This window comes from Macrotis lagotis, chromosome 3 (assembly GCF_037893015.1).
Source record: "Macrotis lagotis isolate mMagLag1 chromosome 3, bilby.v1.9.chrom.fasta, whole genome shotgun sequence".
In the NCBI taxonomy this organism is placed as follows: domain Eukaryota; kingdom Metazoa; phylum Chordata; class Mammalia; order Peramelemorphia; family Peramelidae; genus Macrotis; species Macrotis lagotis.
Window position 1 is genome coordinate 32023868 of NC_133660.1, and position 60948 is coordinate 32084815.

Genomic DNA, 60948 nt, shown 5'->3' on the forward strand with positions numbered 1-60948 from the left:
CTCAGTGACTCCAGAGCCAGTGCTCTATTCACTGTGCCACCTAGCCACCCCTGTCCTTCATTCTTTTTTTTTTTTTTTTTTTTTTTTAGGTTTTTGCAAGGCAATGGGGTTAAGTGGCTTGCCTGAGGTCACACAGCTAGGTAATTATTAAGTGTCTGAGACTGGATTTGAACCCAGGTACTCCTGACACCAGGGCTGGTGCTCTATCCACTGTGCCACCTAGCCGCACCCTTGTCCTTCATTCTTGAAGAAGACCATGACATGACCAGTGGGTGATAATTGACTGGCACTTGCATGGGTAGCTGGTTTCCCCTTGTCTGCAATAATGGACTGTGTCACCATATTTAAGTCATTTAATTTCTTATTGACTTATAGTGTTACCTTTGGTTTCTACACCTGTGGTCCTTCCCTCCCTCTCCCTCCTCCCCCACTTCCTAATCCTTCCTTAATTAAAAAAAAATAAAACAGATATAGTTAGCAGCCAATCACATTCCACATTTATAATCTCTACTTTTACCAAGAGAAATGTTTCCTTTTCATTTCTCTAAGTTGGGATTATTCATTGCAATTCCCATGAGTTTATCAGCCAATTAATTTCTCTGGGTTTGAGTAACCTACTCTATAATAATATAGCACAGTGGCTCCTTTCCAGAGCTGTTGGGAGATTTGATTTTCCACTCCAGATAGGTGATATGGTCATTGAGTTTAATCAAATGATGTAGTGTTTAAAGGATTCACCATGTCTTAGCAGCATTATCATTTTACAAATATAGACACCTTTTCCCTGTTGGAATGAAAAGAAGTCACGGCTTGGATGAGAAATAAAATGGCTACACCTAGGGCAATAGTAGTGGTAGTGGTTAATTCTCTTGGAGCAGAGAAGTCTATGAGACAGTTAAGACTTCATTTCTTGGGGTAAGAAGAGGGGATTTTAACTCCACCTCTCCTTCCTATATAGTCCAAGATAACTAGCTGGGGAGCTAAATTCTTGGTTGGAGAGATGGTTTGGAGAATCGAGGCAGGAGACGACAGTCAAGAGAGAGGCTTGGCTAGGGCCAGTCGCTTGAGTTTGGAAGCAGTTTTAAGAATCGTTTTCTCTTAAAAAATATATAAAACTGGGGTGGCTAGGTGGCACAGTGGATAGAGCACCAGCCCTGGAGTCAGGAGGATCTGAGTTCAAATTTGACCTCAGACACTTAATTACCTAGCTGTGTGGCCTTGGTCAAGCCACCTTAACCCCATTCAAAAACAAAAAGAAAAAAAATACAAAACAATGATCATATTTTGTGTAGTCATAATGACCAAGCTTAGCCCTGAAGGGGAGACCAGAAAATGTACCTCCCATGTTGCAGAGTTGGGGAACCTATGGTTGTGAAACATTTCATCCACTATTAGATGCATTGGTTAGTTTTGCTGCAATCATTTCCCTCTCCCCTGTTTTTATTCTGTTTCAGAGGTGGATCTTGGGGGTAAAGGAGAGAAATGTATTTGGAAATGAATGTGCTGCAAAACTAATATTAATAAATTATATTTTAGGGGTGGCTAGGTGGCATAATGGATAGAGCACCATGGAGTCAGGAGTACCTGAGTTCAAATCCGGCCTCAGACACTTAATAATTACCTAGCCGTGTGGCCTTGGGCAAGCCACTTAACCCCATTGCCTTGCAAAAAAAACTAAAAAAAAAATTATATTTTAAAGAGTTAATTGTTGAATCCTTGCTTTAGTGAAAAGTGAAGAAGACTCTAATCCCTGGGGTGGGAGCTTGACGAGTACAGAGGAGAGGGATTTCATATTCTGGACAGTTTTGAGGACTACCACAGCTTATATCCCTAGCCCTTTATTGGGAGGGGGTACAAGGAAGAAGTGAGCAGGTTAGCTTCATCACAGGCTCTTTTAAGAGCTAGGAGGAAGAGTCAGATCTTTGTGTGTCCAGAGCCCCATCTGGTGGCAAAATAACATACACTTAATTATTTTGTTTTGCAAAGCCAGGGGGGTCAGTGGGAAAGGTTCGCATAGTGTGGGCATCACCTGTTCCAAATGTCAAATCTTACTGCTTCTCCTTTCTCAATATCTGTTACATCCTCCCCTTCACTTATTCAACAACCCCCTGTAGTTCATTCAGGCCACTGGAGTGGGCCCTTAGTTGGGGTTCTTGCCCCAAGTCTCTCCTCACTTCAGCCTGTCCTTCACATCACTGCCGGACTCATGTGACTCTCCTACTCAGTAAATGTCAGTGACTACTATTGACACTAGGATAAAATATAAACTCTTCTGGTTAGGGTCTTTTGTTTTTGTTTTTTTTAGATTTTTCAAGGCAATGGGGTTAAGTGGCTTGCCCAAGGCCACACGGCTAGGTAATTATTAAGTGTCTGAGGTTGGATTTGAACCCAGGTACTCCTGACTCCAAGGCCGGTGCTTTATCCACTGCACCACCTAGCTGTCCCCTGGTTAGGTTTTAAGCCTTTTTTAAACCTGGTCTCAACTCGTCTTGGGCAGCTAAGGGATGCCATAGTGGCCAGGACTCCAGACCTGGAGTCAGGAAGAATCATCTTCCCGAGTTCAAATCCAGCCTCAGACACTTCCTAGCTGTGTGACCCTGGGCAAGTCACTTCATCCTGTTTGTCTCAGCTTCCACAGCTATAAAATGAGCTGGAGAAGAAAATGGCAAAAACCACTCCAGTGCCTTTGCCAAGAAGCACTGGAAATAGCTGAGCAATACGAACAACATTGTTCCAGTATTGTTGCAGTCTGGACTAACTTCTGTCCTGGCAACTCCAGCTCCTGTCTTTGTTCCTGGACATTCCCCATGCCTAGAATTCACTCTCTCCTTATCTTCCATCTCCCAGAGTAAAGCCTTTTTCTTTAAATGTAGCTCAGAACAAAATTCTACAGTGAGACTTTCCTGATCCTTCCAAATGCAGAAGGTATAGAGGATTTGAGTTTTGGGCCAGTCAGGAAGACACGAGTTTAAATTCAGCCTTAGATGCTTCCTACTATATTTTCCCTGAAAAAAAAAAGACCTAACCAGAAAATAAGCCCTGGCATGATTTTTTTCCAAGATACTTGTAATATAAGCCCTACCCCCAAAATAAGTCCTAGTTAGGATTGTCAGCCAGACAGATACATTTAGTACGTCTTTTGCAACATACAATAAATGTACTGAATTATAAAATAATAATATTAATTATACTATACAATTATACTATAACTATACTATAGTAATTATACTCTACAATTAAATATAAATAAATATTGACATTAATACTTAAGATAAAGGATAATATAAATTATAATTAAATACTTAAGCAGATGCCTATGTAAACAGATGAACTTGAAACTTATTGCTGGATGACCAACCAGACATAATGCCCTTGAAAACATCTGAATTTTCCAGAAAGCAAGTTCCACCTCTAATCATCTCTAAGGGAAAGAAAGATAAGATTGAACGTGTTTCAGGCATTTGTGTTCTTGAAACTGAAAAAAACCTGGTGCCCATAAGCAGGTATAAGGAAGCGGATTGGCTGAATGCCGCCACTTGTTATTCGAGGTGGCCAAAGTGGTCTGCTCAATTGGGATTCAGGCAGCACTCACCACACTAAAGATGTGAAGAATGTCCTTGCAGAGAGAATAGATCAAATAATTATTCTCATGGGAATGACTGTCTATCTCCAGACATCTTCTGAAAATAAGTCTTTTGGAGCAAAAATTAATATTAGACCTGGTCTTATTTTCAGGGAAAAATGGTAGCTGTGTATTCCTGGGCAAGTCATATAACCTCAGTCTTCCTCAACTCCCTCAACTGTAAATTTGGGATAATAATAGTAGCTATCTCACAGAGTTGTTGTAAGGATTTTATAAAGTCTTATAGTAGACCCTTTAAAAATGCTTATTCCCTTCCCTTCTCTGCTAGTCTCTTGCCTCCCCAAATACCTTATGAATAAGGAAGTATTTATGACTATTTTGCATATATATCTATATTTATAGTTACCTATTAAAAACTTTCTATTTATGCTACATACTTTTTAATGTCCTTGGGGGGACCCCCACAATAGAATGTAAACTACTTTTGAATAGGGATTATTTCATTCTTTGGTTTCCCCAGTGTCCAGTTTATAACAGTCATTATTAAATACTTGTTTCTTTGACTAACTGATCTTTATCAGCCTTTGCATAAACCAACTACCATGTTTTGCCCATATAATATCATTGTAATATTGTATTGTTGTTGCTGTTGTTCAATCACTCTTTGTGAATGTACTTGAGATTTTCTTGACAAACATATTGGCATGTTTCATCATTTCCTTCTCTGGATCATTTTATAGATGATGAAACTGAGATAAACAGAGTTGAGTAACTCGTCCAGTATCACTCAACTCAGCCTGTGTCTGAGGCCAGATTTGAACTCAGAAAGATGAGTCTTCCTGAATTTAGACCCATGTTCTACCCAGTGTAGCACCATCTACCTGCCCTCCAAAGAATTACAATTTGTTTTTGTGCAGGGTTACCAAAAAAAAAAAAAAAATGAGACTATTGGCAAGAGGAGCCCAATATGCTCACCAGGAAGCTAGACATCTAGGTAGAAATCATGTAAATAACAACATTTTTATAATTTCAAAGAGATATCTCAGAGAGAGAAGTGCCACCAATGGTACCACCAAGCTTCTATCAACCAATCTGCTTCCTTATACCTGACTGAAGCCTGTGACCTGACTCACAACTTTAGGGTCATCTTTATTTGTTGATTCTCCCTTCACAACATTTCTCTAACATATCCCTTCTTCCCACTTACCTGGCCTTTATCGCCTCTCAGATGGACTATTACAATAGCTTTCTCACTGGTTTCTGTATCTCCAGTCTCTTCTCCATCCTACATTCTATTCAACTGTCAAATGGATGACTTTAAAAGGTTGGAGCAAAGAAAATCTAGAAGTCACATAACTATATAGTTAAAAATCCAACTAGTTAGATCAAATTAGAATGGAGATGGTCTAAATGAGTTGAAGTCCCTCTAGATCTAGCTAGCTTAATATGTTCACTATGCGTTGTTGAAATCAATACAGAAAGGAAGGGAAACAAGTTTGGGAATAAAAGTTCTATTGATAGTGGCTCCAGTAGAAATGATTTCCAGAGAAAGTCTCTTGAAGTAGGGTTCCAGAGCAATAGCAGGTGATGATTACAAAGAGAAATGATTGGGTGGCTAGGTGGCACAGTGGATAGAACACTGGCCCTAGAGTCAGGAGGACCTGAGTTCAAATCCGGCCCCAGACACTTAATAATGACCTAGCTGTGTGGCCTTGGGCAAGCCACTTAACCCCATTGCCCTGCAAAAAAAAAAGAAATGATTGTCCAAAACTATTTTGGCAATCCAATGTTTCCACAATGGCATTGTCTATTTACACCAGGAGGATCTGTTAATCAGTTCATTCCCATTCCTGTTTGATGGCAGGTAGCTAGGAGCTGCTGTCAGTTCTGATATTGCCTAAAGGTTCTGTTCTGGCTGTTCCACTGGGAGGAAACCCAGAAACTGCTTGGGGATAGGGGTAGAATTATAACAGCATTCTGGTTTTGTTCAGTTGTTTTTCACCCATGCCTGACTCTTTGTTGACCCTATTTGGGATTTTCTTCGCAGAGATACTAAAGTGGTTTGTCATTTCCTTCTCCAATCCATTTTACAGATGAGAAAACTGAGGCAAGTCATGTTAAGTGACTAGTAAGGGGTTGAAGCCATATTTTAACTAAGGAAGATGGGTCTTCCTGACTCCAGGTCCTGCCTGTGTAAATTTAGTTGGCATTGTCCATTGTACTACCAATGTTAGGTGGGGGGCCATTGCCAGTCATCTTGACTTGTGTCATGCCATTGGACTCTGATGACTCTGGAGGAGAGAGGGAAGCTGATGATTTTGCACAACCCCACTCCAAACCTTCACTTGCAAGTCAAGACATCACCCTCCTGACGTCTTTGGTCTCCTTCCAGAATGAAGGCTGAACAGCAGTGATCTTCCCATGGAAGGTGTGGCATATGAGGTGACTGGTTGTTTGTGATCCCACCAAGAAAGGCTGTGTTCCATCTTTCAGATTAGCTAGACCTCATCCACCCTTCCAATACCTAACTAGGGATGGGAGGGAAGCAGGAGGGTGAGAAAGATCCTGGAAATGAATGGTGCTATGTCCATGGGTCTGTAGCACAGTATTGGGTTGGTGAATGATTATGAGATCCATGGATGACAAGTCAGGAGATTACCCCAGGGAGAAAGTGTCTCACTCTCTACAGTCAATAAACATTGATTGATTAATACGTGACAGCTACTTTGCTAAAGGCTGGAGATAAAGAAAATAAAGAAAAGAAAAGACAGACAGTCCCCACCCTCATGGTGATAGGGAGGTGGAGAAGGTACAGTGTAGGATGAGGGGAAAGAATCCAAAATGTTTGGCTACAGTAGATATCCAAAACCCTCTCACTGGTGGGAACCTTTTTAGTGCTTAAACCTCTTCCTCCTCCTCCCCTTTCTCCCCCTTTTCCCCCACCCCCTCTACACACCGTACAGCGATTAATCCTGCTTAAAATTCACTTTAGATTTTCTAATGAGTGTGCTCATAACCAGACAGAGCCACGTGATGCATTACTCAGAATTTGTGAGTCTCCTTTTCCCTAGGGAACACAGAGTGCTTTAATAAGATATATGAAAATGCTTGAGTCAACAGGAGACAAAAAGAACAGTGCATGGAAGGAATTATTTAATGTTGGCAATGTCCAAGTTCACATTAAGCAATTCTATTTTCCATTTTTAAAAACAAGAGTTTCCAGGAGATAATCTTCATTCAAACCTATCAATTAATATTAATGATCCACTTTTGTGGACTGACTAATATATTAATTAATATTGATAATTAATTTAATTATTTTTTGATCTCCAGTTAGGTGATATAAATGAAAGAATTTATTAATGAATATGCTATAGTGCTAGGGATTTGAATACTAAAAATAAATATAGTTCCTACCCTCAAGATGCTTATTTTCTAACAGGAAAGATAGCACTCATAGGGAAATGGTGGCCAGAGAATGACATTTTGGCCTGGAAATTTCTAGAGATGGTTAGGGAAGCCATACTCTATCCTGTAGCAATGACAGTATTGATTGTATTGTGTTTTCCGAAGTGGGGCAATGATTATCAGACTGGGACTATGTTTTAACACTTTGCCATGTTGTAACAAAGTGTCTGGCAAGAAGTTAGCTGAGAAGAAAAAGGGAAGAAGTTTGACTGGGGCTTCCTTAGCCTCCTGGTTGTGGTGAACCACATGAGACACTCCCAAATGAATGAAGGGGGTGCTATCCACCTAACAGGGAGAAGTCCTCCAGGTGACAATATGACTGGTCATAAAGTGAAGCATGGCGGGAACTGGTCTAGAGAATGGGTCCCCAGAGGGACCCACCAGTCAGGAGAGTGGGGCTCCAACGTGGCACATCTGGAGCTGAAAGTGTTAAGCCCTCTAGGTAAGAGGAGCCAAACACTCAGTTCTTCCAACCTTGGACAAGTCACTCTTTTAAATTTTATTTTAATTTTGTTTATTTTTAGGTGTTTTTTTGCAAGGCAAATGGGGTTAAGTGGCTTGCCAAGGCCACACTGCTAGGTAATTATTAAGTGTCTGAGGCCGGATTTGAACTCAGGTCCTCTGATTCCAGGGCCTGTGCTCTATCCACTGCCCAACCTAGCCACCTCAGGGCAAGTCACTCTTAACCCCCTTGCCTTAAATAAAAATAAACAAAAATGAACAAAAAAACATAATTGGGAATATTTAACAAAATAAATGGAAAAATAAGGGGATATAGATAATGTTAATATGCTGTTTTCTAAGTCAGTCTGCTATCTACAGAAATCCTTACTTATGATTTGGTGGTTCTCTTCGATTTTGATTGGAAAATAAAGTAAAAAATAAAGACCCACATGACTTCATCCGTGTGTTTGATGCTTAGTATTCCTTGGATGGCAGAGTCAGAATCCAAAAAAATCTCAATGGCCTAGAACATCTGACTGAATAGGAGATAAAGGTGTTAGAAATAAATGTAAAGACAAACTTTGGCTCTAAAAATCAATGTCAAAACTACAGAATGGGAGCATGATGAGAGAGCAGTCAGCCTGAAAAGGATCTTTTTAAAATTTTATTTTACCAGAAGGACAACGTGATGGTTAAGAAGACCTATCTTGGGGCGGCTAGGTGGTGTAGTGGATAAAGCACCGGCCCTGGAGTCAGGAGTACCTGGGTTCAAATCAGTTCTCAGACACTTAATAATTACCTAGCCGTGTGGCCTTGGGCAAGCCACTTAACCGCATTTGCCTTGCAAAAAAAAAAAAGACCCATCTTCCTGAATTCAAATCTGATCGAAGACACTTACTAACTGTGTGACCTGGGCAAGTCATTTAATCCCATTTGCTTCAGGTTCTTCATCTGTAAAACTGAACTGGAAAAGGAAGTGGCAAAGCACTCTAGTATCTTTTCTAAGAAAATTCCAAATGGGGGTCATGAAGAGTCACATATGACTGATCTAGTAGAAACTTTCCTAAATCCATCCTCCACCCTTTCCAATCCCCAACAGGCAGAGGGCACCAAGGAGATGTGAATTGATTTGATCTTAAAGGGAGATGAGTTTCTGGAGTTGATGATATTCAGGAGGAAAGTGAAAAGTCAGTGGGAGTGGGGAGGGATTTGGGAAAGTTGCTCCTCTGGGAGTACTCTAGAGCTATCAATAGGACCAGCAGGGCTCAACTAAATTCTCAATCCTTTGGTTGGTTGCCTCAGTCAAAGATATTGAGAAATACTATTACGTATCACTACTTTATGAACTGTCACCAATTTCCCTTGTAAGCACACACTTTGCAAAACTTGAAGATGGTATTCTGTGTTACTGGTCAAAGACAATAAAGAAAAGCCCCCACGAGAGCTCATGGGAAGCTTCAACAACCATCCACCAATAAGCAAAACCATTCCCAGCAGCCTGTGAAGCTTCCATCTTTTTTCAGTCAATCTTGGGTTGAGTTTCCACCAAGTTTTGAGTCTCACTCTGTATGTGTTCAACTCCTCCTGCAGCAATTTGCAGAGACATTAATCTTATTTATTTGTTTATTTTTATTGTTTCTCTTCTTCAGTGTATTAACCTCTGGTAGATGGTATTGATTGTCTTTTAGCTTTCCCACCATTTTTTGTGTCCCATTAATTTCTCTGGGGTTCTCTCTTGTCTCCAGCAGGTGGCATTACTAGCCCATTTTATTCCAGAGGAAACCTTCAAGGGTTTTTACCCTACAGGAAACCCAGGCTCCATTTTGCAGAAGGAAGAGTGAGTTTCACTGTCATGGTGGGATGACTTGGACTCTACCCAAAGTGGTTGAGTTCATCATCATTCACAATAGTTAATTAGAGCATCCACAAACTAAAATTTCATCCAATTAGCCTCCTATGGTGGCAGGCTTTCTCTCCTACTCTGAAGGAGTGGTAAGCATTATTTTCCCTTTAAATAAAATGAAAAGAAATTAAATTTCATTTTCTCATATCCATGAGAAGCCAAATTGAAACTAGGATAGACTTTGAAAATTTGAAAAGATATTTTTCTCTGGTTATGGCTTGTTTTCATCCCTTATAATTTTCTCTGTGTTGGGATCCCTTAGAGGATATCAATCATTGTCTGGAATAGGAACTAATCTTTTGGCAGCTTCATTTACTTTCCAAGACTTAACTTAGAAAAAGCAAAAATTTAAAGGCAGAGTGTGTAAACTTTTGCCTCAGTGGGATGACGTCCTCATTTCTTAGCAAATACCTGACTAAGGACTTAAAGTTTTGTATCCTGAGATAAAATAAGCAGAAACTCTCATCTTCTGATTAGGGTATTGGGACTTAATTAGAACTGTGTGGGGGGACTGTATGTGCTTGAATAGTATTAGAATAGAGTGAAAGAGCAAATCTAGGACCCCCACAGAGGCACCAGAAGATAATCTCTGCTTTACCCATTCATACATTTCTGAGTCCTATGAGAGATCTATGAATACCATCTGACTAACCTGAATCATAGGGCAGTTGGGTTTTTCACTGGATAGGAAGGCTTGCCCTGGAGTAAGGAGAAGTTCAGCTCTAGGACCCTGAATAAGTCACCCCAGTTTGCCTTAATTTTTTGATCTGTAAAACGATCTGGAAAAGGAAATGCCAAACCATTCTTTTTGCCAAGAAAACTCCAAATTGGGTCGTGAAGAGTCAGTTATGACTGAAAAGATTCAACAACAACCCCAAAACTGGATCAAACCTGAGTCCAAAAGATGATCTCTCATTCTGTTTTGAGGTAGTTAGTAGCTCTTGGTTTGAGGCTAGACTGAAGCTTCAGATATAGGTAGATAAAGAAGAAATGCCTGGGATTCTGTTGGTAAAAATTTATAAAAATTAAAGATGTTTAGGGAAACTGTAGGATTCTCTATTAAAGCCTTGATTTTGATTTGTATTTCCTGAGTTGAAGAGATTGTCTCTTTGTTCACTTATTTTTCCTTTGATTTCAGTGTCTTCCCTCTGTTCATTAGTTCCTCTTTACCTTGTACATAACTTTGGAGTTACCTGGCATTTTAGATTTTAAGATCCTGGAGGGCATGGACTGTCTCTTTCCTCTTTTTTTGTATTCCCAGTTCTTAGGACAGTGCTGAATATATAGTAAGCTCTTAATAAATATTTATTGCTTACTTGCTTGTTCTCAGTGGCAGAAAAGTGTCTGTTTGTATTCTGTGTTCTGGTAAATTCTCTAGACTTTGTTCTGTCATTTGACCAGCTAAAGGTGAAACATTTTCAACTGAGATATTTCAAAGCATTTTTCCCCTTTTGTTTTCTGTCTTGATTCTGTCAAAGTTTGGAGGAGAAGCTATTTTTGTAGAGGATCTCTTCATTTTTGAAGAGGACCAAATGACATTGAGGTGAGTTTTGACTGTCCAAGTGAACTGGATTTAAGTGAGGCAGTGCTGCACAAAATGGGCAGCCTCACTCTCTTCCAGACTCAGAAGTCCCATGGCAAAGGTATAAGATGACCTTGGTGCTTTAATATCTGACCAGTGCTCTCTAGGGTCTGCTTCCTGGTAGTTGGAACAAAATTTTCTCACCCCCCCCCCCCAATTCCACCAAGGAAAGTCTTCACATGCTATCACTTACCCTCAACTGGTCTGCTTAGGTAATTTTAGTGGTGTGGCTGCTGCATACATAGCGTCTTGGAGCCACAGGTGAGAGTTGGGGGACTTCTTGGGCATCACAAGTCGATGAGTAGCCCTGAAAATGGCTCAGAAAACTCTCATTCCAGAGGTCTAGGCCTCCCTAAGCAATGCCCCCCCCCCCAAAAAAAAAGTGTCTGAAGCTGAATTTGAACTCAGGGAGCTGAGTCTTCCTGAATTCTGGCCTAAAACACTAACCACTGACACATGCTAATACCTCCTGCGAAAGGGACTACCCAAGATGGGGGGGGGTCCTCACTGGGTTTTGACCTATTGGAAATAAATGTGTTGACCTTCCTAGAGTTTGTCTTAATTAAGGACAAACATTATTGGAGATTTTGACCTTAAGAAAGAGCAAAGTAGAATTAGATTAACCAGCACATTTATTGATGATTCTCAAAGTTGAAAATTTGCACAGGCCTGCAAGGGAGGTGGAGGAGGTAGGTGGCTCCCCAAGAAGGAAGATTATTATCTTTCTTAAATAACCTTGACCATCAGAAGGCATCATCTGAAATAACCAATCAAAGATCCCCAAGATAGGATGGGATGGGGCAAGGGTGGGAAGAGGCAGACAGCAGAGCTGGAGGGGCTCATGGTGGGATTAAGAAGGCAAGCCATTGTTCTGTCTTTAATTAAGAGAATTGACTTTTAGAACCTTTTTCTTTCTCTTCTTTTTCTTTTCTTTTGATTTTTGTGAGTAAGTGGGGTTAAATGATTTACCCAAAGTCACACAACTAGTAAGAATCAAAGACTAGTCCTTCTGACTCCAGGGCCAGCATTCTATCCATAGCATCACCTACTTACCTCTCCAAGCACCCCCTTTCAGTTGCTAAATTGACTTGATTAAATGTATCTAAGAGAAAGTTGGACCTAGTCCACCAAAACTCTTCTCTAATTTGATCTGATTGAAAAAGGAGGTTTTATGTGAAAGGTGAAATTTACAGGACATTCTGTTCTTTTTTCCTTTTTGAATGTGGGTAGGACAAAAATGAAGGTTTCATAGGGATTAAAGGTTGTCACCACAGTTTAGAACAGAATGTTACTAATCTCCACAAAAGAACTTCACCTCACCCCAGAAAGTGATCTGTCTTTTAACTTTTAAGGGCTTTTCCTATTCTTTATTCTGAAGGTATAAACCTTATGAGAGAACTCGCTCCCAGTCAAAGGGAAGGCACCCTTGCTTTTAATCTGAAAGGACTCCTTGAGAGGTTCTTTGAAAAGAAGGATTCAGGAAAAAAATGGAATGATGGGGACCTTGTTGTTCAATTTTTAATGTTAAACTAAATAAAATAAATAAGATAGCTTCTTTTTTATAATATAGTATACAATAAACCATTTAATAAATGATTCCTCCCTCCCTCCCTCCTTTCCTCCTTCCTTTCTTCCTTCCTTCCTTCCTTCCTTCCTTCCTTCCTTCCTTCCTTCCTTCCTTCCTTCCTTCCTTCCTCCCTTCCTCCCTCCCTTTTCCCCTTTCTTCCTCTTCATTCTTTTCTTCTTTTTTTCTTCCTTCCTGGAAGGAGATCCTTTCCCCATTTACAGAAATGTATGATATTAGAATGACCCCCAAACACCCAGAGATAAGCTATGTAATGAGGATTTCCAAATCATGATGATAATTTGATTTGAATCCACTTTCCCTTTCATATGAAATATCCAAGCCTTGAGGGTGAGGTAAACTTCCCTAGGATTGTTAAAGAGTAGCGACTCTGAACTAAAGCTCCCAGATCTCTTACTTCCCAATGACTGAAAAAAATGTGAATAATTTAGCAGAAGGATTTATGCTCTGGATACTGGTGGGTAAGTGCCTACTGTGTTCCTGGTACTTTGCAAATAATATTTCATTTGATCCTCACAGCAAGCCTGAGGAATATATGCTATCATTCTCATTTTATAGATAAGGAAACTAATTGAGACAGAGATGAAGTGACTTGTCCAAGGTCACCCACTAGTAAGTGTCTGAGGTCAGTTTTGAACTCGTCTTCCTGATTCCAGTGCTTAAATCACTATATCGCTCAGCTGTCCTCAATAATGCTCAATCCTTAATCATAACTGCAGTCAGTTTAAATGTTTTATCTCCAGTGACATCAATAATGGTGAAAAGGAAGAAAAAAATGACTTAAATTTGAAGCCTTATCTATTATTATGCTAGCAGATATTATTCTCTTAATTTATCTCTAGCTCAGAAAGAGACTGGTTTGCATTAAAAGGCAAGTAGTTTGGGAATAAAAAAAATCATTTTAAGAGTAGTTTCCCTGACCATTGTGGAGCTTCTGAATAATTTGGCAGAATTTAAATGCCAAATAAATTGGAAGCAAAGTCACCTAAAAGGAATTATACCATCCACTTGTATGCTCTTAAGAAAAAAACACAATTTGGCAATACTTTACCCAGCAAGATGAAATTTCCAGTAACTTGCCAGATTCAGCTCTGATTCCCTAAAGGCAAAGTTTTCCAATTAGTTGGGATATATATATATATATATGTATATATGAAAACAGTATTAATTTTCAAAAAGATAGATTCAATGAAGTAAAAAAGGAAATTGATCTGAAAATAATGTGCTACATGATGCATGGAAGCAAAGATAAGAAATTAGAAAGAATTAGAAAGAATTAGAAAGAATATGAAATAATGTATTCAAAGAAAATATTTTCCAAAAGGAAAAAAAAAACCTAGAAAAGATTGACATTGCTTTTTACATATCTTTGTACATTTCTTGAATGTTTGACTTAATAGAAAACAGTTGGATTATCTGTTTCTGCATTTAATCAATTTCCATATGCTATTTTAGTTGAAGAATATGAAGAAAATCTAGTCTTATATAGATAAATAATTGGAAAAGGGAGTATTTTAACAAGCAAATAGCATCTTTGTATTATTATGAAAATTTGATTTGATCTCACAAGATATCAGGAAGGGTCTGGGGTCTTCTAGGAGTATAGAACATATTCGGAGAATTAAAACTTTAGATAACTTTTGGGATTTGATTATCCAGAAGAAATGTACACAGCTATATACAAGAATGACAATACTTACTAACCACAGGAAAGTTAGACCCAAACTGCTAAAATACTATGGACAAATACCTTGGACAAATCACTTACAAATTCTGTGACTCAGTTTCCTCATCTGCAAAATAAGTATTTTTTTTAATCTTAGATGTCTTCTGAGGTCCCTTTCAGTTCTAGGTCTATGATCTTACTGAATGGTCTGCAATCTGTGAAAAGACTATGGCACATTATATATAACATGATTAGTACTGGAAAAGTGAAGGGAATCTAAATCTATAAGAGGAAATCTAATGGAAACATTTTAATTGAAAAGTTTATGACTTCTGTCAACTGGCTAGTACAAGGATGAGCAGATTCCCTCTGGGTTGCAGAATTACAATGGTTCTTGAGTCATTAGATTATAAAAAGCAGGTCTTACCTTGTCAAAAATCTATGTTTGCAGAGAGGGGATAAGAACCAAAGGAATAAAATTCTGACTAAGAACAAGGCTATGTGGGCATTGCTTTCAAGAAATCACTTGCCTACCATGATGGGGCCTTTGGAGCAGAAATTAGAGGAGGAAGACACATTCTCAGAGAAGGATAACACAAGTTAGAATATGATGCATCAGTTAGAGGAGTAGGCAGTACTTGGAGGTCATATGGAAGAGGGAGAAATCCTTTGTAGGCAAAGTGCTTAACATTCTCATGGGTGCTGGCTTTTAAACTCAAATTTGGTCAATGATGGTAAATGCCACACTTAGAATATTATGGCAGTAGACAATCCAGTTCAGGGTAGGAAAAGCAATACCCCCCCCCCCCCATCTCTTTATTCTTTCCTGTAAAAGTTTCCTGTAGCCTTTAATTACATAAAAAAGGACTCTGTACTAGATTATTTTATTAGGTGAGTCTGGAAGCAATAATACTGACCTAGACTGGAGTTTATTCTCAGTTGATGGTTGATGTGGAAACATTGATTGTGTTATGGTGGAAATGTTGAGCTCTGATGGAGGGGTGACCTTTAGCTTTTATCTCAACCACTGCCATTCTTCTCCAGATGCTACCCTAAGGAAAGGCAGGAAGGAAGGAGGAAGATGGACTTTTACCAGGTAAGTTGAGTCATCACCACCCTTTTGACATCATCCTTCAGATTTTGATGGAGAGAACCTAAGACTGTGACCCCAAGAGTAATACTTTCAGCCTAGTGCCCAGTCTAGTCCCTGCCCCTGCAGAGGTTGTAGCCCCAGCCACTGGAAGCCCAGAAAGGAATATGCAGTTAACTGAGTTTTTCAGCTGGAAAATAACATGAAAGAAAATGCATTAACATCTGCTTTTCCCCTGCACCATAAGGACCAAGGGACTTCTCCATCTACCTTATGGCTGAAACCTTCCATTTGCATCATATCCCCACATTTGAATATAAGGTCTTTAAGTACAGGGACTGTCTCCCTTTTCTATCAGACTCCCTAGCACTTAATCCAGTGTTTGAAATAAAATAAGTGTGTAATAAATATTATTCATCCATTCATTCATTTAGCAAAGAAATCCTCTTCTTTGGATAAGAAACAGACCCATAGCCATTATGAATTTTTTTGCATAGCTTTTGCAGAATCTTAAGGAAATCTAATTATTATTTCCTATACCTCAGAATGTTGGGAGAAATGTCAGCTATACCAGATGATACCTCTCTAATGGTGGAAAGTGAAGAATTAAGTTTCTTGGGGAAGCTAGATGGCTCAGTGGATAGAGCACCAGCCCTGGAGTCAGGAGGACCTGAGTTCAAATGTGACCTCAGACACTTAATAATTACCTAATTGTGTGACTTTGAGCAAGTTACTTCACCCCCATTACCTTAAAAAAAGAATGTTCTTGATGAAGGTAAAAGAAGAGAGTGTCATATCAAAAAAATCAAGATCTTGGCAACTGGTCCCATCACTTCCTGGCAAATAGAGGGAGAAGAAATGGAAGCAGTGTCAGCTTTATATTTTTGGCTCAAAGATTACTGCAGACAGCGAATGCAGCCATGAAATGAAAAAATACTTGCTTTTTGGAAGGAAAGCCTTGGCTAATCTGGACAGCAAATGAAATGCAGAGATATCACCTTGCAAAGGTATGTATAGTCAAAGCTATAGTTTTTCCAATAGTAAGAATGTCTGTGACAGTTGGGTTATAAGGAAGGCTTTCAATGCAGGTAACTTTCTTGGGGGAGAAAACATCAAAAGTCATTTGAATGGTAATGGCAAGGTATGATTAGTGATTATTTGGCCAGTTAGGTGACACATAGAGTGCCAGAACTGGAGTCGGGAAGACTCATTTTCTGAGTTCAAATCCAGTGTCAGACATTTACTGTGTGACCTTACTTGACCCTGCTTGCCTCAGTTTCTTCATCTGTAAAATGAAGGAGAAGGAAATGACAAGACCACTCTAGTATCTTTATTAAGAAAATCCCAAATGGGGTCATGAAGAGTGAGATATAACTGAAAGGACTCAGCAATCACTTCCTGACTTTAGACTCAAGATTTTCTCCACAGCCCCTACAAACTGCCTCAGGGTACCCAGGGAATCTGAAGTCCAACTGTGTTTTGATTGAAATGGATTCCTCCCCTTCATAGCAAATTAATTTATTTTCAGATGGATTGATTCTATTTTACTTTCCTAGAAATGATTTCTATGGGATTGCTTTCCTTTGTTTTCATTTATTTAAATAATATTTTATTTTTCCCCCTATTGTATGTTAAGACAATTTTTAGTATTCATTTTTTTACAAGGCAATGGGGTTAAGTGACTTGCCCAAGGTCACATGCTAGCAATTATTAAGTGTCTGAGATCAAATTTGAACTCAGGTTCTCCTGATTGCAGGCTCTATCCACTATTCTACCTAATTGCCCCTTTAGCATTTACTTTTTTTTTTACAAGATTTTAAGTTCCAAATTTGCAGCCAGTTTTCTTCCTTTATTTCCCCCAGGGCAGAATATGGTAGGAAATGTCTGTAATCCCAGCTCCTGGGGGAAGCTCAGGATTCTGAGCTATAGTGAGCTAAAGCTGACCCATTATCCACATTCTATTCAGCATTAATATGATGAGTCTCTAAGACGCAAGAAGTAGTAAATTTACTATGTAAGGAAAGATAAACTGGTTCAGACTAAAAATAGAACACATCAAACTCCTAGGCTGATCACTGTGGGATCTGGCCCTTTAGTAATCCTGGATGAGTTAGATACACCCAGTCTTTGTTGTTGCTCTTGTTATTATTATTATTATTATTTTTTACAGGAAGTGGGATTGAATTTATTTTTCAGTTCTCCAAGAAACCCTCTTGGCCATCCCCTTCATCCTAGGAAATGTTCAGAGACAAGTATATGAAGAACTGGTGTATGGGGTATGAAGGGGGACCAGATCAGAGGGGGAATCTGAGGGTTAATTGCACAGACTATTGCACAGACTCTTGAGTGGTTGAGAATCGGTTTGGGGTTTGGTATCCCTTGTAGGAAAACTCTTCCAGTCTTGTGATTTGTAAAGCCTAAGGGCTCCCCGCTCCACACCCTGTGAAGACCAACACCCTACATTTCTCACAACTCCTCCCTTTTCTTTTTAATAACTTGGTCTTCACACTTCACCAGCAGTGTCTTCTTCAAATTCCACAATCCTCATCCTCGATAGGATTTTCCCCATCAATATCTTTACCTCTTCCTTATTAGAACTGTACACCTGTACTAATTTGCTGATAGAATCATGTACTATGAGTTATACATGGGAGACGCACATAGGGCCAATAGTAACGGTTTCCAAGAGGAACTAAATAGGCTTGTCCAGGTTTGAACTGGATCATGTGCCAACTTTCTAATATCGCATTGTCATCTATCTTTAGGCAGCAGCTTGACAAGTTCAGTTTACCACCTCCTTCCTCGGGCAAAAGGTAGTCTAGTACCAAGCTATGTTGAATACTCGTCTCTAGTTTGGTCAGCCAACAAGTCCAAGGCCCTAGCTGTGTGATTGGTAATTTTTCCACTACAACTTATTATTCAGGATAAATCAAATAGCCCTAACTTCCATCCTGTGCCCAGGTAGTAGGCCCTTACGTCTCCCTGACCAACTCTTTGGACAACTGGGTCTAGGCAGTAGTCCTACAAATCCCATAATGTCCCTCTAGTGCTAGTTGGTCTTCCAGGAATAGTTTCCAACAAATGGATAATACTGTTCCTCCTCTTTATAGGCTATTAAAAATATACCAATGTCTTTAGAAAGGTCTTCCTTGGCTCCAAAATCCAAACTAAGTTCCTGATTTTTGTGCCATTGGATCAACCCTAAGAATAGCTAATATACTTAGTGATGTTCCTTATCTTTCTTGCAAATGGCCATTTCAGCACTTTTCTTGCTCATACTGACTCATAATCACTTTGCGCATCTTTACAAGGGATCCAGGTACCATCATTCATCTCGCATGAGTCTGAGGCCACCTATCTTGTTGTTGAGTCCTGAATATATGTACCCTGCTTCTGGACATGTCCAGACATTTGCTGCTCCCCAAGCAAATATCCTGGCCAGTCTGGCCAACTGACTCAGTCACATGCCACTGGTGTCTGTCTCCTCTGGATCAGAATCCTGTGCCACCCTGCACCCCTGACCAAGGACTGAGAATCTGGGCCAGACCAAGGGGTCCCCAAGTCCAATTCTCAAACTGCTGTGAACTATGGCAAGTCCAACAGCCACACCAAAAGACTAGGTATTGACTTCTGCCAGCTAGACTCTCCTTCCACCTTTACTAACACCCTGTTGTCTAAATCAGAGATAGGACTCATTCCCTATACAGACTCACATAGCTATAATACTGCCACCCAATAATCTCCCTCTTTCTTTCTCAACGGAGAACATTTTCACCCTTTCCGTAAGAAGGGCATAAGTAGGGGTGTCACACTTACAGAGTCAAGGGGAAGTTACAGATAAACTACACATAGGTGAGTGATGGTGAAGATAACTGCTCCAGTGTCTCTCCTCTTCTCCCTTGGAGGCATCCAATGTCCTTCAGCAGCTTCTGAATCTGTTCCAAAAAGTCCTCTCCAGCTCAGACTCCTCCAGACCCTGTCTTCTGTTTAACATCTTACAATAGGGCCCACAATTGCAATTTGTTCAGAGACCAGCCCATCAGCTGCCTTATACAGAGAATCCAGCACTCAACATTCCCAAAGCTCTTTCTGGGTCGTTTCCACAATTTTCCATCACTTTCCCTGTCAATGGCAGTGTTTCAGGTCCATTCAGAGATCCAGCCGAGGAGCACTCATAGCTTCTCCTGGAAGGAGCCCCCAAATTGTTATAAACAAATGAAAAGAAAAACCTGCTAGAGTGAGAGAAAATTGTACATTTTATTCATGAACCTTGCAAGATACACCTTAGAAGGTATGGACACTTCACCCAGGGGTGAAGCACCTGCTGTTGTTATTGTTGAGGGAATTGGAGCTAAGTGACTTGCCCAGGGTCACACAGCTAGTGTCTGAGATCAGATTTGAGGTGGTACTCTATCTACTGTGCCCCATGACCTAGTGTTCTTTTTAAAGCCCTTTTGATTAGATTTGTATGACTCCAGCTAAATGTCTTTTATAAAATCAAACTAGCTATTATAAATGGTACGCCTTCTATCTCCAAAGTCTTGTCTTTTAAGTCGTGTGCTGGAAATCCCAAATCCCTATTCTCAGACTCTATCTTTTTAAATAACAGTCACTTGGTCATGGAAGAAATACAATATGAAATTCTAACACCCAGTGGTTCAGAACAGTTGCCTATCTGAATTGGCAGAGTTAGTCTCCTCAACTCCAGTTCCTCATGTGAATGAAATCACAAATTCAGATTAAAAAAAAAAGAAAAAGTGATGTTAGGGAGTAATTCACAGGCCAATTTGTTGATCATCCACTTAGAGGATGACTTAGGTCTGCTCATAGTACCCACTCCTACTCTTTCATATGGATAGAGTTTTGTTAGAAACTCATTTTATTTTAGAGACATGATTTCCTCTTTCCAAGTAATTCCCTCCCTCTACCTTTATGGAACACAGTTTGGTTTTCAAAGACTAGTGTGATGACTGGCCACCTCCAGAAAAAAAGGGAAAGTGAAGAATTCCCACTTCACCTTTTCGTTGCAGTCTGGGATTCTTTACCAGCTCACAGGGGCTCTTAACCGTGTTTGTGTCCCAGACCCCTTTGGCAGTTCTGGTAAAACTATAAACCTATAAACCTTTCTCAAAAAAAAGTTTTTAAATGCATGAATAAAACACAAAGGAAACCAATAATAATGAAATACAGTTATCAAAATAATTATTTTTTTTAATTATTAAAAAGCTCATGGAGCCCAGGACAAGAACCCCCTGCCCTAGGGATTATATAAATTTACAATTCTTTAGGCTTTAGAACAGTTGAATACCAGTTTCTCATTTTGCTCAACTGTTCTAAATTAGCTCTAAGCCCCCATGTGAGTCAAACTTCATTTCTTTGTCTTTTTCTCTCTGTGTCTCTTTGTTTTTTTTTTCTCTCTCTCTGTCTCTTTGTTTCCAGGTCTCTATCTCTCACCCTCCCACTTTCCACAGTCCCACTTGCATTGCCTGCTTACAGAGGCATCCTTTTCTCTATCATCTACATCTTCCTTGCCTCTTTGTGTTTTACATGTTCACCTTTGGCATCTTGAACTCACAAACCCAACCTCAAGATTAAGATTGGCAGAATTCTGGATAGGCTGTCTGAAATTCCCTCAGGGCTTAGGTAAAAAAATACTGTCCCCAGTGACAGATATTCCCACCATCTTAGTCCCTGGTTAAGCCTTTTGGCTGTGTTCCCAAGGGTAAGTCACAAAAGTAAATGCAAAAAGAAAAAAACAAACAAAATCTTAACAAATGATGATCTGATGTTTACACAATTTGCTAATCCCCAAAGGGTTCAGGTTTCTAATTCCTAGTTGTCATTGCCATAGAAATTTCAGGACCCAATTTCTGTTGGCAGATGAATGCATACTCTCAATGTGCAGCTTTATCCAAAGATTATAAGGATCAATTTCTATTGTGTTCTCATTTAACAGGAAAAGAAATAGTGGCATGTGGTCCCATACCTTCATCTCTATTTCAGTTCTAGGATCTGAAAATTCTTCCTCTTATTTCAGTTTTATCTGAAACTAATCTTATCCCAGTGATTTCAAGTGCTGATTTTTTTCCTCCCTTCGTTCTCTTATGTGACAGACCATAAAGTTCTGATTCAGATGAACAATATCTTACATTTGCTTATTGTTGTTATTCAGCAATTTCTCAGTCTTTGTGACCTCATTTAGATTTTTCTTGGCAAAGATACTAGAATGGTTTGACATTTTCTTCTCCAACTCAAACTGCAGCAAACAGGGTTAAATGACTTTCTCAGGGTCACACAGCTAAGTGTCTAAGGCCAGATTTGAACTCAGGAAGAGGAGCCTTCCTGATTCCAAAACCTCTCTGTTCACTGCAGAGCCACCTAGCTGTCCTTATTCCTCTTGAATTTCACCTCATTTTATATAGCACAGTGCTCCAGGTCTTCAAGGTCTTTGCCAGTCTTTACTCTTATCTAGGTCATTAAGCTAACCTTCCTAGCTTTGGCTATTACCTCTTCTCCTTTTCCTTCAATGTACAAACTTTATCCTTTGTTAAATCTCTACAAAGAGCTACAAATAATGACCCAATGTTTACATAATTTAGCAATCCCCAAAGGTTTCAAATTTCTAATCTTGAATTATTAGTTACTAAGCCAACAGAAGGAAAGGGAAGGAGCAACCATTTATATTAAGTACTATGATATGCCAGACCGCTCAACTTTTTAAGAAATATTATCTCATTTGATGCTCACAAGCCTGGGAAGTAGGTGCTATCTCCATTTTATTTTAGAGTGGAGGGAATCTAAGGCAGACAGAAAAAATGACTTGTTCAGGGTCACATGGCTAGTAAGTCCCTGAGGATGGATTTGAACTCAGGTCTTCCTGATTCCCTAGATAGCTCAGTGGATAGAGTGCCAGACATGGAGTTAGGAAGACTGGACTTCTTGACTTCAAATCTGGTATCAGACACATACTATATGACCTTGGACAAGTCATTTAACTCTGCCTCAGTTTCCACGTCTGTTAAATGAGTTAGAGAAGGAAATGACAAACCACTCTAGTCTCTTCTCCAAGAAAACTCCAAATAAGATTGTGAAGAATGGGATACAACTGAAAGGACTGAACAATGACTACTTTGGCTCGGGATTCACTCACAGTCCATACTAAGAGCCTCAGGGTACCCAAGGAATTGAAGTCAACTGTATTCTGATTGAAATGAATACCCCTCTTCACAGCAAAACTTATTTTTAGGTGGATTGGTTCTATTGTTCTCTCCAGTTTCAAGTTTCACAGTTTCAAGGCAGATGTTTTCCTTTATTTTTTAATATTTTATTTTTCCCCCAATTATATATATAGCCACATGGCTAGGTAATTATTAAGTGTCTGAGGCCGGATTTGAACTCAGGTACTCCTGACTCCAAGGCCAGTGCTCTATCCACTGTACCACCTAGCCACCATCATTTTTACAAGATTTTGAGTTCTAAATTTTTCTCTCTCCCTCCACTCTTCCTAAAATGGTAGGGAATTTGATATAGGTCATATATGTACAATTATGTAACATATTTCCATATTAGTCACAGTTGTGAAAGAAGAAATAGATCAAAACAAAAAAATGAAAAAATAAAGTAAGTAAAAAAAAGTATGCTTTGATCTACATTCAGAGTCCATCAGTTCTTTTTCATCATGAATCTTTTGTACTCATTAAGGATCATTGTGTTGCTGAGAAGATCTGAGATTCATAGTTGATCAGTGTTATTGATACTGTATACAGTCTTTTTTTTTCCTGGTTCTGCTCACATAGATTTTTTCCTAGGTTTTCCTGAAATCTGCCTGCTTATCATTTCTTTTGCACAGTAGTATTCTATTACAATGATAAATCATAACTTGTTCAGCCATCCCCCATTTGATGGCTATCTCTTCAATTTCCAATATTATGCCAACCACGAAAAGGGTTTTGATACATATTTTTGTATATGTCAGTCCTTCCTCCTTTTTTATGATCTTTTTGGGATACAAATATAGTTTTGTTGGGTCCCAGGATATGCACAGTTTTCTAGTCCTTTGGGCATAATTCCAAATTGCTTTCCAAAACGGTTAGATAAGTTTGTAATTCCACCAGCAGTGAATATACTTTTCCCACATCCTCTCCAACATTTATCATTTCCCTTTTTTGTCATATTAGCCAATTTTATAGGTGTGAGGTGGTACCTCAGAGTTGCTTTAATTTATATCCATCAATCAAAAGTTTACAGCACTTCTTCATATGACCATAGATAACTTTATTTTTTTCACTTGAAAACTGCCTATTCATCTCACTGTGATCATTTATCAATTGGGGAATGACTTGTATTATAAATTTGACTCCATTTTCTACATGTTTGAGAAATGAAGCCTTGATCAGAGATACTTGCTGTAAAGATTATTTTCCAGTTTTCTGCTTTCCTTTTAATCTTATTTGCATTGGTTTTGTTTGTACAAAAGCTTTTAATTTTAAAATTTATTTTATTTTAATTAATAAAAATAATTTTATCTTAATTTAATCAAAATTTATCTATTTTACATTTCAAAATGCTCTCTCTCTCTCTTGATTCATCAAGAATTCTTTCCTTCTCCATAGATCTGACACGTAGATCCTTCCTTGCTCATCTAATTTGCTCATGGTATCACCTTTTATGTCTAAATCATGTACCCATTTCAACCTTATCTTGATATAAAGTGAGCTATAGGTCCATATCTAAGTTTGTGCCCTATTATTTTCCAGTTTTCCTAGCAGTTTTTGTCAAATAGTGAGTTCCTATCCCAAAGACCAGGGCTTTTGGGTTTATCAAATACCAGGTTACTTTGATCATTGACTACTGTATCATGTGAACCTACTCTATTCCACTGATCCATCACTCTATTTCTTAGCCAATATGAGATAGTTTTTTATTTATTTTTGTTTTTGTTTTTATTTATTTATTCATTTAATTTTTTAGTACCAGATAGTCTTTCTTTTAATATTTTATTTATTTATTTTCCCAACTGCATGCAATGGTAGTTTTTTATATGCAATGGTAGTTTTCAACAATCATTGTTTTGCTAAGTTTTGAATTTCACATTTTTCTCCCTTCCTCCCTTCCCTTCCCCCTCCCCAACAGAAAGTAATCTAAAAAAGACTATACATGTATAACCATGTTAAATCTAAATTCATATTAATCATGTTTTGAAAAGAAGAATCTTGTCAAAATGGGAGAAAAAATTAGAGAGAAAATAAAACATAATACATAAGACAACTTTTAAAAATTGAAATTAATAGGCTTTCAAGTTACAAGTCTTTTAAATAAGTTACAAGTCTTTTAAAATTATCTTTGATTATTGTAGTGCTGGATAGTTTTGAAGGTTACTGCTTTATAATATAGTTTGAGATCTGGTATTGCTAGAATACTTTCCTCTTAATTTCCTTGATATTCTTGACATTTTGTCTGGCAAATGAATTTTGTTGTTCTTTTTTTCTAGCACTGTCAAATTTTTTTTGGTATTTTGATTGACATAGCACTGGACAGGGAAATTACTTTAGTTTTTATTATCTTGGATCAGCCTATCCATGAGCAATTGATATTTTTCTAGTTGTTTAGATCTGACTTTGTGTGAAAAGTACTTTGTAATTGTGTTCATGGAGTTCCTGGGTTTGTCTTGGCAGGTAGACTCCCAAGTATTTTAAATGGTTTATAATTATTTTAAATGGGGGCAGCTAGGTGGCACAGTGAATAGAGCTCTGGCCTTGGAGTCAGGAGTACCTGGGTTCAAATCTGACTTCAGACACTTAATAATTACCTAGCCATGTGGCCTTGGGCAAGCCACTTAACCACATTGCCTTGAAAAATGTAAAAAAAAAAAATAATTATTTTAAATGGAATTTCTGTATCTTTTGCTACTGGACTTTGTAGATCATATAAAAATGCTAATGATTATATAGATTTATCTTATATCCTCAAACTTTGCTAAAGTTGTTAATGATTTCAAATAGTCTTTTACTTGATTCTCTTGAGCTCTTTAATTCGATCATCATATCATCTTCAAAGAGTGATGACTTTATTTCCTCACAGCCTATCCTAATTCCTTCAATTTCTTTTTCTTCTCTTATTGCTAATGCTAACCTAATACTCTATTGAATAACCATTCCTCCATTTTTGTTGTCACTATAAAATTTGACTTGGCATTCATATTCAATCACAGGAGCCTCCAAATCTCACACTCCTTTGGTGGGTTTTTCAAACCTTTCACCATCAGGTTCTTTTTTTTGCCTGAGGGTTTTCATGGTACCTGATACACAATAAATACTATGATTGAAGAAGAGTAAGGAAGGGGGTGTCACTGAATTGAAAAATCCATGAATATGAGCATTTTTAAGGAGACTTGGAATGATAGAAGGGGTATGAATTATTTAATGCTCAACAGAAGAATTAATATTTTATCCTCTAGGCAATAGAAAACCTTGGGATTTATTGAATTGGGGTATGTGTGTTAATATACACAGAGCTATGCTATCACTTTGGCAGCTGAGTGGAGAATGGATTGGATTAGGTACAGACTCAAGAAGAGAGAAACTATTGTGATCATTCAGGCAAGTGACTGATGAAGAACTAGAATGGGCTCTGTGGGGGCCATATAGGAGGTAAGTTGTCAAGATAGAATGTCTTCAACTAACAACACAGGAATGCAGGTTTGAGAGACAGGCCACCTTAGACCTCTGTACAGAACTTTAGGGTGGTTCCAGCCATTTCCTTCTCATATATTGCATCAAATGTTTCATTCTGGGCCACAGTGAAGTGATTCTTCCAGTCACCAACAATCCCTGAAAAATAGAAAAGAAAACTGTTACAGTCTTGACTGTTGTTTTTGAGGTCTTAAAAAAGGAATTGATTAGGAACTAATATTGGGTTTAAATAGTGCTTTGATATGTCATTTCATTTGATTTTTACAACAACCCTGTGAGGTCGGTGCTATTGTTATCTTCATTTTATAAATGGGGAAACTGAGGCAGACAACATGCCTTGCCCTGAGATACACATGAAGATATTTTTGAATCTAGATTTGAACACAGATTTTCCTGACACCAAGTCCTTTGCTTTCCCCACTGGACCATCTAGCTGTCTCTTTGAGGGTTCTTGAGTTTTTATCTCAAAACATTGGTTGGAGCTCTGATTTAAGTCATTAGCTTGTTAAGAAACATGAGAAAATGCTTTGAGAACAAGGGGTAGTTTAGCCCAGTCCAGGAGAGGCATAAGAAGCTGGGGTTAGAAGACCCACAAGGCTTCCCATTGAAATAGTCACTGATCAAATTTCTTTGCTGGGAATTTTCATGAAATTCATGATTGATTGGAGAAGGGTGGCTATTGGAAGCTCACTGGAAGAGAATTAAATACTGTCGCTAAGAGGAGAGCTATCAATAGTCTTCTAGTGACATCTACAGAATGTCTGTGTCCTTGTGGACCAGATAGAGATGTATGGTCTAATTACATGGGTTCAGATTGTGTGAATGCCTCAATTCAAAGAGGGGTGATAATCAAACTGGTGAAGGTGTTTAGTTGAGTCTTTTCTATACAGTACACTCTTCTGTTTGAAATCATAATTCCTCAGATGAAGGCTTATATGACTTGCAAGACATTTGCAAGACACATAGCTGAGGAGGGTTAATCCATGAGATAGAAGAATTTGAATCCATGATGATCTGGAGCCCAAATGCTGAATTAAGAGTTAAGATATGGACTGCTATCGCCCTTCCCACAACATGTATCACCTCTTGAATAGGGCTAAAGGTGTTCACACAAATATTTAAGGAATGATTTGTCCATGGATCTGATCATGAAAGAAATTCATGGAAGCAACATCCCCCAAACTGGAAGATCTTTATGACCTGTAAGTTCATTACAAGTTAACATTGTGAGGTGGCAGGACTTTCCCCCCTTATCACCCCCTCCACACTCACCCCCCAAATAACAATTAGGTTGAATCAATAGAAAGTTGATTCCTATCAGACCACTTCTGGAGATTCATAAGAAAGGAGATTCATAAATTAGAGGGTTATGTTTAGGGAGAGTGACCAGAATGGGGACAGTATTTGAAACCTATGATATATGAAAGACTGGCTGAAGAAAATGAGAATGGTTAACCTGGAGAAGAGAAGACTTGACTGTCATGGGGTTAGGGGATACACTCGCAAACTTCAAATATTTAAAGGGTTGTCTGCTTAGTTCCTGATTCAACATTACAGACAACGGATAGAAATTACACAGGAGGGGTGTTCAGGAACAGCATGAACTGACTTTTGAGATCCCATTGTTAAAATTTCAATATGAGTAATTTTTGTTGCTCAGTCCTGTCTGATTTTCTATGATCCCATTTAGGATTTTCTTGGTAGGGATACTGGAGGGGTTTACCATTTCCTTCTCCATCTCATTTTGCAGATAAGGAAACTGAAGCAAATAGAATTAAGTGACTTGCCCAAGATCATACAGGTAGTAAGTGTCAGATGCCAGATTTGAACTTAGGTCTTCCTGTCTCTTGGCAGGCACTCTTGTGTTATTCATTGAGCTACCTAGCTACCCATATGAACATTTACATCTCAGGAAGAACAATCACTACACAAATCAGTTTGATTTATTGTTTTGTTGATTGCCTAGACTTAATAAGTTATTAATGATGTAGATTAAAGGTAAATGTTTGCCCACCTCCATTTCTTTATACTCTCTTTCCTACTTCAGTTTGCTTCTTAAACATTTACTGCACAACTGTGATATTACAGGGTGTTTTTAGTGAAGATTTTAGTTAAATAAAAAAAAAATTAGTTAAATAAAAGGGTAAAAAAACCATAGAACTTCCCCAAGGTGGAATCAGGCCAGAGGTCTTTGAGTGGAGATTGAATGACTATTTGATGATGAAATACTAAGTGGGATTTATGTTCTGGGAAGGGATTTTGCTATGTCAGCATCTCTGAGATTCCCTCCAAGTCTCTATTTCTATGATTCCATGATTTCCCTATAATATCAGGAAAACTACCAACCTTGAAAAGTTTAATGAAAATAAAATTTTTGTGAATAAAAATGCATTGGAAATGAACTAGAGGAGTTGTTATTTTTAAAAATTCTGGGTTAAAGGAAGTAATCTTTTAATAGATTTATCTTATATAGACACCTATGTAATGTGACTTAAACCAAGGAGTTTTAGTGAAGGGGAAATCTAGGTTGGAATGTATGAAACACCCCAATTTGCTATCTTAAAAAAAAAACCTCCAAAAACTCAACCCACCAAACATTAATCTTTCCATCACTGAATGGATCAGGGTTCCCTGAACTAGAACATATGTGCCCCAGGGATATGAAAAGCTTAGTTTCTTTCTTACAACATAAGCTCAATAAACACTAGAATAGATTTCCTTTCATGTTAAATTGAAGATATAGTGAAGTTTACTGAAAGTCAAAATGGAATAGGGACTGAAAAAAGTATGGGAACCTTGACTTAGGAAAAAGCATAATTCTACCTGGAGCCAGTTGGGAGGGGAGAGGATAGAATGTTGCATCTGGAGTCAGGAAGAGAGGGTCAAATCTTCTCTCAAATACTTAATTAGTTGCGTGAACCCGGGCTTCTATCTGCCTCTGTTTTCTCAGCTATAAAATGGAGATAATAATACCTACTTCCCAAGGCTGTGGTCCCAAACAAATGAGATAATATATATATTTTTGATCACCTATATTTGTTTTCTGCCAATCAATCTCAGTGGATTTACATTTCCCATAGGAATGATGGCACTCAATGTTACAAAGTTCTAAAAAGTTAAAAATATCATTATATAACTAAAGAAAGATTATAGAAACAATAAGCCAGTCACTGTGAATTGAATCAGTGAGATATTTGTAAAGGTAACCTTTATCTACCTCAGTTTCCTTATCTATAAAATGGGATGATAGCACTTACCTTCCAAGGTTTCAGTGAGCACATTTCTGTAAAAATGGGATCATATTTATAAAGCACTAACTATATAAATGCTAGCCTTTATGATGATGACAATGATGACAATGATTATTAATTTCTTTCTAGCACACCAAACAATGAAAGCACAGAAATGGTGACTGAAATCTCAGGAAAATAATTACCTTTCCGCATCTGAGAGGAGGCATCATGATCCATCATTTTACTTGGTACATTTGTGAAGTTCAACAAGGGATTATTTTTCATCATTTCAAATGATGTATGATGGATGATCTTCTTCACAACCTTCTCATCTGGGTTCTTCCCCAGGAACTGCATCACCTTCTCGATTTCCTTCTTCGGGTTCTGCCAGAGAGATTTCAAAAAAAGCTAGTATGTTAAATAGTTCAGTGAATTTGTTTTTTTTCTGGAATATATTAGGGAGAGATGATGGGAGAGAGGGTTTGGGTCAAGGAATAGATTGATTTCTAGGTGTACTTCCCCTTCCTCATTCCCTCAAAAACTTTTGTGGAAGTGCCTTTGCCAGGTGGTGGTAATTAGAGCTGTTTTCTGGTCCTTTCTTACCTCTTACCAGCTATCCAGAATAGACCCAAATCTGTTTCTTGGCTGGTTTACAAAATGATTGCTGTTTGTTTATGCAGTTTACCTTTAATTGGATTCGCCTTCTCCCTCCCTTTCACTATAATTAGAATAATAATAGCTAGCTTTTCTTCCACACCACAAGGTTTACAAAGAACTTTACAGATATTATCTCTTTTGATCTTCAACCCTGAGAAAGAAGTTGCTGTTATTGTCCCCATTTTACAGATGGGGAAACCAAGGCAGAAAGCAGCTAAATGACTTGTCCAAAGGTAGTTAAGTGTAGTGGTCCAAGATTGGATTTGAATCAAGTCTTCTTAACTTCAGTTTCGGTACCCTATCTACTGTTCGGCCTTAACTCCTTGAGAGTAGGTATTGCTTCATCTTTTTTATCTGCACCCCCAACCCTTCCCATATTTGCTCATAGTTGAAGCATTAAAAGCTAGTATGCTCTATGTCTAATTATTTTTAAAAAGGTAAATGCTAGCTAAATACTCATGTGGTATGATGAATGTTGACCAAAGGTAGAGATTTGGGAAGAAGCTTCAATTCTTCAGAAGCAAAAGGCCTAAGAATGGGGTTGGATTTGGAAGAGGAGAATAGTGGACGTGGAACTCACTGGATCTCCCACAATCAAGAAAGGGTACTGAAATCAACCCCCTAGGCAAATGTAAGTTTCCAATAAATTTAGGCCAAACCTGTCTCCATGTTGGGTTTTGGGGAATCAGGAAGTGGCCTTACCTGGGAACCTCTCCTTGTCCTTGACTCCTGCTGTCTTATTCCTATTAGAGTCTCAAGTTCCTTACAATTAAAAGGAAGGGGTGCTCCCCTACAAATTGTTGAGGGGTCTTATTACTCCCCAATACATGTCTCCTACAATAAAATATTTAATATTTTCAAATTGTGTCCTTCAAGACAATCTTCCTTTTTTCCATTCTTTCTATTCTTTAGTTAGATCTTTAAATCATAGACAGAAACACACTAGTGAGGAGGAACCAAGACAAAGGAAAAAATAGGTCACAAACTTCAGAGCTCTATTATTTTATTATTTTACTCATATTTGTTTCCCTATTAATGTTTACTTTTTTATTATTATGAACTTGAGAAACATCAAACACAAACATTTCCCTATAAAAAAGAATGGAAAATAGATGAAATCATGAAGTCTCTATGAAAACTCATGGCAACTAATAACTGAGCAGCTTGGACTTTTTAGCTTATTTCAAATTTAATACTGTCCTACTTGTTTATGTTTCCTTCTGAACTTTTTCCTATTCTGCTCTGAATGTTTGAAAGACTCACTTTTTTCCTTTTCTTTCTTTATATTAGGAATAAATAATCACCACACATTGGATCGTGTCATAGGTATAACTGTAGGTATTTTTTTTTAAGGACAAGAAGCTAGTCTGATAAGATTTGCTTTTAATTCTTCCATTAGTTCCATATTTTATTATAAAATTTTCTTTTTATTATGAACTTCATCATCAAAACCATATTTCAATATAGAAAAAGATATTGCTATTACTATCAATACTTTCCTTCTCTTCCCCCTTTCCCTTGTCCACATTTTTGGAACAAATTTTTGTTGAATCATTTCAGTTGTGTCTGACTCTTTGTATCGCCATTGTGGGGTTTTCTTGGCAAAGATACAGGAATAACTTGCTATTTCCTTCTCCAGTTTATTTTACACATGAGGAAACTGAGGCAAACAGGGTTAAGGGACTTGCTCAGCATCACACAGCTAGCAAGCTGAATATGAACTCAGGAAAATGAGTCTTTCTAGTTCTATATCTACTGTCAAACCGACACATTGACTCTGAAAATATGTCTATATTGTCCCACTAATACGGTTCTTCTCTGCCAAGATATGTTTATTAATTATTTATTTTCTGCTTAGTAACTGATTCTTTTTCTCCTTTTTCTGTACAAAGAAGAAGGAAGTGAACAAAAAGAAAGAATATGATCAGCCTTAGCTATTTATAATTGAAATAGTCTGTTCTTAGTCCTCTGCCCCTCCTCTCCTCTCCTCACCAAAACCCAAATCTAAGTAAATAATCAACTCTATTGTTAGGGCAAGGACTTTGAATTTATTTCTTTTCAAGGATGGAGACTGGGTAGAGATTCTGGGAAGCAGAGGGGTGCTTGATTGTCTGGGAACTTGAACATGCTACATTTCTTTAAGACCAAGGGAAAGGACTACAGAAAATAGGATCTTATGCTAATGTATTGTTGGTGGAGTTGTGAACTGACACAACCATTCTAGAGAGCAGTTTGGACTTATGCCCCCAAGGATTATAAAACTGGGCATACTCTTGGATCCAGCAATACAACTTCTGGGTCTGTATCTCAAAAGAGATCATTAAAAAGGAGAAAAGACCCACATGTACAAAAATATTCATAGCGGTTCTTTTTTGTGGTGGCAAAGAATTGGAATTTGAGGGAATGCCCATGAATTGGGAAAAGACTGGATAAGTTGTGGTATATGAATGTAATGAAATGTTATTGTTCTATAAGAAATGATGAACAGACTGATTTCAGAAAAGCCTGGAAAGACTTAATATGAACTGATGCTGAGTGATGTGAGCAGAACCAGGGGAAAATTGAACATAGCAACTGCGACTCTGTGTAATGATCAACTACGATAGACTTAGCTCTTCTCAGCTTTATGGTGATCAAATTCAATTCTAAAAGACTTGTGATTGAAAATGGCATCCATATCCAGAGAAAGAACTGTGGAGTCTGAATGTAGCTCAAAGCATATTTTCACTTAAAAAACCTTTTTTTTGTTTGTTCTTTCTTGTGGTTTTCCCCTTTTGTTCTGATTCTTCTTTCACAGTGTGACTATTATGGAAATATGTTTGACAGATTATACATGTATAACCTATATTGGATCATTTGCTATCCTAGAATGGGGGGGAAGGGTGGGAGGGAGAAAAATGTACAAAAACAAATGTTGAAAACTATGTATAATTGGAATAATAAATCAATAAAAAGAAAAAAGAAAATATGATCTTGGTCAGAATGGGAAGAAGAAAATGAATATGTTTATTTTTTCTCTACTTGAGTCCTGAATTTTCCCTTTGCCATTCTGCCCTTCAGGCATGTAAAAAAAGAAAATGTATTGTTCATCAGGTACACAGGTTAACAGGTACAGAAGCTACTCACTGGCTAGAGATGGGGAATGACTCAGACTTGTTTATACTTCACTGGCAATCATAACTACCCCACCCTCTGAGATCAACAGGTACAAAGGACTCTCTATTGAGAGTCTGCTATGTTCTGAATCTGAGAGAGTAAAAGTAAGAGCCACAACCATCATAATATAGGTGCCTATGTTCACTTGTATTAATCATGTTGGGAACAAGGGGAATAAGAATTTATATAACAGCTAATATATTCTAATAAAGGCACTGTGTTAAATACAAATGTTACCCCACTTGATCCTCACAACAATGTTGGGAGGTAAGTGTAATGATTATCTCCATTTTATAGTTGAGGAAACTGAAGCATACAGGGTAAGTGACTTCCCCGGGACCATATATTTAGTAAATATCTGAGGGTGGATTTGAACTCAGAGCTTCCTAACTTTAGACTTTATCCTGCAAGCTATTAGCTCCTTTTTTCTCTTTTTTTTTGCAAGACAATGGAGTTGAATGACTTGTTCAAGTGACGTCTTATAGCTGGGAAGTATGGGGATTTGACTCCAGGGTCAGTGCTCTATCCTTTGTACTACCTAGCTGCTCCCCCCCCCCCCCACCCCAGTTCCTTCTTTTAAAAAAAATATTTTATTTATTTGTTTTTCCAACTTCATGCAACAATAGTTTTAACCAATCATTTTTATGGCAAGGTTTTGAGCTTTACATTTTTCTCTCTCCCTCCCTTCATTCCCCCCCACCCCGACAGAAAGCAATCTGATATATGCTCTATCTACATTGATAACCAGGCTAGATATCACCCCATGTTGTTATTCCACTAGCTACTTTTTTTTTTTTTGCTAGGCAATGGGGTTAAGTGGCTTGCCCAAGGCCACACAGCCAGGTAATTATTAAGTGCTTGAGGCTGGATTTGAACTCAGGTCCTACTGACTCCAGGGCTGGTGCTCTATCCACTGCACCACCCAGCTGCCCCTCCACTAGCTACTTCATAGAGGGAAAAAAAAGATCCATAATAATGTCCTGGAATGAGGCTTTTCACTATTTGATTGGTTCTTGGTGGTTGTTGTTGTTTCAGTCCTGTCTGATTCTCCCAGATCTACTTGGGATTTTCTTGGCAGAGTTACTGGAGTAGTTTGCCACTTCCTTCTCCTGCTCACTTTACAGATGAGGAAGCTGAATAGCTGGAAAGTATATGAAGAGGGATTTGAACTCAGGAAGGTGAAGTTTTACTGATTCCAGGCCCCATGCTTTACCCACAGTGCCACCTACTGCCCTCCTGGGTGCCTATCTAAAAGGAATAGTTGAATTTGAAAAGCTTATCAAAGTTAGGTTGAAGGATTTCTCTCAGATTCCATTGTTTTCTTTCAAGAAGAAGTTTATCTACCTCACTGACTTCAGGTCTGGCTTAATCATAATTCTATAAGAATTAAAAAAATGTTTTTTTAAATTAAAACATTTTTTATTTAAGGCAATGGAGTTAAGTGACTTGCCCAAGGTCACACAGCTAGACACTTATTAAGTGTCTGAGGCTAGATTTGAACTCAGGTCCTCCTAACTCCAGGGCCAGTGCTCTTTATCCACTGAACCACCTAGCTGAATTGATGGACAATACCTTAATGACAAATTCTAAGATAAGCTAAGACCAGTAAAAGATAAAAGAAGACTATATAGGCTTAACAGGCTAATCTGTCATTGTACAAACTCTTCAGTCTCTCTTTTTTTTAAGGTTTTCGCAAGGCAAATGGGGTTAAGTGGCTTGCCCAAGGCCACACAGCTAGGTAATTATTAAGTGTCTGAGACCAGATTTGAACCCAGGTACTCCTGACTCCAGGGCCGGTGCTTTATTCACTATGCCACCCAGCCGTCCCCTCACTCTTTTCTAAATGTTCTTTGAATGTAACCATTTTTTTCAAAAGATTTTTTAAAAATGTGCAGTAAATTAACTTGTTTTTGCATAAAAGAAAATGCTTTCAAGGCTAGGAAAAGGAAGAATGAGAAACAGCACACCAAATATAATTTCTTTCATATTCTCACTATGGGAAATTAGAGGTGCAAAAGGTACCACTCAGCCTTGGCTTAGTCTTTTCTGCTGCTTTGCCCTTGGTTTGATGTCTTTGCTGATAGTATCTGGTAAGAGCCAATACTATAAGATGAGAAGTCTTGGACCCTTCCCATTGAAACTGCCATGTGGTTGATGGAGTACAGACCTGGCTTCTTTACCTCTCTTTCTTTGCAGGTAAAGGGAGAATGGTCTCCTGATGCCCTAGCACCTGGACTTTGCAGCTAGGTTCGATATTGATGCCTGAGGGAGCAAGGGGTGACCTCTAGAATCTAATCTAGCAGTAGTTGAGATGAAGTGGCGGTCATGCCACATAGAGATATGAACTTGGTGAGAATGAGTCTATGAGCTCCGTTTGAGTCCATTCTCCTCAAATATTGAATTGTGATAGCAGAGAGGGTGCCTCTGAGATGTTGGGGGCAAATGCTGTTCTTTTATTCTTGCTACATTTTGAGGCAAATATTTCTTTGAAAAAGCTAATAGAGAAATAGAACTTGGGTATAAGTTACCGACATTTAATAGTGAGGCAAATGCGCCTAGTTGGGAGTGTGATCCCAGAAGAAATTAGAGAAGAGATATCCACTAAATCCTTCAGAATTTCCCTCAAACTCTGGGAGTTCCTAGAACCCGAGCCTAGACTAGACTTTATGCCATACTCATAGTTTACTTGAACCCAGGCTGTGAATGTGAGTTATTTCTTATGATCAGTTAAGATTTCTAACTGCCCAAGTCAATAATTCATTAGATAATTGGAATGTTTATAAGTGAATATATGTCTGCAAAAGGAAGCCAGTAAACAAAGGATAGGTAGACCAGTACCCCAATCAATGAACAAAAGATGAGCTTATCTATTGATATTTACCCCAGAATATAGAGGGGGAATCAAACATAGTGCAGAGCATCATCTATTTTACCTTTTTCATATCTTCATAGAACACATAGAGCATAGGGTAATCTTCCTTCTTATCCCACCAGCTCTTCACATGGGCAAACCAGGAACCATAGGACACTAAATTCAGAAAAAGGAAAGAGGTAAGAATACAACCGACCAATCCTATTTCTGTCTGATTAGGCTTTTGATGTCATTATAACTATTCAAGGACTTGATCTAATTTGGTCACCAGGGTAACGGAAAACATTGGATTGGATACTTTTTGGCTTAGTATGTTTGTTGGGTATGCATGGGAGGGGGTGTTCTAATGATTAAGAGGAATAGGACCTCTTGGGAGACCTGATGACTGATGACTGTGGGTCAAAGATAAGGCACCAAAGTGAAATCAAAGGCATCTATTAGCACCCTAAGGAAAATTGCTCTTATTGATAACTTTTAACTTCTTTTCAGGCCCTATTAGAGTTCATGGCCTATCAGAAACATCCTGCAGCCCTTAAGATAGATACATAAAACATTTCACAGGAGAATGAGGGTTAGAAAAAGGGGGAAATCATTCAAGAAGGGGAATATTTGGAATGCAACAGGTAAGATTTATGAGAATAAAAAGCATTCTCTGTTCAAGGGTATGGGGCAAAGGGAAATGACAGAGTAATTTCATAATTGTTAAATGAAACAAAACTTCACGGTTGAAATAACCATTTTGAGAAGATTACAGGTATCTCTTATCTAAGGACCACAAATATTTATTCCTGCAGTGAATGAGACTATATGCTTTGCCATTTCTTTACATGTTAGATCTTATTTCTTCAATAAAGGATGGAAACTTTCTACTCCTAGATCCTCAGGTGGTTGGGGGATTAGTCCATCAAAATGTCATGAAATAATTTAGGTTCCTATTTCACCCTCCTGGAATTATTAATAGCAAGAAAAAAATAGGATATTAGAAAAATTTGAGAATCAAAGGATTTATACATTATTTTAGGATTTCTTAACACCATTCTGAGAATGATAATTATTTGTTTTAAGACTGACCTTGCAGGAATTATTTCTCAACACAGGGATGAGAAGAAATGTACTAAAACCACTTTTGACTTTTCTAACACGATACCTACCAAGTAAAGTAAATCTGTGATTTTCCTACATTTCTATTCTTTTTAGTGAACTCAGCAATATCAGAGGCAGTTAATCAGTTTCTGGGAGGTCAGAGTATTTTTTGGTTCTGGTTTAGTAGACTGAGTTGTATTATCTCACATGCTGTGGACAGAACCACAATTGGGATTTGTCACCAAATAATGTTTTAAAAAAAGTTTAGATGATTAAAAATGAATAAATAAAAGCATTAGTAGTAGAAATATGATCAATGAGCAGAATATACAATATGAAACTAGAAAAAACAAACTTCAAATCAATACACACAAAAAAACTTTCAATTAATAGAAGCAAATTGGAAAACAGAAAGACCATAACAGTGATAAACAAAAGTAAGAACTGATTCCTTGGAAAGAAAATTGGATTAAATTGTTAAATTGAATTGAAATATGATAAACTTCTAGATAACTTGATTAAAAGAAAGGAAAAAATCAAACTGATGAAATATAAAGCAAAAAGATAAAATCACAACAGAGGAGAAATAAAAAAGGATAACAGTACCTACTTTACATAATTATATACTAAAAATTGAGAATTTCAGAAGTGGAGAATTAGGTCTAAAGATATATTAATAGAATGTCAGAGATCTTGATCTAATTTTAGAAGAGAAAATTAAATTACAAAAAGGGTGAAAAAATCACAACACAATTATTACCTATATTACCCAAATTATTCTCAGAAATTGAACAGAATTCTTTTTCAGCATCAATTTCTTTTAAGAGACAAAAAATACTAAAAATGAGATCCTCTTACACAGATATGACTAGAGAGCCCATTTTTGCCAAACAAAATATAGTTAGATTTACTAACTCAAGCAAGGGATAAATGTAACCACAAAAGGTAAAATAGATGATTTTAATTATATAAAAGTAAAAAGCTTTTACATGAACAAACTTAATACACATAAGAAAAGAAGGGATGCAGTTGATTGGGAAAAGTTTCTTTTCATCAGATTTTTCTATTAAGGGTCTAAGATATCTAAGATACATAGAGAATTGATATAAATAAGCAAGAACAAAAATGAATACCCTGTGAATAAATGGTCAAAAGATGTAAGCAACAATACTTAAATGAAGAAATGCAAATTATTAACAATTCTAGGAAGAAAATTTCCAAATCACTAATAAAAAGAGAAACAATTTTAAGGCTTTGCCTCATATCCAGCAAATTTATAGAGGTTATGAAAAGTTAGATACAGTAATATGCTATTGGAGGAGCTATTAATTGGTCTAATTAATCAGGAAAATAATTTAGAATTATGCTAAGGAAGTGACTCCTATGTCTATGCATTGACCTGAATATTCTACCTCTAGGCAGATATTCCCAGGAGGTCAATTTTAAAAAGGCTCCTTGTACTCCAAAACAGTTATAGCATAACTTTTTTTGTGGCTACAAATACTTAAAAACAAAGTGGATTGGGGAATGATTAGATGAATTATGGCATGTGAGTGGTACATTACTGTAGTATAAAAAGTGATTGATGTGAAAGATATAAAGAAGCATAGGAAGACATATGGAATGATGCAGAGTGAAATAACTTCAATGTATTAGTTATACATAATGACTACAATAGAAGTAAATGAAAAGGGCAGTAGTAAAATAATCAAAACCAAATGCCATGAAATGATCATGTTTATATTTGACCCTAAAGATGTCCTTCCTCTCCTATGCAGAGCTGTGGGACTATGGGTATAGAATGTTAATATAGTATTTTTGGCTAATTCATATTAGCCTTCTGCTCTCTAGACTAGTGATGGAAATATTGGGAAATGTAAGTGAAATTAAAAATGAAAGATATGAGAAATATTAAAAAAACTGAGACATTCAAGAATGAAAATAATTTAAAGGATGATTCCAACTCACCTTTCCCAGCCATGTACTTCTCCAGGTACTCTGCCCAGGAATTTGGGTAAGGCTGTAATTTATTCATCAAATCAAAATAATAATATGAAACTGCAACATCTTTGGCATTTCTTGCCATGTAAATTATCTGCAAGAGGATGGAGAGGAGATTTAGTGGGAATACCAGGAAGAGAATTAATTTTTTTTAATTGGTAGCTCAAAACTAGAGGCTGACTTTGGAATTGCCTTAAAGGGGGGAGTTATAATGTCAATATCCTGAGTCCTCTTATTCTCTGTATCCTACTTTGATATAATTTCCCTTCTGCCTCCTTACCATGCTGCTGTTTCCTCCCCTCCTACCTTATCCTTTAACAATTTTTTTTTTCGCAAGGCAATGGGGTTAAGTGACTTGCCCAAGGTCACACAACTAGGCAATTATTAATTGTCTGAGGCTGGATATGAACTCAGGTCCTCCTTACTCTAGGGCCAGTGCTCTAACCACTGTGACACCTAGCCGCTCCATCCTTTAACAATTTTTGACTATTTTTATTTTATTGATGTTTTCTGTTTCTTACACCATAATGTCCCATGTATCCTTCTTCTTCTTCCTTCAGAGTCATCCCATTGAACAAATAGCATGTTTTTTAAAGAGAGGTAAAAAAAATCAACATAATTGATGGTTACATTGGAAAAGTCCAAGAATATGTGCTTATATATTATCTTCTCCTATTAGAATATAAACTCCTTGAGGCAGGAGTTGCTTTCTTTGCTTATAATTGTATATCCTTTAGCTTAAAGGTCTAACAGCAAGTGCTAAATAAATGAGCTTCCCATCAATCTATTAGAAGTCAATGGAGTGGAGTGTTCCTGGGCAAGTTATTTAGCTTCTCTTTGCCTCAGTTTTCTCAACTATAAAATTAGGATAAAAATAATTACTTAACTTTCTGAGTGATTATGAGAAGTCAGATAATGGTAAAGACTTAGTATAATATTTGATACATAGTTGTCTCTCAATAAATGTTTATCCCTCTCTCCCACCTTTTTCTCCTTTCTCCCCATCTTCCCCCGATATACTGGAGATATGAGCCAGGGAAAGTCACAGTTAACCTAAGAGGTCTAAGCCTATTTCAATATCAGATATCCAGAGAGTCAGTTGCCTAGGTTGCTCTAGGTCAAAAGGGTGCTAGTTCCCGCCCCCCCCCCCCCCCCCGCCCCGAGTTCTGAACCATATCTTATGGCCAAGACCATGCATTTCCTTATGATACTAACATTTTATTTTTTGCACACTCTAGAATCCCAATAACCAAAGTGGTAAAGTCTCCTTGTTTGAATGGTATTTCATCCACTCATATTATTTAAATCTGCCTCTAGCTGACCCCCTAAAATGTCTACTCTTTCCCACTTTTCTTCTTCTCGGTCAATCTCCATCAATCCAAACAAGCTAAGTGGAAGACAATTATTGAAGCATCACATCTAAAAGACAATTTCTTCTCCTTAGGGAGATTACATTTTATTAAATCATCCTGTATATTCCAGGCCTTCTCAAATTAACCTTACATTGATTTATGCCTATTTTGATTCCCATCTGTTTTCCAGGAGAATGTAAGCTTTTTGAGGGCAGGAATTGGTTTGGTTGTGTCTTACATATAATTGGCATTTAGTGAATATTTATTGAATTGAATTGAATTGAACGCCAATTTTATAGTTTAAGCCTCTCATTCAATTTCCAGAGTAGGATAAAATACATTGAAAATATATGGGGTCTGGGGGGCTAGGTGGCTCAATGGAAAAGAGCACTGGCCCTGGAGTCAGGTGTACCTGAGTTCAAATAAGGACTTAGACCCTTAATAATTACCTAGCTGTGTAGCCTTGGGCAAGCTACTTAACCCCATTTGCCTTGCAAAAAAAACCCCCTAAAATAAAAAAAAAAGAAAATATATGGGGCCCATGAAGTGATGCTTTATTGTGAAAAGAATGTATGCATACTTAAAATGTTTAGATTAAATCTTTGCTCTGTGGAGTTGAGACAGTAACTTCTTGTCGAGATCAGTCATGTAGATGATAACTTTAGCCTGACAAACAAAATTAATTATTTGTACCTTTAAATTTAGCTCTATCATCATAATGAGCAAGCACTTAATGAACACTAAGTTTCAGGGCAGCTAGGGTGCCCAACCTGAAGTCAAGGAGATTCAACTTTCTGAGTTCAAATCTGACATGAGAGTTTACTAGCTGTATGACCCTTACAAATTACTTAATCCTCTGCCTCAGTTAAATCATCTGTAAAATAAACTGGAAAAGGAAATGTGTCTTTTCCCAAGAGAACTCCAAAGGAGGTCACAAAGAGTCTGACATGATTGAAAAACAAACAATAACATTGTCTCTGACTGAATGGGTTAAACGGCTACAGCAAATATATTACCTTGCATTTGTTTTTCCAGAAATTCTTGGGAAGGAGATCAACCGGCAGATGAGTCTTGATAAGGCGGGGTGATGGCATCTTTTCTAATGCATCTGTGCCTAGGAAAAGTCCATTTGGTACATGGAGACATTTGATTTTGCCAAAAAATATTTCCATAGCAATTGTCTTCACACTTTTCTGAAAAGCTGTTGTGGAAGTCTAAAATGGTGCAAATTTCTTATTTGGGCTTTTCAGTTAAAACCTTTGACAAACAAGGTAGCAGTTGAGGAGAAGTTTGAGTAAATTAGAAGTCAATTTACTCTTTAGCATACAAAATTTTCTCCTATGCAGAATTTTTTTTTGTTTGATATTTTTTTGCAAGGCAATGGGGTTAAGTGACTTGCCCAAGGTCACACAAGCTAAGGCTGGATTTGAACTCAGGTCCTCCTGACTTCAGGGCTGGTGCTGTCCATTGCTCCACTTAGCTGCCCCTAAGTAGTATTTTTCAACTGCTAAGTGGTGTAGTGGGTAGAGGGCAAGGCCTGGAGTCAGAAAGACTCCTTTTCTTCAGTTCAAGTCTGGTCTTGTATACTTACTAGCTGAGTGATCCTGGCAAGATACTTAATCATATTTGCCTTCATTTCCTCATCTAAATGAGAAAAAATGAACTAGGGAAGAAAATGCCAAACCACTTCATCATCTTTACCAAGAAAATCCCAAATGGAGTCATGAAGAGTTGGCCATGACTCAAGTATTTTCATCAGATGAACTCTGGACCAATTTTATTCATCTAGGACTTCAAGGTAAAGGACACCTTAGCAATCATCTTTTACAGAGAGAGATATCAAAGTTCAGGAAGGTTTTAACCAGTTTGAATTTTCCATTAATTCTAGAAGCTTCTTGGCTTGTCCTTTGTAATCCATCTTGACTACAGTCACATCCATTCATATAAGTGAACCACTAAATAGCACAACCAAGACAGAGAATCAAGTCCTCTAACTCAAAGACTCAGTGTGGGGCTTGCTGAGGCAAAATAATGGAATTACATTCAAACTTTGGCTCTACTGGAATTCTCATTTTGGAGTCTGTGTGGGAGATGGTACAGGAAAACTTGAAGAAATTGCGAAGTGACTTAGAGGGTTTTGTGATTGGGAAGAAGACTAAAGTTGGGGAGGGACATTTTAAGAAGCTGAACTGAAATAAAGGAGAATGGAGACTCCAAGGAGGAAGACTTGGGCTTAAGGTGAAGGAGAAGGAAGTTGGTAGAGCAAAGTCAATAAGATAAGGTAGGAGGAGTGAAGTTGGTGGGCCTGGGTAAGAGGTTAGCCAAACAAGGGAAAGGCTTTTGAGTGCGGTTCAAAGTAAGAGGGCGAAAAGGAAAGTATTAGCCAACAGCTACAGAACTTTGCCTCCATTGTATGTCTTGAACCCTGGAGAGATATCTTGGGGTTTACAGGTCCCAAATCACTCTGGCTCTCATAAATTGACCAGCAGTAGATCCCAGCCAAGCACCTGGGATCTGTTAAAGATCTTAGCTTAAAAAGACCAAGATCTTCCTCTGCATCCAGAGCCATCTCCAGTCATCCTGATCTCCAACTGGCTACTGGACCCAGATGACCATGGTGACTTTGTACAGCATCCCTACACTCAAAGCCAATTCAAGAATGAATGACAGGGCGGCTAGGTGGTGTAGTGGGGGGCGGCTAGGTGGCATAGTGGATAAAGCACTGGCCTTGGAGTCAGGAGTACCTGGGTTCAAATCCGGCCTCAGACACTTAATAATTACCTAGCTGTGTGGCCTTGGGCAAGCCACTTAACCCTGTTTGCCTTGCAAAAACCTAAAAAAAAAAAAAAAAGAATGAATGACAAATATTCCATTGAGGTTAAATCTGCCTCTGTCTTTGAAATGATTGCTTCTGGTTCTATCCCTTTTGGCCAAACAGAACATGTCTAATCCTTTTCCCATATGAAAAGCCTCCAGATGCTTGAAGATAGTTTCCTAAGAATGTTAGAGTACACAATAATCTGCATTGGTGAGAAGAGTTAGGTCACTTGGGATTCCCATGGACAAAGAAAAAGAAAGAAAACAAAAAAAAATTTAAATTAGTAGCAAGCAAACCAGGCTTTGAAATGAGACTGAGGGGCATATGTTTCTGGGTTATTTAATGTCCAAAATAAGGGGTTATATAGACAAATTTAGAGCTGTGTTCCCTCTATATCTTACCACATATGTCCACATATGTGAACGTCAAATCAACTCACATAAAAGAAATCCACTTGAAAAATACTGTAATATAAATTTAGATCTCTTCTATTTGCCTTTTCTATTTTTTTGTGATGGATAGATTTCTGGCAGAAAGCTAGTTGTATGTACATTGCATAAATAATGCAACACAAAATTTCCTTTTAGATTTATAGATCTTTCAGAATAAGATTTCCCCTTTTGTGGGCTGTGACTTTGTAAGCATCTGGAGATGAAATATTGTTTGCCATAACTATGGGGATGGTTTTCTTTTATTACCCTTGAAAATGTACATAGTGCTCTAAAAATGACAGTCATGAGCAATAAACATGAGTCAAGTCTGTTAAATAATAATTTCTATGTTATAACAAAAAAACATAACTGTTTAGAAGCAAGCTCTCCCTCTTTGCTTAAAGGAAATCTGGAATCTGTTTCAGTTTAGCAGCCCAGTTTCCACATCCAAACTTCTGTCAAGCCATTTGACAAAAAAAAAGAAACAAAAGAATGCCATAATGGATTGAGGCTTAGTTATTTCAGTGTAATAACTTGATTGCAATTTTCTGGGTGGCACAATGGATAGGGTATTGGACCTGGAGTGAGGGAGCCCCTAGTTCAAATTCTTCCTTAGACACTAACTGGCTATATGACTCTGGGTAATTCACATAGCTTGTTGGCCCAGTTTCCTCATCTGAATCCATTTAGAGCGGGTTAATGTGAAGTAAAGCTTTGTCACAGATACCTCTTACACATATGCCTCATTACTATTGTGGTTCAAGTTTAAGCATATTCTCTCTCATGAATGCTGTGTATATTTGTGGGAAGGAATAAACTAGGTTTTTGGGAGAACATTTTATATTGTCACTACTATTTCATTTTCTTTCTTTTTCTTCTATTTTCTTCATCTTTTGTCTTCCTCTTCTTCATAGTCTTCATAATCTTTTTTTCTTCATCATCTTCTATTTTTCATTTTCTTTGTCTTTATCATTTTCATCTCCTTCATAGTATTCATCTTTTTTTGTCCTTATCTTTTTCTCCTCTTTTTTTCTTTTACATCTCTTCCTTTTCTTCTTCCTTGTCCTTCTCCTGCCTCATTACATGTATTCCCCTCTTTCCACTTGGTTCCCCTCTCCCCTTGGGCCACCATATGTGGTGTTCTCTTCATAAGAATATAATTTTTCATTGCTTATATTTTGGGATTTGGGGGTCTAACTTTTTTTTTATTTTTTGCAAGGCAATGGGGTTAAATGACTTGCCCAAGGCCACACAACTAGGTAATTATTAAGTGTCTAAGGTAGGATTTGGACTCAGGTACTCCTGATTCCAGGGCCGGTGCTCTATCCACTGTGCCACCTAGCTGTCCCAGCATCTAGCTTCTTAAAAAATATTTTTCTATTCACCATTCAACCAATCAGTTAATTATTGTTATTGTTATTTTTTTATTTTTATTTTTTTCAAGGCAAACAAGGTTAAGTGGCTTGCCCAAGGCCACACAGCTAGGTAATTATTAAGTGTCTGAGGCCGGATTTGAACCCAGGTACTCCTGACTCCAGGGCCGGTGCTTTATCCACTACACCACCTAGCCGCCCCTTATTGTTATTTTTAAAAAGTTGGGACAATTTACTTTTTTGTCTGCAGGTTTTTTTTTTATGATTTCTTGAAATATAGTTTTGTGGTTGAATAGCAACCTCATTTAGAACTATGGGGATAATAGTATTTTCTTCATGGAGTTGTGAAGATCAAGTAAGATAACATGTAAAGTGCTTTGTAAATATTAAAGAATTATATAAATGTTAGTTATTATTTCATTTGCAGGGAGATGCTAGGTGGTACATTTTTTATTTATTGCTGGTAGTGCAGTGAATAGAGTTCCTCCACTTGGGGTGAGGAAAACCTAAGTTCAAATCTAGCCTCAGATACTTAAAGGTTGTAAGACCCTGGGCAAGTCACTTGGTCTTTGCCTCAGTTATCCTATCTCATCTATAAAATGATGATGATAAGATCATCTATCTCTCTTGGTTGTTGTGAAGCTCAATTAAGATAATGATTGTAAAATACTTAACACAGTACTTATAAATGTTAGCTATCATCATCATTCTTATTTGGGGTGAAGGTAAATTGCAGAATCCTATTGTGTCTATATTAATTTATTATGGCATACATAATACAAAAGTTAAGTAATAAAAACAGACAAAACAAAGAGGATACCTGTCATTCTTACTCCTGGGACAGACAGTTCCAACATTGGAATTTTTTCAGTAATGGCATTTCGACTACATTTTTCAATGTCACCGTCATTTTGAATCATATCCACAATTTCAGAAATCCAGGTGGTACCTGAAGCAGAAAGTTAAGAACATGACAGTTATCAAATGAACCTGCCTAAATTATTCAGCAAACTAATGATACTCCCAATTTCTTAATTATTCCTAATTACTCCCAAATCTCTATTAAGTAGTCTTAATTATTGCATTTGAACTTTTGCTATACCAAATTCTTTTTTGTTGTACTGAGTAAAACAACCTCCATCACATTAATTTAGTGTTTCACTGAGAATTCCCATGTCTACTGTAGAGTCTCTTCAAGTTCTCTGTCCCACAATCAACCAAATTACAGAGCATTTACATAGTTTGGATTGGGAGACCCAGAGACAACAGCAAAACTCTCTCTCTCTCTGGTTCTCAGGGACATGGTGCTATGTTAAAGAGATTATATATATATACACATACATATAAGACAACACTTAAGGTAGATAATAAATACAAGTCAATTGTGGGGGAGGGGAACTGGCAGTTCAAGAAAGGTCTCATGTGGGAGGTAGAACCTGAAATGGAGAAAGTGTATTCTAAGAATGGAAAAAAAAACAGTTTGTGGAAAGGCAAAGAGATGGAATGTTGTATGTTTGTTGACCATCTCCTTCCAACTTCACTAACATCCCCATTTATAGGTATGATTTGGAGGGACTGGGACCAACCCAGTTCCTAGATATGAAATAAAAAGATAGATTCCAAGCTTACATGACTCAGTTCTGCCATATTCTGTTCTGCTCTAGCCCTACCAATTGAAAGAAATTGAGGCTGATTCTGCCACTAATCCTTTTGACAGGTCCTTGTCTTTCCCTCATCTCCTCATACTTCAGTTCCCCTATCATTATCCTGCCCTATAACTCAATTCTTACCATGCTTTCACCAGTTCTTCCACTGGTTCAAGACTCAATCTACATCAGAAAACAATGGTCCAGAAAAGAGAGTGGCCTATATCAGGTGACTTTGAAAACATGTACTAGGGATTCAGGTCCAGGGGTTGGGCCATAGGAAAATTTATTATGCCCAACCTGTCAACTGGGATATCCCTTGGACTGTTGTTGACCTCAGATCCCTTTCTACTGTCTGCTATTGAAATAATTTGCTCCTGGAAATTAGAAAACATTAAGAGCTTACTTTTGTGATAGACACTGGGCTAGGAATTAAGGATACAAAGAGGGAGGGGGGAATGATCCTGCTCCTTGGAGCTTATATTTTAATGGGGAAGGCAATATGTAAACAAGAAGTTCCCTATAAGACATTTCCAGTGTAGATGGAAGGGAACATCAAGGGGAACAGCTGTAGAGATTAGGGAAGCCCTCCTAGAGAAGAGGCTTTTGAACTAAGGCTTGAAAGAAGCTGGGGATGCTGAGGGGTAGAGGAGAGGGATAGCCAGAGGTCTAGAGGAGGAAGGTGAAAGTTGAATTTAAGGAGTAGCAGACCAGTGTTGACTGGACCATAGACTATATGGAAGAAAGTAAAGTACAAGAAGACTAGAAGGTAGGAGAGGGGTCAGATTATGAAAGGTTTTAAATGTCAAACAGAAGAGTTTGTTTGCTTCTGAAAGTAATGGAGAGCAACTGGAGATCCTTGAGGGCAAATGGGTGGTGCAGTTGATGGAATGCCAGGCTTAAAGTCAGGAAGACTCATCTCTCTAGGTTCATCTGGCATTGATGATACTAATTATGTGGCCCTGGGCAAATCACTTAACCCTGTTAGCCTCAATTTCTCATCTGTAAAATGAGTTGGAGAAGAAAATGGCAAAACACTCCAGCATCTTTACCAAGAAATCCCCAAATGGGGTCACAAAGTCAAAAATGACTGAACAAGAACGAAGGAGGTGCTTAAGCAGGGAAGGTGACATGAGCTACACTTTAGGAAAATTTTGTAGCTGAGTATACATAGGATGGATCAGTGTAAGGAAATGTGTGAAGGAGGAAGTGAGTACCTGATGGGGATGACTGTGTGAGTGAAGACAGAGGGATATAGCTACATGATGGGGAAACGTAGAAATGACAAGATTTGCAATAGAATGAATACATGAAGTGACAGGATAATTATAATGCAATTAAAACTGAAATATTAAGTAACTCAAGAATCCTGGAAAGAACCATATGAAACAATGCAAAATAAAAAATAGAAGACAGAATTAGGGGAATAGTATTTATGCCAATAACTACAAAAACATGATGAAGGAAAGAGTGAGAATCATCCAGCAACTGATGAGAAGTTAAGAGTCTAGTGACTAAAAAGTGATAATGATCCTTAAAACAAAGTGTGAACTCAAAGACAATCTCAAAGCAACTTTAGCTGTTTGTCTTAATGTTCAATGTTGCTTCAGAGAAAATAATTTAAAAGAAGGTGTCTGCTCAGAAAGGGACATGAGATTGTGCCAAATCACTAATTATTGGACAATCTGACTCATAACAACTTATCACACCCATAAACTCCCTGCCTAGGTTTGACCAACAAAATCTTCCAAGAGTTGGAGCTATTTTTTTTAAAGGTTAGTATTCTTTGATGGTTAGAACTGAAAAAAGGGATTTCATTGTGCATTTAAAGAGCAGACTTTACCTTTTATTTTATTTATTTTTCCAATTACACGCAAAGGTAGCTTTCTACTTTCATCGTTTTGCAAGTTTTTGAGTTTCACATTTTCCAATCATCCTTCTTTCCTTCCCTCCTCCCCGTGGTAGCAAGCAATCTCATATAGATTGTCCATATACAAATGTGTTTAACATATTTCTATATCAGTCATGTTAGTTACATTTTATTTTAAAAATGAAATTCAGATGGCAAACACAAAGTATACATTTTACAAAACTAGATGGCTCATGGAATCAAGTTTTATCTTCATGAGTTCAAATCTGGCATTGGACACTGACTAACTGTGTGACCCTGGGCAAGTCACTGAACCCTGTTTACCTCAGATTCTCATCTGTAAAATGAGCTGGAGATGGAAAGGGCAAACCATTCCAGTATCTTTGTCAACAAAACCCTAAACAGGGGCCAAAATGAACTATAAATTGATTAACAATAATTCATTGAAATAACATTATTTGACTATAATTTCAGACTCTTCATCTTCATTCTGATATCTTATTTATGTATAATTTGCTCATGCATAATTTGTCCACAAAGGTTGGTTATGATTGAAATGACTCAATAAAACAATAACAATCAATAACATGAATAAACTAAGTAAGCGAATAATTCAAAAACTTTCCCCTTCTCTAATATATAACTACAATTTGCTTTTAACCCTGCCCATATGATTGAAGGGGAAGATCTGAAAAGTTTATAGAACATTGTTATTGTTTTTTTCCCTTCTGCTAAAATAGCTGTCTCTGTCAGGAAACATGAACCATGGGGAAAGATTGGCTATGTTGTCTGAAAAGGTGAAGGACTTGATAAAATTGAGATCTCTTTAGTCAGCAGACTTTCCAAGGGTCACCAGACTCACCAGATTTGGGATAAGAGACAATCACAATATCATCCGGTCTCCATTGGAATTTCTCTAGTCTCTCCCAGTTTTGTGAAAAGGCACAGACCATAGGGTATCCGTGGATAATCTTTGGCTCCTTCCTGATGAAATCTTCCAGATTGAGCATTCTAGGAGATGGCAATGGAGTGCAGAGAGATGAAAGAAATAAAAATCAGAATCAGGCAACTGGCACAGAAACATGTACTTGAAAAGTACACACACACACAGAATACAAAGGGCGAATTAAAAGGCTGGTTGTAAACAGAAGCAGAGGCCATGTGACAAATTGAACAAAGGTCTCTGGGACAGGAAGGGTTAGAATAAAACTAAGTAAATGTTTCCTTTGAAATTCTTATTGAAACTTCAAAATAGAGCATAAGCAAAGTCAAGCAAAGGGAATGACATCTTTATGGATCAAGTACATCCTCAAGTGAACCCCCTAGCTCATTACAAGTTTGGGAGGTCTTCTTGAAAATACATTTTTAGAAAAAAAAAAAACAGGGGCAGCTAGGTGGCACTGCAGTGGATACTGCAGAGCCTGGGATCAGGGAGACCTGAAATCTGACACTTACTGGTTGTGTGATCCTGGGCAAATCACTTTATCTTGTTTGCCTTAATTTCCTCGTCTGTCAAATGAACTGGAGAAGGAAATGCAAACCACTCTAGTATCTTTGCCAAGAAAACCTCAAAGAGTGGGAAAGGACTGAACAACAATAATTCAACATTTAAGTAACTCTTTCCAAACCAAATACTCCTCTGATTTCAGACTTTATCTTCATTCTGATATCTTGTTTATATATAATTTGCTTGTACATTATTTGTTCACAAAGGAGAATGAAATGTGATTAACATTTATTCTTCTCTAAGGCTAAAGTCACAGAACAGATGCTTCTCTGCATTGATAGATAATAGCATGTATACAGTAATTCTACATAAGATGTCACTTCACACTTTGCCTTGTTCGATCCTAATGACACTCCTAGTAGAATTTCTCTCTTTTTAGACTGTGAGCTCCTGGAAATTGTTTCCTTCTCTGCCCCGCACCCCTTCTCCCTTATTCTCAGTAGTACAGAGAATGGCACATAGTAGATACTTAATAATTGTTTATTAATTGACTAAATTGGATTAAGAGCTTTTATACTTGGCCCTTCTGCCAAGTACTTAATGGACAGAAATAGATTAGCATGAAGAAAATGCCACATAAAGAAATTCTAAAGTGAGTCATGTTGTAAAGTGAATGATCCTTGCCTTTCTTGGCTGTTTTACAAAATCAGCAAAGATTTCTTAAAGTGAAACATTCAACGTAAGTTATGGAGTATGCAGGGAAAGTGGTTTACTTTGAATCCATCATGTTTAATGTGCTTATTTATTTGAAAAACACTTCAAAATGTATCTTTACCTAAAATAAATTATGTCACTGACTCACTTCCAGTAAGACAAATATTTTGAGTTATCTTCTAAGAGGGATGAATAATTAATCTTTGCTAGTATCATCATCATCATCATTGCCATCATCATCATCATCATTATCATGATTAACAACATCATCATCTTCATCAATCAAACCTGTGTTTCCATTGGTCTAGGGAGGCAGAGCACATCTGGCCTTTGGGCCTTAAAATCATTTGCCAAGGCAATTGCAGGCAGGACTTGAAATTCAATAAGTATAGGAGCTTTTCAGGAGTGAATTGTTTAAATGCCTGACTAAATATAACAGGCTAATTTTAAAATTTTGACCCCTGGCAGAAGAAAATGTTCCTTACTCCTGACTGATGTTCTAGAAGATAGAGTTTTAGACTTGGAGTTAGAAAAATTTAAGTTTAAACCTTACCTGATAACACTTACAAAGTATGTGACTCCTGACAAGGCGTCAAACCTATTTGATCTCCAGTTTTCTCAACTGAAAAATGGGGATAATGATAACTTCCAGGGTTGTTGTAAGAATTAAATGTAAAGTGCTGTATACATGCTAGGCAGCTATTATTTATCATTGCAGAGCACCATTTGTGACTTTTGCATTGGAGAATAGCAGATATTATCTCATTTTATAACTCTGTGAATAAACTTTATTTAAGCAAATTCTTTATAAAATGGTATGTATTTGACTTACTGGGAGTAAATTGCAGACCTTTATCACTAACTATTTTCAGGGCAAAGCTAATGGGTCCCTATAAGACTCTAATATATTGGAGTCTTATATGCTTTAATCCACTAAGGTAATTTATTTAACAATCATAAATGACAATGCTTGGATGTGACTTAGCACAAATCCATGGCCAGAGCAATGGGTATGAAATACAGTCTCAAATAAACTTTCAAAATTGTGGGTCTAGGAAAGGCTGGGCAGATTCCTTCCCTTCTTCCATCTGGAAGATTCCTTCCCTCCAGAACTCTTACCCCTTGGTGAAAAGAAGATCATGAAAATTCCTAATGGTTCCTTCTTCTTTTCTTGGAGGGACAATTATGAGTGAACCATTGGAACCTCCTTGGGCTGGACTCATGACATTTATTTGTAGGTGTTTGAGTATCTTTCTTGGCAAGCCCCCTTATTGGGAATGGCCATACTGATCACCTTAACTGCATAGATCAGTGCAAGTTCTTCCATGGGACATTTTGGTATTAGAAATTTGACACTTTCTTTGTTGACATTCAAGTATTTGAAGATAGCATTCATGATCCCTTTACATCTTTTTTGTTTTTTCAGACAAGCACATTCTATTTTATAGGATCATAGAACCATAGATTTGGAGCTAAAAAGGATCATAGATATGAGCTCCTTTCCTCTTTCACTCTTTCTCACAGGTTATGTGACCTAGGAGATGGATGACTAGATGTGGTTCAGAGTACTCTGTGGATCAGGACTCCTAATACAAGTGTCCCCGCTGACACAATCTGTTCAAAGTAAATGCATTTGCTAAAATGGAGCTGTAAGAATAGTCACTACAAAATATTTCCCCCCAAACTTGGGATTCTCTACCACAACTTTGCATATCATCAATAGAAAGAGTGGGCACATACATAGAGTATGCATTCGTAGAAAAGAACTTCCAAGTCTATAATCCCAGGATCTCCCTCAAGATTCCTCAGGAGCTGACAAAGATGACTTTTCTCAGAGTTCTTTAAGACAATCAGGGCTAGAGGTAGGTAGGTGGTATAGGTAGAGCACCAACCCTGGGGTCAGGAATTCAAATCCGAACTCAGAGACTTACTAACTGTGTGATGCTAGACAAGTCATTCAAGTCATTTAACCCCATTACTTAAAGAAAAAGGGTTACCAAAAAAAAATCATGGCAGGGGGGTGGCTATCATTACTTTAGTTGGTCTGGTGGTACAATCAATAGAATGCCATGTCTAGAGCTGGGAATGATCTAAGTTCAAATATGGCATTTGACACTAGCAGTATGACTCTGGGAAAGTTGCTTAATTCTCATTTGTTTCCTTATCTGTAAAATGGAGGCCATAGTAACACCTACCTCCCAGGCTTGCTGTGAGAATCAAATGAGATAATACTTGTAGCACAGTGTACAGTTCTATATAAATGTTAGCCACTTCATTGTTATTATTATGACTTATAATTCTATTCTTTGTTGCCTATTATTTATTATTCTATTATGGATTATTCTACCCTTTGTTACCTACCTTTTATTATTATTAATTCTTTTTCTGTTCTTTATGATTATCTACCATTTATTATTATTATTATAAATGAAAATTCTCCCTTCTACATCATGGAGGTTAGAGGTTCATATCCCATGATCTGAAAATCGTCACAGAATTATCAGAGAAATCTGACTTTTTTTCTTTTTCTCTTATAGGGTTTTTACAGTACCTTATTGTAAATTTGGGTTAAGTGTTTGGTCATGGACTATATTATACAATATTACAAATATATTTTATGCATTTCTGAGTTTCCAAACTTTTTCTGTGTCATCTGCAACTTCTGCAAAACACCCCCAAATTCCCATTTAATTTCTTATGCCAACCTGTGATATATCAAAAGTTGTGTGATAAGGCAATCTAAATGTGGAAGGGATAATTGTATTATTCTGTCCTTTATGGTTACCTCTCCTATAATCTTAATTAGGTTTTTGAGTCCTTTCTTCACAGTTCCCAAAGGAGTAAAGAAGTATAAGCCTTTTTTTTTTAATATCCTTTTTTATGTTTGCAAAGGTCTGAAAGCCTTTTATGAGATGTTAACAAACTATTCTGTTTTTGTGAAGTATCCTTTATGGTCTGTTTCAGAGTGTTCACCACACTGAAGATTTCATGCCTTTTGTAAGCCATAAATAAATGTAAACCACTCAAACCTTGAAGGGGGCAAAACCTTGATCCTTCATTAACTGAATTACCCTCATAGCAAGGCAATGGGGTTACATGACTTGCCCAAGGTGACAAATTTGAATTTGGGTCCTTCTGACTCTGGGCTTGGTGCTCTATGCACTGAGGCTCTTAGTTGCCCCACAGTCTGTCATTTTATCAAGTGGCAGGAAGTTATCTGATCTACTCCTACTTTCAGATGCAGAAATCGAGACCCAATAGTGATTTGACCAAGGTTTCATTGGAAATACACAGCAGAGTAAGGATTTGAACATAGGATTTCTGATTACAAATTCTCATGTGGCTTGGTCTCTCAACCTTTGATAATAAACATGGACATTTATATAGTTGTTCCCTGTCGCCTAAACCCTATCTTCATGAAAGTTGTACTAGCTTTTCCTTAAAGAGGTTTTTTTGGGAGGGGTTGGTTTTTTGCAATGCAGAGGGGTTAAGTGACTTGCCCAAAGTCACACAGCTAGGTAATTAATTAAATGTCTGAGGCTGAATTTGAAGTCATCCTGACTCCATGGTGGGGGCTCTATCCATTGTGCCACCTAGCTGCTCCTCCTTAAAGAGTTTTGACACCTTTCTTACACTTGGTTGGCTTAGGGAACTAAGGACTCACGGTGCTGTTAACATGACTTTTTGATACCTAAGTAAAAATAGCTATAAAGACACCTTCAGACACTCTTACACTGGGCCACAATGGGCAACTCAGACAATGGAGTTTCCCTCAACGGAATCAATTAGCTGTTCTTTAATCATTGATGTCTGACTGTTCATGACCCTATTTAAGTTTTCTTGGCAAAGATATTGGAGTGGTCTCCCATTCTTTCTCCAGTTCATTTTACAGATGAGGAAACTGAGGCAAATGGAGATTAAGTGATTAGTCCAGGGTCATATAGGTAAGTGTGTTTGTAACTATATCTATATGCCAATATAGATAGAGATATGATATAGATATAATACATATGTAGATTATATATATTTAGATAGAGATATATTTACCTCTCTCTCTCTCTCCCTGAATTCTACTTGAGGAAGCAACTGATTTTGAAGTTCATTGAATCCATCTCCCTCATTTTACAAATGAAGAAACTGAGACCCAGAGAAAAGAATTTGATTTGCTCAGGATATCACAGGTAGGAAGTGACAGATGCAGAATTTGAATCTAGGTCTTCTGAATCCAATAACCAGCCTTTGTTCTCTCCATTGTACCCAGGACCATCTTAACCTCTTACTTCAGGTCAACATTCTATTATGGGGATGCAATTTCCTCTTCCTATCTCACTTGAACTCAGGGCTTTAGTCATTATGAAAAGGAAGAAGATGATAGATCTCAGAGAATATGGCTTTTTTTGTTTTTCCAATGAATGCCAGTAAGGAGAAGGAAAACAACCATCTCTGAAAATTGAGCATATATTCCTTTATTGACACATTTACATTAACAACCACACATCCAGACTGATGAAAGCCTTGGGATCCCAGCTGGCTCTACCACACACACAAGGACTCATCTTTGGGCCACTGGTTCCAAATTCTTGGCAACAAAAGTTCTGAAAATATGTTCTCTTTAATGAGGAACAGTCCAATTACTGAAAGTCTTGTTGTTCACAACAGTGGAAGGTTTCTCTCCAATGCAATTATCTGAGAAGTAGCAATCATTGCTAAATGTAGGTGCCTGAGGGCTCTTGGGAAAGCCCAACCTGTTCATACTTCCATTTTTCTGGGTGACAGGTCAAAGAAAAGGATCCCATATGGAGGAAGAATCAGTTTAAACTTGTTGAAGTCCAGATTAAAGGATATTTAGAAAGAAATTTGAATCTACTTTCACACAATAACTGGGATTCAATTGCCAAAGTATTTTTTTTTTTGTGGCTGTTTTTGGCTTGCCCAAGACCACAGCTAGGTAATTATTAGGTAGCTTTTGAACTCAGGGTGGGTGCTCAATCCACTGTGCCATCTAGCTGCTACCAATGTATTTCCATAGGTGTAGAACTGGAGGGGAAATCAGGGGCTTCTAGTTCTACCTCCTTATTTTACAGATGAGAAAATTGAGAAAAGAACAAGTTAAGTGGCTTGACCAAGATCACATAAATAGAAAATGGCAGAGCCTGTTTCACATTGAAATACTGTAAGTGTGGCATTCTTCCCACTGGGTCAGGACACACTGGTATTGCAATCAGGAAGACTCATCAAACCTGACCTCAGACACTCAATGTCTGTATCCCTTTCTCTATTCAGGGGGTCATTTAACCCTGCTTACCTCAATTTTCTCATCTGTGAAATGACTGGAGAAGGAAAAAGCAAACCACTCCAGTATCTTTACCAAGAAAACCCCAAAGGGGGTAATAGAGAATTAGACATGATTGAAATGACTAAACAACAGTTCCTCTGGGTTAAAGTAGAAACTTCCAAAGAAGATGAGAGGGAGGGAAACAAGTCTACAGCCTGCCAGGTCCTCTGCTAAGGGCTTTACAAGAGGCATCTCATTTGAGACTCAAAGTAACTATATGAGTTAGGAGCTATATATCATCCTCATTTTATAGTTGAGGAAACTGAGGTAAACAGAGTTAAGTGTATAGCTCAGGATCACTCACTTAGTGTCTAGAGTAGCATTTGAACTCAGGTCCTCCTCATTCTACTTCCAACATTCTATGCACTGCCAACAAGTTGCCTCAATGAATAATATAAGTAGCATTTTCATGCATATTAAATAAATGAAATGTTTAACGTCATGAAAGACAGTATGCTATAATGGACAGACAGATTGAAAGCTACACAGTCTTAGCTCTGGCACATGATAATTGAGTGGCTTTGGGTAAGTCATTGAACCTTGACTTCCACGGTAGAGGGAGATTTAACATATTTCCTTAAATCAGTAAAATCACAAGTCCAGTTCCTGTTTGTTTGACTATACCTATCTATCTTTTTATCCTTATCCCTGTCCTCATCCTTATTCTTTTTTTTTTTAGGATTTTGCAAGGCAAATGGGGTTAAGTGACTTGCCCAAGGCCACACAGCTAGGTCATTATTAAGTGTCTGAGGCTGGATTTGAACTCAGGTCTTCCTGACTCCAGGGCCGGTGCTCCATCCACTGTGCCACCTAACCACCCCCTCTCATCCTTATTCTTTAAAGTCACATGAGTCATACATAAATCCAGAGTTAAAAAAAATATTAGACTCAGGAAGTGATTAGGAAAATAGAGACTAACACCTTCTGATGATCCAGAAACATTACTAATAGTTTCTGAGATGATTTTATTTTCTTTGACTAAGAAAAGAGTTCCTACTACTGAATGCTTAAGCTTCTCCTCCTGGTAGAAAAATGCTGTTTGAAAAGCATGAAAGTAGTAAAGAATGATGATATTGTAGCTTAAGTCTGAGTACAGAGGCACACTGAAATAAAAGCCTCTATAAAAATATTTAGATATCCCACCCAAGACAGTCAATCAACATTTATTAAGGACTTACTGCATGCTAGGCACTAGTTCCTGCTTTCTGGGAGCACCCGATTAAATCCAGTACTGTTATCAGTGGAATTTGGGATTGCTTCAGAAGATTCAAGATTCAAGATTCAACTCAAGAAAAGATCTGTGTAGGAAAAAAAGAATTCCACTTTAATGGACACTTCTTAATAATGATTAATAATAATAACAATAATATGAATAGATAATAAAAACTTGTTTCAGATTATAAAACTGTAGAATTGAAGTCATCAGGGATAATAGAAGCCATTTAGTATGACTCCCTCATTTTACAAATGAGGCAACTATGGCATCTCCAAATTAGCTAGTATGTAGCAGAGTTTAGATTTGAAACTAGGTCTCCTGATTTCAAATTCAGCATTCTTTCCCTTGATTTGAAGGCAAACAGAAATAGAATTTGTTCTTTAAATGTTATTTTTGAGAGGCAATTGGAGTTAAGTGACTTGCCCACAGTCATACAGCTAGTAAATATCAAGTGTCTGAGGTCACATTTGAACTCAGGTCCTCCTGACTCAAGGGTCCGTGCTCTATCCACTCTACTATTTAGCTGCTCCAGATAGGGAATAGAAAATTTAAAGGGGAATCTATATATTTTCCATCAGATGTAGGAGAAACTTGGAATTATACTGTAAATTTGTACAAACCATAGATGTACTTTGCTTTGGCTTAGTAATGATTGTGCAAAAAAATTAAGTCATTTTCAGTTATATTTGACTCTTTGTGAACCCATTTAGGGTTTTCTTGGCAAAGTGACTGGAGTGGTTTGGCATTTCCTTTTCCAGTTCCGTTTACAGATGAGGAAACTGAGACAAACAGGGTTAAATGACTTGCTAGTGATTACCCAGCTAGTAAGTGTCTGAGACCGGATTTGAACTTAGAATGATGAGTCTTCCTGACTCCAGACTTTGTATTCTGTCCAAAGCAGGGCCTCCTAGCTGCCATACAAAAAAAAGGTAGAGTGCACACACACACACACACACACACACACACACACACACACACACCCCTACCATTTCTATCTATCTATCATCTATCTATCTATCTATCTATCTATCTATCTATCTATCTATCTATCTATCTATCTATCTATCTATATTGATCTACCGATATATTGATCTATCTACCAATCATTTATCATCTATATCCCCATCTAATATCTTTCTCTCTCATTTTTTTCCTACCAAAGCTATGATTTCATTGCTGTAAGGAATTCTCTTTGAAGGAACTTATTCAATCAGTGAACACCACTGGCACTTGACCTTGGCACATACCCTTTAACAAGGAAAAAAGAGAGCTGCATGGCACACAGTGAAGATATGTAACTTACTCAGAGTCACAAAGTTGTGTATGTTAGGGGAAGGGATTAAACTCATCTAAATATGTGTGTGTATAAATTGATCCAGGGCAGCTAGGTCATACACAGTAGATGGAGTGGCAGGCATGGAGTCAGGGAAGACAATAGCTTCCTGTGTTCAAATCTGGTCTCAGGCAATTACTAGCTGTGTGATACCTTACAAAAGTCACTTAACCTTGTCTGCCTTAGTTTACTCATCTGTAAAATGAACTGGAAAAGGAAATGGCAAACTACCCCAGTACCTTTGCCAAGAAAATGCCAAATGGTGTCATAGAGAGTCAGATACAACTGAAACAAGTAAACAACACCAGCAACCACAACAAAATATGTGTATCTATGGATCTGTGATTTATTTCATTAAGACTTTAGTGAAAGATTTTAAAGACTTCAGGGAAGATCAATGCATTGAATGAAATAAATGCTAGAATAATATCTGTAACGAAGAAGAGGACTTATATAATGTAAAATGTAGTATAACTTTTTAATCACACAATATTTCTGATAGTATGTACATATTTTTCTGGTCCTATTCATTTTGCTTTGCAGCAGTTGCAGTGTTATCTTAAAAAGGAAAACAACATTTTTGCCTTTCTTTCTCTGCCCTTCTTCCCCATCCTACTATATCTTCCTCTACCCCATACCTACATTCAAACACACACACACACACACACACACACACACATACACACACACACACACACAAACACCCCATACACACAACAGCCATTGATAGATATTTCATAGTCAATCATCTCCTGGAAAGGATTATAATGGCAGAGAATTGGTTGGGAGTTAGTTATCAAATCTGGGTTATCTACAAAAAGACACCAGAGATGTTCAGAAGGAAGGTCCAGTGGGAGAATCCTAGATATGGAGGACTTGAAATCAAATCACGTGGACCTCTTATTTGATTTATTTGTAGTTAGATTGGCCTACAGGGGTTACCCCAGGGATTGTGTGAATAGAATTCCCTAGAAAAATTACTGTGACTCTGTATGATTCAATACTGAAAAGACTTGGTTTTTTGGTATGATGATGAAAACCTTGAGTGGTCCTTTATTCTCTCCCCTCCCCTGTGACCTCATTAGCACGATTAGGTATTGCATCAGTTTAAAAGAAGAGGCAGTTTCTGATTAGAGTTCTTCCTTTGACACTCCTGTATGATAAATGGCTCTCTTTGTCACCAGACTTTTAGGAAAGGATTAAGGGAGATGGCTGACATTCTTTCCTCCTATTCTGGGGCCACTCCTAAAGATCATGGTTCACTCAGTCAGGAGAGTAGATACCTGGGCCTCTAGCTACCTTTCCTTCTTTATGTTTTCCCATACATTTTCTATAAAAGGAAAATAAAAGATTCAACCTTCTTCTCTGGCACAAAGAAAGGACCCAAAAATTTTACCTGGATTTTTCAGATTGCTGTGGGCATTGTCTCAATGTGGAAAGAATAATTGTAGTTTTAAATTACTGAAGTCTTACTTAGTATAGAGATAGATAGATAGATAGATGGCAAGTAGGAAACAATTACTTGTTCCATAAATGATTATTACTGCAAATTGAATATCTTTTTACTTCTCCTTTTGGAGAAGTCATGGATATGAACAGCATCATGAACTCTGAATAATTTTTCCCAGGGGCCTGAGGGCGTAGCTTAATAAGCAGTAGAATTTAAGGGGAAAAAAATCCAACTATTTTCTTGTTAGAAGGCTAACTCCTCCAGAATTGGGCCCAATTTAACCTTTATTTCTGGATCCATAGTAGATTAGAAAGCAACAGAAAGGGAGGAATAGCTAGCTGTTCCTTAATGCTAACTGCCAAATGAGGAAGTTGGAGCCAATGAACTCTAATGTGGCTTTCAGCTCTAAATCAAGAATCCGAAATTCCTGGAAATGTTTTAATTTCTAGTCACAATTAGGGAGAACTTGAGAAATTCCAGTTAGTATAATAGCTCTGAATTCTACAAGGGATAATTGACATAATTGGAGAAGTCATATGAAGTATAAACACATTTGTAGAAAGAAAGTCCATTCAACCAGCTCAGGACACCCAGCAGGAAACAATAAGAAAATAGAAAAGCTGACAAACCTTAGTAGAGATTTCCTGGTCCTCTTTCTCAGGCAGCAGTATATATATCTAGGCCGGGGGCAGCAGTCAGAGAATGAATTCCAAAGGGGATGCTGTCCAACTGAGCAGCTTCACTGGGCTAACTAGAAAAGAATAAGCTTTGGGGACCTCTGGGATTTTAAAAAAGCCCATAGAATTTTGATTGTTAGCAGTGTGTTAGACAATGTGCCAAGCAGCTCTGCTGTTTCCACATTTGTCAGAGTGGAGAACAAATGAGAAGGAAATGCAGCTGGGAGGTGGCCAGTGGTGAGCAAAGGTCCCAATGCTCAGATTTGAGTCAT

The 60948-nt window shown here is 37.7% G+C and overlaps 1 protein-coding gene across 1 annotated transcript; it reads right to left on the minus strand.

Moving 5' to 3' along the window:
* Window positions 1–23876: 23876 nt before the first annotated feature.
* On the minus strand, window positions 23877–60743 carry LOC141517417 (sulfotransferase 1B1-like). Its single transcript, XM_074228389.1, has 9 exons — window positions 60629–60743; window positions 57179–57298; window positions 49367–49515; window positions 45809–45937; window positions 41383–41480; window positions 38982–39108; window positions 35992–36086; window positions 29449–29629; window positions 23877–26150 (listed from the first exon to the last, which is right to left on the minus strand). Exons 2-9 carry the CDS (start codon window positions 57181–57183, stop codon window positions 26038–26040), a joined length of 897 nt encoding a protein of 298 aa, XP_074084490.1. The 5' UTR covers window positions 57184–57298; window positions 60629–60743; the 3' UTR covers window positions 23877–26037.
* Window positions 60744–60948: the final 205 nt, after the last annotated feature.

Coding starts and splice junctions, on each gene's coding strand:
- LOC141517417 (XM_074228389.1), bottom strand. Junction 41,481..45,808: donor CCCAGGAGTAAGAATGACAG/GTATCCTCTTTG, acceptor GACTTTTCCTAG/GCACAGATGCATTAGAAAAG. Junction 39,109..41,382: donor TCTGGAAAAACAAATGCAAG/GTAATATATTTG, acceptor ATCCTCTTGCAG/ATAATTTACATGGCAAGAAA.